Raw genomic sequence first — 70,004 nt, 5'->3', positions numbered from 1 at the left:
ACTGCTTTTCAGAAAATGCTAAAACCTTGTACAAACACCCAGCATGAACACATCAATGTGTTCTTGAACTCACTGATGAAAAAGCCAGGGGAATGGTGAAGCGCGCTCAGAGAGGACTGGAGCAATTGACATGCAAAATACAATGCTCTCCAACATAAAGAATGCTAGAATTGGACTGTTCAGGTTCACACAAAGCAACAGAATTCTTGTCCTGGACACAGAACATATCACTTACCATCTTTGGGGCTATATTCTCTGTTACTACTAGAAATCCTTCGTACTCACTGAGCAGAAAACAATTCTCCAAATTAATTCTTCCAAATTAATGCCTCCTTGACAGAGCTGGACCATTTGTAAGTTGTAAAGAGAGTAAAGCCACGGTGCTTTCATGTGTTTTTAGACATTGTCAGAGCATGCTAAGATACCACAAATACTTTTTTTTTTTTTTTTTGCATTTGTCCCATGTTCTGGATAATGGTTTTCATAATGACAATCAAGGTTGGGGTTACTAGGCAACCAGGAAACCCTTCCACAAAGCCAAGATAGGACCCAAACTCTTTCTCATCATCCAAATCCACATGGCTCCTCCTGGCTGATGGGAACCTGTGTAGGAGGTGTAACTAATTTGTCAGCTAGCCCTTGGCAACAGCAGCAGGATAGTTAGGAGCTCCAGGCAACTTCTCCCATGACCCACTCATGACACAGTTCTGGAGATTCGTTCAAGGCTCCCTCCAACTGAGCCAGGAGAAAACCCTGAAGAATCAATGAAGAAACTGAGAGGTCAAAGGAAGTGGCCACCCTTCCATCATAGATGGATGCCACTCACTCTCCCAAGTCTGTGTTTCAAAGGACAAGCTATAAGGACTCAGAGGTCCTTTCCTCATCATGATGGGTTTTAAGCAGAGCAGGTATAGACAGTTTTGTGTTCAGTGGACGAGGAGCTGGGAAAGAGATGGGGATGCCTTCTTAGCCCCGGCAGCTTTCAGCGATCTATAGAGACCGCACAGTCTGTCACACAGTCAATAGATACGCTATAAATTAGAAGCCAGGAGAAGAGACCATCTCTTCCTTCATCCTAAGCCATGTGCTGACACACAGTGTCCTGGGTTTTGTTACAGTGTGGGGGCAGCTGTCAGGAAGTCTCTTTCCCAGAATGCCCCTGGGCACTTGCCACACAACAAATTTCTCAAAGCTGCCCCTTCCCGTGTAAGCAATGCCACCTGCAGGCAAAAGGCTGTGCTGTGCCAGTGCCCTCTGTTGAAATGTTCTTTCGCAGAGTTCTGCAGTGCTCAAGTTGTCAAAATTTCTTGTTTGGAAATTACACTCGACATTTATATTTCCTTGGAAAATTGGGGGAAAGATGGCTCATTAGTGCTTCAAATAATCTAAAAGAACAGTAATTCTGTGCTATCATAGGCCTTTCATTCTTGTTCTCGATGAAATGATGAAAAGGGACATAGCATTCCCCTTTTCAGGACAAATGTGAATAGAGAGTTGAAGAAAATTGTGAGGAGACAGAGGCTGGAGGGGGGCTCTAATGCACAGCATTGTGATGTTATGTGCGGGGGCAGGAGGGAGGAGTGGGAATGTGTGAGGGGATGGGAGCAGGATCGTCTTGACCCATTTCTTCATGGCCAGTGTTTTCTTTTCATAATTGAAGATCTAATATCTGAGATCAGACAACCTCATTTAGTCAGCTCATGAAGCAACAGCACTGAGTGAGAAGCTGTGCGGGTGGGGACCAGAACAAGAGAGACAGGTTGATGCTCGCAGAAGTAAGTACACAGGGCATAAACACACTCGGCCCTCCCTATGTATGGGTTCAGTCAGCTGTGACTGTTGTGAACATGTAAGCTTTTCCTTGACACTATCGCCTGATAGCATGGCATAACTTCCGTGTTCATAGCACGCCTATTGCAGGAAGTATTCTAACTCAGCTAGATGCAATGAGAAGTGCATTGGAGAGTGTGAAAAAAAAAAGAAGAAGAATGAGGTGCTTGAGGATTGCTGCTGTCGGTGGGAGATTGGGAGCAGCATGCCACAGGTGAAGGGGAGACAACAGTAGGCTCTTAAGAATTAATAGCCATCGGACAGTGAAAACTGGAGAATATAAATACGTGAAACAGCTCCAGAATGATGGTAAAGGAATTTTAAAAAAATACACCAAAACACCAATTAAAAGGAAGCTAGTGTGTGGTTTGGGTCCTGCCATCCCCCACAAGCACATGTGTTAAAGGCTTGCTAGTGTGGTGCTGCTGGAAGGGTGGGGGAATCTCCATGAAGCGTGCTCTAACAAACAGAACACACATATCACACCGCCGAGGCTCAGGGAACATCATGGAAGAGGAGGCAGAAAGAGCGTAAGAGCCAGAGGTCGGGAAGGGTCTGAGAGAAGCAATGACTCCTGGGCATGACTGATCCGTTGTTTGTGGATTCACGGCAGCTGAGGCTGACTGCACGAGACTGAACAAGATCAAGCCAGTCAATGTTCCAGCACCGAAGGGGGAGGGGCTCATGAGCTCGAACCCCAAACCTAAGTGTTACTGACCCCTCCAGCCTGCAGAGGGAGGGGGAGCCTGTCTTCTTTAAGGATGCGGCCATGCTGCAGTGGTGGCCTCACACTCCTGCAAGTACGGGCAGCACAAATTGCCCTCAGTGGGTTAGAAAAACAAAGGGACTTAAAGTCGGGAGGGAAAGAGTTCTGGGAGGACAGGTGGGCGAATATGACCCAAATTATATTGCATGTATGTATGACCTTCCCAGAGAACAAAAGAATATTATATTTAAAAAAAATGTTTACTCTAGAGGTAGGTCTCAGGCCAATAAAAATATGCCCTAAAGGTGTGTGTGTGTAAACTGTAGAAAGCACAGCCCCAACCTCTCTCTCTTACTTCCCAGTCATGAAGCTGGTTGTTTTGTCCTGTCAGGCACCTCACCGTATATTGCTTATCACAGGTCCAAAGCAATAAAGCCAACTGGTTGTTGACCATAAGCTCCCAAACCATGAACCCGAGCAAAAACTTTTCCTTTTTGTAAGTTGATTGTCTTACGTATTTGTCACAGTTGTGGAAAGGGTGGCTAACACAGTTGGTTTGGCTGTGCTGGCACCAGGCAGACTCAGCTCTAAGGCTGGAGACAGTTCATCATTTCTCTATCCAGTTCACATATTCTGTATCCCACACAACCTGATCAGAATGTAAATGTGTTTGCTGTGCAACTCCTGGCTACTCTTCCATCTTGATCTTGGCAGTCCACACATGCCAGGACAGGACCCACTCTCTCCTTTGCCCCTTTGGCCCTGAAACAGGAAGGAACCAAGTTTTGATTCCCTGAAGCTTTTTTGTTTCTTCTTTTACCTCTCACCCAGCTCCTTCTACCATACAAGCATTTGTTTTGAGACAGAGTCTTGCTATGTAGCCTAGGCTGGCCTTGAACTTACTATCCTCAGCTTCCTGAGTGCTAGGATTTCAGCGTGAGCCATCACACTCAGGTCTACAAGTTTCTGTCTGTCTCTCCTTTGTTTTGTCCTGCCTAGGGATTGTTTTATTTTAGATTGTGTTAGGATACATAGGTATGTGAGTGCAGATACCTACAGTGCCCAGAAGAGGGCATCAGATTCCCTTGGATCTTGAGGTTCAAGCCATGCAGAGCAGCCAGGCACCAAAGGGATCTTCTGCAAGAGCAGCGCATGTTCTTAGTTGCTGAGCTACTGCTTCATTTCCCAACAAGTTTTTCTTGAACCTATACCTGTGTGAGCTGAGAATAGGAACTCTATGAGCCAGTAACCAGTGGCTCCTCATTTTAGCTGTTTCAGACCTTCAAGATGATGGGAAGAACAGCCCTCTGATAGATGTTCCACCCACCAACCCGGCCATCGCTGGTGCTTCTGAAATGCACGGGAAACCGTTTGCACTGGCCAGGATGTGTAAGAGAGCTAATAGGTCTTCCCCAAATCACTGGGACCTTTCAGGATGCCTGGGAGGCTCTGACTCAGACATCCTCTGTGCCTCGACAGATCAAAGATGACTACATCCTCCATCTGAGGAAGCAAGATTCCATTCAGCCCCTGTAAGGTCACAGCCCCCAGCTAGGATTTCAGCACCAGGTCTGCAGGCTCTGGACCACAAGGTGGAGCCAGGGTTCTTGGCTGAGGGGACAAGCAGCGGGATCAGGCCCACAAGGCAATTGGTTTTGAAGTACCAGAGCACAGACATCATGTACACACCCGTGAGAAAGCGAGGGTAGGGCGGTCCTGGATAAAGCTGAAGAATGGCTGGAACTTCCGGAATGGAGACCGTGGCTGATCCAGCAGTATTTCACCGGGCATCTCCTGGCGGGCATCCTTGAACAGCAGCTCAGTCTTTTCTTTCCTACCAAGAGACACATGTACAGTAAAGTGACTGCCCTGGCCCTCTAGGTCTCTGGGGTTGTGTTTGTCTCAGGGCTTACTAAATCCATCCAAATCCAGAGTCCCTTCCTGTCCTCCCCAGGCCAACTTCCAGTTTAGTTCCAGGCCTCTCTACTTCCTATTAGAAATTAGTAAAAGGGCACCTGTTTGAGGGGCACAGTGCCAAGAATACGTGGCTTGGTAAAGAGTTTAGACTGCATTTCAGACTCTTCTTAAAGAGAGATTGAATGTGGGGTGGGGCTGGGGTATAAAGCAAGGGAGATGAGGGGGCCTGGCAGCCTAACAGGGTATGTGTGTGTGTGACCAGAAGAGGGGGTTGGATCCCCTAGGGCTGAGTTACAGGCAGTTGTGAGTCACCAGATGAGGTGCAGGGAACTGAACTCTGGTCTTCAGCAACAGCAGTGAACACTCAACGGCTGAGCCCTCTCTCCCACTCATCCATCCACATGGTGTCCTTCAAAGGTGAAGGGCAAGCAACAGTACAGAATGCTAAAGGGCTGGAGTGAGCTGGCTGTAAAATGTTGGCCACAGGAGTAAACACATGAAGGACAGCTCTAGCCCGTTCGCCTTCAGGGCAATGAACATGTGAATACCCAGACACAATCATTTCCTGAAACCGCTTTGGCTAAAATAAATGAAGCAGATGATCCAAGTGTTGCTGAGGACACAGAGCAAACTGAATGGTCAGACCTTGGTGATGGCTTGCTAGGATGTCTGCGTGTCTACGGAGCACCACTGGCTGAGCGGATGAAAGAGCAGAAATATGTTTGCTTGGGTTTGGAGGCTGGAAGACCAAAGTGAAGGAGTCAGCGGAAATGTTTTCTTCTATGACCTTTCTTGTTCGCTTAAAAATATTATTACACATATGCATCGTGTGTGTACGAGCAGGAATGTGTGTGCCATGGAACATATAGAGAGGTCAGAGGATAGCTTTCAGCTGTCTGTTTTCTCTTTCCACCATGCAGGTCCCAGGGTTCAAACCCAGGTGGCCAGGCTTGCCAGCAAGCTCCTTTACCCACTGAACCATCCTGCTTGTTTTGTTTTTTGTTTTTGTTTCTGGTGGCTGACTCCAAGACCTCGCATGGCTAGGCAGATGCTCTATCCCTGAGCCACCTCCCCAGCTCATCTCACTGGTAGAAAGTGCTTTCACATGGCTATTTTCTACCTCTGTCCCCATGTGACCTTTTCTCTGTGTTCCAATGTCCTCTTTTAAAGTAAGGCCATTCATGTTGGATTGGTGCCCACCTTATTAACCTTAATGACCTCTTTAAAGACATTGCCATAAAAAGCAGTCACAGTCTAAGGAGCTGCTGGCTGGGCTTCCACCTATGGGGCACAATGAGCTCAGAGCCACCACCTTGAGAAACTAGCAGAAGTGTCTACTAACGCTAAAAAAAGGACCATGTTTTAAACAGTGGTTCCACTTTAAGGTGTATGCTCAAGAAAAATGCACCCCTATGGATGCCTAGGGTGGTTTTTGATGGTCACAGTGACATGGACGTAACTTTACTCTGAAAACTCAAATGCCTGACAGGAGAGTGAGCAGGGAAGTACACAAGGAGCAGAATACTCTACAATAAGGCAAAGGGACCAACAGCAACCCTGCGGTGCAGAACACGTGTGAATTTCACAAAGTCAACTTTGGATGAAAGGAGCCAGATTTCAAGAGGTGAAATGCTGTAGGGGAGGTGGGGAGCAGGCATGGGAAACAGCTATATGAAGACCAACCAAAGGAGAAAAGGGAAAGAGAGGAGAACCACATGTCAGACTACCTAGCTTGATGCATCGTGTGGCTGAAATTGCAGAGTGGAACTTGGACTATAAGGAGGCAAGGTTCATATTGCTTGAGTTGGAGTCAGGAAACCCAAGAGTGATGTTTTCCTTGAGGTTTGAATGCCAGGCCTTGCCTATAGCATGCATGTGCTCTCTACTGAGCTGTGTCCTCAGCCCAGCCAGGAGAGGACAGACTCAAGAAACCCCAAAAGGAGGAAACAGACTGTCCAGCCTCAGCTTCAGCTGTTGGTATAGAATCATCCCTCACTATCTGTGAGGGATTTGTCCCACAACCTCCACGGATAATGAACTGTTAATGCCTGCAAAATGCTGTGTAACAAACCACCTTACAGTTTAGCAGCTGCAGGCTTAAATTGTTGTGACAATTTAAGTCACCAAGCCATTTCAGATGGGGAGAGGAAAGTTTATTATATCAGCTGGATACACTTGTGGTCACTCCCTAATGCCATCAGCCTGGACCTCAGGCTCGGTGGTTGGGAGAGTGGAAGCGAGCAGGAATAACAAGTACAGAGGCCTGGATATGGCAGTAGGTGTCTGGGCAGGGTTAAAATTCAGTTACCCCATCTCCCCAGTGCCTCCAGTTTCTGGAGGATTTCCACCACATTCTCTCCTCTTTTTTTGTCATGATCCCTTATAACCCTTTTCAAGGAATCCTCAGATACTGGTTGAGGACCTGGCATCTGTTTCTGTTCTGTTTTGTGATGGCTAAAGTTAAGTTTAAATTAACGAGCTTAAGTGATCGATATAACAAAATTGCCTTCAACCTGTAAGCTATACATACCCAAGGACAGATAACTTCCTGGAATGCTGGGGGCTGTTGTTCATGCAAAATAACAAGCCGTGTGTTTTCACTTCTGTAAACAAGCTTGGTTGCCCCAACAGCACAGGTAGGCACAAGTACGTAGGGAAAAAGTATGCCAGGATGTATGCTTGCCCCTGATTGAACAAAGGCTAGAAGTATGTAGCCTTGTGGGTTTGCCTTTAACAGCCTCTGATTAATGTAATTTGTACCATACTCTGCGAATCCCAGGTATGGACCTGGCCAGTGTCCATCGTCCTGGCCAGCATTTAATAGTTTGCTTCAAATTCGGCTCATAAGTTGTGGTAGTGGTCTTCTCACCTGGTGGCATTAACAGTTTCTGATTAAGTGAATTAGGTTTATACAACAAACAGTAGAGTCAGAAGAATCATACTCAAAGGTCATGATAGGGGGCCCATCCAGGGACTCAGGAGTTCCAGGTATCACCCCAGAAAGAACCTTTGGCCTTGTCTCTGGTCTTGCTTTGTTCTAAATATTGTCTAGCGTTTTCTCTACTGCTGTTTGATTTATGTAGAAACAACATTCTTCTCCTAGGAAGACACACATGCCACCCCTTTTCAGCTGTCATTAGGTCTAGGCTTCTGTGGTTTTTGTAAGACCATGGATGCCAAGGATTCTGGTTTTGTGGGGTGAGGATAAGGTCTCCCTCATGACAGTGGGAGCCTGGTAGTTGAGGGCAGGTTCAGCTTAGCACCTTTCCTTCAAACTATAGAATGCACCAGTCCTGGCTCATTTCGGGGAGTCCAAGCTGAAGGAACAGTGGCTACATGGAGGCTACAAACCAGCATGTCGCATCACTGTAGGTCAGCGTTGCCTGCCACATGGGCCAGCCCAAATCTCAGGATGAGAGAGAATGTTCCTCTCAGGACAAGGGTATGGATACATGGAGGCTAAAGAAGAGCATGGTGAATGTCATCTACCACGAGTGGTTCCAGGGGCCTGTGAAGAAAGAACATTTGTGCTCACAGAAATGTTGAGAAGGAATCAAATGTAACTATTTTTCATAGAGACTTAAAAAATGGAATAATGTTTTTTACACATTAGATATATACATCTTAAGCCAACATCATGTTAGATGTATAGCTATTAAGCAGACCAAAGAGCTTTGTGTGTGTGTGACAGTCTCACATACCCTGGGCTAGCCTCAAACTCACTGCATAGCTGAGAATGGCTTTGAATTTATGATCTTCCCGTTTTTACCTCCCAAATACCAAATGCTGGGACTATAGGAATATATTACCACACCCAGCCAATATTTAAAAAAATAAACCTTAAGTGTTCACATTTAGTTTTTAATATGAGCACTTGGGAACTGAAGGAAGGAAGATCAGTGATTCTAGATCATTCTGAGCTACACACTGAGTTTGGAGCCAGCCTTGACTACACGAGAGCATGTCTCAAATGATAACAACAACAAATGTCCCAAGCCAGCAATATAAGAAAACTAATAATTTTGAGTTTAGATTTTTCTGTAGCCAGGAATGGTGGCACACATGTCTAATCTCTGCCTTTGAAGACAGGGGCATGAGAAATACAAGTTCAAGACCAGCCTGGGCCACACAGAGAGATCTTGTCTCAAAACGGCATTAGCTAAAATAAAAACTAGCCTCTGGAATCAGCAGAGACTTTAGAACCACTCACCTTCTCCACAATGTTCCTTCCACGTGATTTTCTTTCTCGATTCAAATTATTTTTTAAAATTACGATCACAGCAGTGTTTATAATTAATGCATATTTAGACTTTCCAGTTTCTAATCAATGTGTATTTAGCTTTTCCAGCTAATATTGGCTAGTTTCTGGGCTCACTGAGGTTTGTGTGTGCGTGACAACAGTCTGTTCTTCTGCGTCCACTTTTCAGTGTCTCTCACAGACAGGGCATGTGCAGTTAGTTCTTGGGCTCTGTTATGTGAAAAACAAATTTCACCCTAGGGTTCTACATCCAAGGGACTGTCATCACAAGTGACTCTACTTTTAAGCTGGGCATGTTGGCAAGTGTGTGTAAGCCCAGGAGGCTGAGGCAGAGGAGATCATGAGCTTGAGGCCAGCCTGATCTACATAGTGAAAATGTATCTAAACACTGTCTCTACCACCACCCAGAAAAAAAACACAACAGCAACAAACCAACCAACCAACAGAGCAATCAGCCAACAGAAACACCAATTTCATTTCTAAAATTCAACTTCAAGGTACAGTTGCTGAGGGACCCATCTCTTCTGGGCCCCATCAGAAGCACTTGATTTTTGCTTTAATTGTAGCCTAGCCCTCCAGCTGGCCAAAGGCCCATTTTGTCTGTGGCTTTCAAATTTGGCCACATGTAACTTTGGGATAACTTTGCACATGCCCAGTTCTCCACTGTGAGCAGACAAGGTCAGACTGAGGAATAGTCCCACTCAGGGAGAACACTGAGCAAGTGCCGGGCCCTGACATAGGAGAGCTTTGGAGAGAAGCAGTATGTGCAGGGAGGGAGGCTGTGGATGTGAGTACAAGGGCAGGGCAAGGCAATCGGGAGAGCATGCCAACATCCTAGAAATCCATAAAAACATCTTCAACAAAGAAGGGGCACAGCAGACCCCCAGAATCATAAAGTGACTTGGAATTTGCTGCTGGCTTCCTTATTCTCTTTGCTTCTCAGGCATTTTAGAGTTCCTTATCTTACTTTCATATACGTACACCTGTTTCTTCAGCCTCCAGGCATTTACATTTTGAAAATGCTTCCTACAAGACAAATAAGAGTTTCCATCATTAGCCTGCAGACAATAAGAAAGCACGCCAGAGCACTGGCCTTAACCCTGTGTTATAAATTACGCGGCTCACAGCAAGCAAAAACAGAACTTGCATTAGGTTTGGCCAACTTTTGTCAAATCAAAACACACCAGCTAATTATTCAAGGAACACATTTGCAAGCAAAAGAGACAAAAGTAGAGACGTAGAGTCGAGCTGAGTCTTAAGAGAAACATCAGCCAGTCACAAGGCAGAGCCCTGACCTTGATCTTGAGTGCCCTTAAGCTGTGAAATGAGGGCATTTAGGAGATAATCCTGCACTGATTGGATATTGTATGATATGAAGAAATCAGTAATTACTTTAGTTGTGATTACTGAAAATACTATTTTAAGAGCTCTCATCTTTTAGACATAGACACTAAAACACATGCATGACATATGGGGTTTGATTACAAATGATGCAAGTGGGAGAGGTGAGTAGGTAACCCAGGTAATGAAATAGCTGTGAGCGGATAATTTTTTGAATTAAAAAATGGGTATGTGAAAATATATATTAGGGTATCTGTTCTTTGTAGAGTTGAGATGAGCCGCCATAAAAATCTTTGAAAGAAATTTAAAGCACCTTTAAAGGAGATATGAATTTAATCAATACGAATGCTCAGATAAAATATAAAGGATGCTGCTTCTTTCCAATGATTCTTTATCTTGCTTTTAAAATTAATTTTTAATGTTAGCATGCAAAGTAATGAGTTTCATCTTGACATTTTCATATATGTTATTGCCAGTGACTCGTTTCTTGATTTCATGTATTCACTCTCTACTGATAAACCCTGATTTATCCAACCATTCACCCAGCTGACCACCGTCCATCTGCCATTTGTCTGTTCATCCACCATATATCCACCTACCCATTTGATCTTCATCCATCCATCCATCCATCCATCCATCCATCCATCCGTTTACCCAACATAGACTACCCATCCATTTCTACCTTCACCACCACCCAGCCATGTATGTATTCCACCATTCACCCATTATCCCTCCAATAATCCATCTCTCTGATCATCTATCCATCTATCTCTCACCCATCCAGTCACCAATCCATTTGATTACCTATCCCCTTTCCACTCAACCTACCCACCCAGGCATGCTTTTATCTAATTATTTATCTATACCACCCTGTCTCTCCATAAATTAACAATAAAAATCATTACAATAGTTGGCCCAGATTTGCTATGTCAATTCGCATTAGCACTAAAGAAGGCATGGAGATGAGGATCTGAATACTGGCAGCTTATTTGGGGGTTGATGGAAAGAGATGGAGAGGAGCAAGAAGGAAAAGTGGTCAAGAAGTTGCCTCAGTAAGCAGGACAGCATGAACTGCAGCAGCAGTCTAATGAAAGAAAGCATGCTCGGCATGTACACCTCAGAACTATCCCAACTGGTGGTCATGGCTCTTTTGGCACTAGCTTACAGTGAGTGGCTAGTTGGATGCTGTTTTGAGAGGCTGTTTCCGGTACTTCCTGGATGCTGTGTCCAGGCCAAATAGTCCTTCACCACTCCAGGAAAAGCCATTTCCTATAATCCAGTTGATCAGATATTTAAATGAGGCACAACAGTCTTTAAAAAGGTGTATCTACATTGCACGCAAATTACATCCCGCTACTGACTTAACAGAGCAATAGTTCTCGTGGTTAGTTGAAAATAATGGAGGTCCTATGTGGAGAAGATTTGGCCCTAGCATTCAAGGGTCCTTCAACTTGAAGCCAGTCTCTTCCTTTGCCTGTTTTCATGGAGTTCAGTGAAGACACACCTTTTCGTTTATCCTCCTTCCCTATCCTCTTCAACTTGAAGCCAGTCTCTTCCTTTGCCTGTTCTCATGGAGTTCAGTGAAGACACACCTTTTCATTTATCCTCCTCCCCTATCCTCTCCTCTCTTTATTGTTCTGCTGTGTCACAGTCTCTACCTATAGCCCAGGATGGCCTTGAGTTTTCTCTTCTCTTTCACAGAGTGAAAGTCTTGCCTATAATTCCAGAACTAGAAAGACAGACGGAGGAGATGAGTTCAAGGCCACGTTGGCTCTACAGTGAGTACAAGGTTAATGTAGGCTACAAAAAGTATGTCCTCTCTATCAAAGAAATGAAAAGTGAACTAGCTTATATTCAATTTTTTATTCTAAGAGTTGACTTAGTATAAATTAGAATTCTTGAAATAAGCCAGTACTAACACTTTAAGTATTAAAACCAATAATCTTCCAAGATACATAATTCATATTTAAGAGCAAGCTTTTCCTAGTTTCATAATTACTACTTCCGATCACTTGAATCTATTTAGCAGCTTTCTGAGTTTATGCACTATCTTTATTGATGAGGAAAGGTCAGCTCACAGAGACCAGGGATTTCTGTTTTCCTCTACTTCTCTTAGGAACAAACATGACAATTATCAGTTTCTGGCTTCAAAATAATCTTCAGGTGCTATGAGAGTGTTTCAAGTCCCATTCTCTCAGCCTTAACCCTCAGAATGAAACTAGAAGGGCAACCTCATTTTCTTTTCCATTGTTTATTTTTCGGGGGGGATGGCTAGGGGGTTGACGTTTGAGACAAAGTCTCTCTGTGTCTGTTTACATACAGATAGACAGACAGAAAGAAAGACACAGTTACAGGGAGTGAGAGTGAGCAAGCATGGGAGAGAGAGAGACAGAGAGACAGACAGACAGATACGGTGAGGGGGGCAGAGAATGAGGTAGGTGTCTTCCTTAATTGCTTCTCTTTATTTTTTGAGTCTCCAATTGAACCGGGAGCTCGTGATGATGTTGGCAGCCTGGCTGCCACGAAGCCCCAGGAATCCTCCTGTTTCTGCCTCCCCATTGCTAGAATTGCACCTCATTACCATTGAAGCTCTTGATCTAGTTCTTCTTTGGTTCTTCCTGAACAGCCTCAGTCACTGCTGGTGTCTTTGCTAGAGATAACAGGAGTACCCTTTGTGGTGTGCATCTGGCCATTTGGGGAAGGTAAGTTCTGAAAATCCAGTTTTCCCAGAATGCAGGAATGGAAGGCATCATTTGTTGACTGATTCTAAACTCAGCTGCTGCATCACCAACTCTCTGCATATGGATAAATTGGCCTGGGACTAACGTAGCATGATGGGATTGTCTCCCCTTGAAATTCTCACTTGCTATATCTACATAGCTCATTCCATCCTGACCTAGGAGCCTTTTCTTTCTTCCAACTCACAGGAGGTGCCACACACAGTGGCATGTAAGGAACCCAGGACCCAGAGAAATGCAAGGGAAGGCAACAAGGTGTTTGAATAAGATGGCTCTTATTCTGTAGCATGTAGCCAGGCTAGCCTTAAGCTCAGACTCCCCATGTCGCATACTCTTAAGTTCTGGGTTACAGTGTAGCATGTGTTCTTGTACCTGTTTGTAAACCTTTTAATGTTTCATCATTTCTGGCTATTCAAATTCTTCTCCAACACTCACTAACAATGACGTAAAGATGTTTGGAATCCATCTTGTGTAGTGTGGTGGGTCTTGGGACATGTGCTTCCATTTCCTGACAGCTTTAGCAGTGGTTTTCTGGCTGCATGCTGGGCCTTGAGGATGTACGTCAACATTTATCCCAAGACCTAGCATTACTGATGACGCTCCAAGTCTGCATTTTCTGGGTTTGATTTAAATTCTTCTTAAAAAAAAAGAAAAAAAGAAACCGCTACATCTGAAGCTTTAAAAATGAAACAGCTTTTTCTGAAGTTAGACACCCCACTCATAGGCAACCAGAATTGTTTATTTGTCATTTCTAACCTTTTGCCTTGAAATGCCTCTGGCCCAGCCTCGCCAGAAAGAGAGAGCCCTGGCTTCATTTTTGGGAACCAGGCTTGGACCCCTTGTGACTCTGCTTTGCCTTAGAGTTGAATCCAGAGTTGAATGGGGACTCAACCAGACAGGAATAATAAGGCTGAACAATGATAGCTCAGTCACTAAAGAGACTGACCCTGAGACTGAGACCTGTGCTTGATCCCAGACCTCACGTAAAGAGCTGAGTTTGATGGGTACACCTGTAATTACTGACATGGTGGGACAGGAGGCAGGTTCGGGGTCCCTGGAAGTTTCACGGCCAGCTGGTCTGGACTACTTGGTGACAGTCCAGGCTGATGACTGTCTCAAACAAAAGATGCGAAGTGCGCGAGAGATGAGGCCTATAACCTCCATCCCCACGCACATGAGTGGCGTCCCCCAACATAAACTTGTGTGCGCGCGCGCGCGCGTGCACACACACACACACACACACACAGAGAGAGAGAGAGAGAGAGAGAGAGCAAAAGTTAAAAAAATAAAAGAAGGAAATGGCATGTCCTAAAATAATGATGTCATGATTTCCAGGGGGCAATGCTGATAATTACCCATTATTCTTGGACCTTGAATGAGTGAAGATTTTGAGTTTGTGAATAGACACCCTCAGACACAGAGAGAATTACCATAGAAACAGTGAAGGATGCAGAAGCTTTGTGGAGCCCAGCACTTACCAAATGAGTTCATAGAAGGGAGTCAGGAAAACCACTTCTAATAGGTTGAGTAATGGAAGGCATTTCTCATTCTGTTCACTATTGTCTGCTAAATACCCACTTTTCGCAAAGGACTGCTTGAAGAACTCAGGACTGGAGCTGAATAAAGAGTGAGGCTGAACTGCTTTCAAACAAGGTCATATTTCACATAAGGTGGCCTCTGAGAACTTGTGATGACAAGTGGTTATATGCCAAGTGAGCGCTCATTAAATAGTTGCTTTCCCAATTCATTTGGTCGCCGTAGATGCACAGGGAACGTTTAATATGGGATCACTGCGAACATTATATTTGTCAGAATAGTCACTTGGGTCTAAAACTGGTTTGTTACGTGAATGGAACCCATATCATGTGTAGAAAGTCAGTTTATAAAAAGGAAATAATGGAGGATGGAGAGATGGCTCCATGGCTAAAAGCACTTGCAGAGAGAGTGCTTGTGGAGAAACCCCTTAGTGGCTCCAGTTCTAGGGGATCTGATACCCTCTTTTGGCCTTTGTGTGTGCATACATGTGGCACATAGACATACACTCAGACACACATGCATGCACATAAAATGCATCTTTAAATTACCAGCTATAGAAATACATTGTATTTATAAAAATTAGGGTCTTGTGAGACTTGGCTGTTTTAGACCCATTTCCTAAGAATATTATTTTTCTTTCTCCAAAAGTGTGGCACAAGAGGAGCATGGGCTTTCTTGTCAGCCAGTGATAACACTCTGCCTCAAAAACTTTGTGGGAGCAGCTGAGCCCAATGTCCCTGGGCCTCTGCTTCTTCCTGGGCCAGAGGGAACTAATATTTTTTCCCCTCATCTCATATTCCAGTCAGCTTCAGATCTGGGGGTTTGCTAAGCAAATGCTTAAAGCTTGAAATGTCCCCGGCACTTAATCCCACATCTCTCTTCCTTAGTTGTCACACTGGGCTGCTCTTGGTGTTGGAGAACACTCATGATAGCAAGTGTTCTCCTCCTGGTGGCACCTCAGCTGGTATCATCTGCTCCTTTGTGGTTATTCGTGAGGGCGCTTGGGTAGCCAAGCGTGGCATTGCTTACCTTCCCTTCATGTAGCATGGGGGTTCCGTTTCTATGGATTCAGAATCTGGTCCATGGTTGGAACAAGACTTCTGTGTTAGTCAGGATTTGGAGGGTCAGAACCCTCCAAAATGGATGGACAGGTTGGGTGACATGAGTTGGAGGCTGGGTAGTTCAGTGGTGGGGTCTGCACACTGGAGAGGGTGCATACCAGATAGCTGCTTCATCAATGAGGTGGAATGTGATTGAGGAAGACATTGACCTCCCCCTCCTCTCAATACTCTACTTTGAAGGAGCTCATCACCAAGTGTGAAGTCAGGGCCTAGAAGGTTGTATGAACGTCATGAGTTACCCGGCAAATTATACTTTACATCCTTTGGCCAATAGCAATCAGCATTCTTGGCATAGCCAAAGGTTTACATTATCTGGCATCTCACTGTCAAATTCGTGTGCCTGTGTCCACAGAGGCAATGACAAAACGACTGCATTTTAGTTAGAAGTAAACCTGAGCATTAGAGAGACAGAGGAATCTGAAAGCCCTCATAGTGTGATAAAGATGGGTGTGGACACACACACACACACACCACACACGCCTGAAATCTCAGCATTTAGGAAACTGACTGAGTTGCGTGAAGAATTCAAGGCCAGCATGGGCTACAATCGTGAGTTTTAACCTTGTCAACAGAACCATGAAAAGAAAACACAAGCCTTTGATCCAAGCTGCCACTTGCCCAATATACCACTTCCGATCTACAATAAGCAAGCCAGGCAGCCAATATGCTATGACGCTCATGGTTGCAGGAAGTCAGGCTGCGAGCTTTACTCACAACCTTGGAAGGTAAAAAAAAATACTAGTTTAAAAATTACCAAGTAGGTTTTATTATCACAACCGCATACATACTGTGGTTTATATGCTTTTCCCTACACTGAAGCCTTCCTATGCTCTGACCCTTGATAAGCTGACTTCTCTCATTGGTCACCCATCCCCCCCTCCTATTCTGTTATAGTGTCACATGTATTCTTGCTACTCCTCTACCCCACAGTCTTTCCCCTTCCAGTTTCATGACCCATATACACACCTAATAAAACTGTAATTTCCATGAGGAAAAAAAAAAACAACACGTGATTTATGTCTTTCTGAATCTGACTTATTTTAACATAATTATGTCCAGTTCTACTCATTTTCCTGCAAAGGCAGTGACTTCATTTCTTTAAAGCTGAGTAAAATTTTATCCTGTCTATGTACCACATTTTCTTTATCCATTTGTCTGATGAACACCTAGTTCAATTCCATTTCTTAGCCATGATGAATATGCTGCCATAAACACAAAAACAGCCGCCCCCCCAAGACTAAACCTCTGTTCCCTAAAACCCCCAAATAGCCATGTGAAAAAAATGTTCCACATCCTTAGACATCAGGAAAAATGCTAAGTAAAAACCTGAGATTCCATTTCATGGTAGCTGGAATGGCTATGTGATTCAGAAAACAAGTAACAACAAATGCTGGTGAGGACATGGGAGAAAGAGAACCCTACCAATTCATTGCTAGTAAGAGTGTAAACTCGTGTAGCTACTATAGCAATAGGCATGGGGGTTGCTCATAAACTGAGAACAAAATTTCCATGCGACCTAGCTAAGCCCTAACTTTGCAGCAGTAGGTCGTGTGGGCAAGGCGGGACTTAGCTGCCATGTTCTATATCCTTTGTCCCTGCCATCGGACAAAGTCAAACATGCCCTTTGAATCACTCACAGAGGGTGTCCCCTTGCGACTTCGGCTTCCTCATGCCAAGCAGCTCCAGACAGCGCACACCTGCACCCCGCCTTCCTTTCCATGCTAATGTATTGCCATTCCTTGCCCTGCCTTTGAGGCTCTGCCAAAAATGCTAGTGGTTTGGGGATGGTACAAGTTCGGGCTAAGTAGCTTTCGCTTCATTGCTTGGTTGGTTATTTGCACAGCACTGTGGCTTAAATGGCTTGTTAGGCTTCCAAATTTCTTCCCTTATTAAACAAGTATTTACGCCAGGTGTATCCACACCCATAATCTCAGCATTTAGGAGGCCAAGGCAGGATTGCCAGGTTACAGCAGCAAATACCGGCCTAATATATTACTGCCCATTGACTGGATGGCCAAAACATTGTGTCCATCTTCCTAGTGTTTACCACTGGCCCATGTTTAAATTCAGTCAGTGTTCCTTTCCCACTTTTAAACAAAGTCTCACTATGAAGCCCAAATTGGCCTCGTGTTCGCTTTTTGACCTAGGTTGGCAATGAACCTATGGTCTTGCTTCTGTCTCCTGAGTGCTGGCATTAACAGTCACGCACCACCCTGCTCAATAGCTTTGTTAAGTTGGCATGTCCATGAGAAGCTTCAGAGAGGAATCCACAGAAATAACCAATGCGTGGTGTCTCTACACCATTTGGACTAAGCTTGTGGGAAAGGGTGACAAAAGTGAAGATCTGGGGCTGGGCAGTATACAGGAGTGAAAGGATGGCTATGCTTTCAACCGAATTTTCTGTCTGTTCATGGGTCCATTGTATTCAGTGTCCTCAGCAACGTCCAAGATGGCAGAGGTTTATGTTGGGGACATGGTTTATGTTGCAGTCCCAATTCCCTTTCTCTGGTGATTGAGGTTGATTTCCAGCATTGGCACGTGGAGGCATTCTTGCCCATTTTTTTATGGCTTCCTGTGTAAGGAAGACAGGCCAAACAGGCCCTTCGAAAAGTTGCAGGTCTTCAAGCAATAGGTCAATTTGGCATAATTTGTGCTAGTTCCTTTACTGTCCTTACTTTAACAGGAAATTCGAAACAAAGAATTGGACACTGAAGTACTAAGGGAAAAAAAAAAAAAAGAACAAGGAGGCGTCCTGCCAGAAGCTGCCACTCCCAGGAGAGGGGTGGAAACCTGGGTGTTCAGCAGCTGAGACTCTGACATTGGATGAGATGCTGCTGCTCAGTCAAATCCAGAGCCCTGGTGTTGAATGGGAGCCATGGGCCATGGTACCCAGCAGACATCGTCAGAGTGGGAACTGGATGCCGGCCGTGCTGTAACAAGCCCTTGAAACTGCTGCCAAAAATCAATGGAGCCCACAAGAGGTCTAGAAGCAAGACAGACCATGGCATCTCTACCTTCAGTCCATCCATCTCTTTGAGGCCTAGGCTCCTGCTTGACTCTGCAGAGATGCGTGAAGCAACGCAGTGTCTGTCTACCTGACCCATCTCATTCCTGTTAAAAGCTGAAGGTAAGCCATTATCTTAAACTGGCAAGTCACTTTAGACTTCCAGAGGTACAAAAAGCAACAGTCTGGTCCCCACCCATAACGGATTCTGTTGTCCTTGATGGCAAGGCTGTGCACCCTGGAGCAGAAGTGATCTCAATGCAAACCGGTAAAAGTCTAGTGACTTCCAGAGTCTTTGAGTAGTTCAGGCTTAAAAAGCAAGAATCGGGCAGGACAAGAGGCCTGCATAGTTAGGCTGTCTGAGTCAAGGCGTGTTCTTGTGGATCACTGTCTTGAGTCTGGTTTTACAATGGTTCAAAGTCCTTGTTGTCCTTGTTTCCTTTTACCCCTTTCCTTCTCAATGTGGACACACTGAAATCAATGTCTTTTTTCTGCTTCTTCCCATTTCTTCTCTTTAGTTGGTACACTGGGATGGGTTGCCAGAGCCCTGCCCTGAAGGGATGCCATGGGCTGTTTTGGTGTGAAGGGCACACTAAACTGGTGTAAACAACCATGGGGACAAAGAACAGGAACCAGAGAAGAAGCACGTGAAAGGACTCTGTCGATTTCATCCAGCCTTCCCTTTAAACTCTACTCTTGTATCTCAGAAAGGAGCTGGTTGGCATTGGAGAAATGCTCCAATTTGCTCAGCCCCAAAGGCCAGGTATGACTGGACCCCTGTACCCACGGGATCAGTATCTGTGATCCAACCAACCAAGGTAAAAAATATTCATGATGTGGTGGTCCCTACTTTTAATTCTAGCACTGGGGAGGAAGAGGCAGGCAGATCTTTGTGAGTCTGAAGTCAGCCTAGTTTCCATAGCAAGTTCCTGGCCAGCCAGGTCTATATAGTAAGACCCTGTCTAAAACAAACAGTTCAGGGAATAATGTTGTGCTTGTGTTGAAGATGCTGCCTTTCTTTTTTTTATTTTAATTTTTATTATTAGTTACATTTTATTAACTCTGTATCCCAGCTATATCCCACTCCCTCATTCCCTCCCAATCCCATCCTCCCTCCCTCTTTCCAAGTCCACTGCTTGGGAGGACCTCCTCCCCTTTCATCTGATCTTATTTTATCAGGTATCTTCAGGACTGGCTGCAAAGTCCTCCTCTGTGGACTAGCAGGGCTGCTCCTCCCTTGGGGGGTGGGGAGGCCAAAGAGCCTGACATTGAGTTCCTGTCAGAAATAGTCACTGTTTCTCTTACTATGGAAAACCAATTGGTTACTGAGCTACAACGAGCTAAATTCGGAAGAGATTCTAGGTTATATCCATACATGGTCCTTGGTGGAGTGTCAGTCTCAGAAAAGACCCCTGTGCCCAGATATATTTGGTCCTTGTGGAGCTCCTATCCTTTCCACGTCATACTAACTCCCCCTTCTTTCATATAATTCCCTGCACTCTGCCGAAGGTTTGGTTATGAGTCTTAGTATCTGCTTTGATACACTGCTAGGTAGAGTCTTTCAGGGGCCCTCTGTGGCAGGCTCCTGTCCTGTTACTTATTTTCTCCTACATACAATGCACATCCCATTTTGTCTAAGTAAGGATTGATCATCTTACCCTGTGTCCTCTTTCTAATTTATCTTTTTTAGGTGTATAGATTTCATTATGTTTATTATATCTCATAGGTCTATATAAGTGAGTATATACCATCTGTGTCTTTCTCCTTCTGGGATACTTCACTCAGAATGATCTTTTTTTTTTTTCTTTCTTTTTTTAAAGAAGGGCAAATTTATTCATCATTTGTTTAAAGGCCAGTGAAAGAAATGAATGCAAATTCTTTTTCTTTTTTTCAGAATGATCTTTTCTAGACCCCACCATTTGCCTGCAAATTTCATGATTTCCTTGTTTATGATTGCTGAGTAGTATTCCAATGCGTAAAAATACCACTATTTCTGTATCCATTCCTCCGTTGATGGACATCTGGGTTGTTTCTAGGTTCTGGCTATTACAAATAAAGCTGATACAAACATGGTTGAGCAAATGTCCTTGTTGTGTACTTGAGCAAATTTTGGGTATATGCCTAGCAGTGGTATAGCTGGGTCTTGAGGAAGCACTATTCCTAATTGTCTGAGAAAGTGCCAGACTGACTTCCAAAGTGGTTGTACCAGTTTACATTCCCACCAGCAATGGAAGAGGGTTCCCCTTTCTCCACAACCTCTCCAGCATGTGTTGTTATTTGAGTTTTTTATTTTAGCCATTTTGATGGGTGTAAGGTGAAATCTCAGGGTTGTTTTGATTTGCATCTCCCTGATGGCTAAGGATGTTGAGCATCTCTGTTTCTCTGCCATTCTATATTCCTCTACAGAGAATTGTTAAGCTCTGTACCGAATTTTTTAATTGGATTACTTGATTTATTGCTTTTTCACTTCTTTAGTTCTTTATATATTCTGGATATTGATGCTGCCTTTCTTGTTATACCCAAACAATACAGTGTAAGGATGACTTTTGCACCCATACGGGACTCAGCCCTGTTTCTAATGCGGGGATGGTGTTCACCCTGTACTGCTCTGTTAGGTGCTTACGCATTCTCAGATGTGGTACCCTCAAGAACTCTGACACAGAGCCTCCCCCACACCTAAGGGTGACCACAGATAGAGAGCAAACTCAGACTTTAGAAGGCATAGTTTCGTGTCTGCTACAGTTCTCCCCTTGGGTCACTAGGCTGACACACACAAAATGCTTCTAAACATAACTCAACCCACTGCTATGACAGAGTCATCTTTATTTCTACTTAATAAACTGAAAGTCTCTGTTGTTCAAAAAGTACCTTCAGAGTGAGCAGAATTCCAGAGGGTATAGGAATAGAGTCTAGGGCACTCACTTTATCTCTTTGATCACAGGCCTACCTAAGTATTCCTGACGGAATAGTAAGGTTGACATATAGATCACAGAGCTGAGGTCACATAACAACTAGAGTCTACTGAGATCTAGAGAGATATGTCCTTCACTAATCACTCATAACAAAACTAAATGAAATCAAGTTGTTAGAAGCCCTCAGCACGTATCTCTGAACATAGAGAGAGAAAGACACTTAATTCCGTGTGCTGATGGACTTGGATAGGGTCTAGTCAGTGCTAAATATTTAGGGCTATATCCTAAGAAACTGGCAATTGTTCTTGACTGACAAAAGGAAACCATTTATGGTTCAATCATAAAGATTAGTATATTCTCAACCAATGGCTAGTCTTTATAAGTTATTATTTGCATAAGATTGTATTACTGAGTAAGACTAAAATTATTTCAAAGAAAACAGAAGAGTATATGAAAACAGATGTTTATTACAGAACGTTAGAAAAATGACCCGATTGATTGCCTTAAATAAAGAAAACCCACACTACTACAAGTGAGAAAGATCTGACAGCATGCAAACACTTCAGGGTAAAGGCAGGTCTGTTCCTGGAGAACATTTGATTCTGAAGTAAATGTGTGAATTGGCTTGACATGATTCAAAAAGTAAAATATAAATATAAGGACAGTTTAAACAATGGCAATAATTAGTTTATAACAGTCATCCCAGGACAATAAATGGAGAGCTATGTGTATGTGTCCTGTCTGTGTGTACACACACAAAATCAGGTCAAAACTCTAGGGAGCGGCCTGTGCCTACACATGCGAAGCCCCTGAAGAATGCTGTAAAAAGGATGTATAACATCCATTACACATCTGTCTCAAGAACAGCACATTGCAGTTATACATTTCTTTACAGGTAAACATTAGAGTATTAGCCACTACAGATGGCACAAGGACGGGCTCAAAGCAGGCTGTACCCACAGGCACCCGCTGTATCTGCATCCATTTTAATCTTGGGGCTTTAGGAACATCTTCTTCATTTTAATGGGTTTTATATTTCCGTTTTCATCTTCTTCATAATTGGCTCGGTCCCTCTTCTTGGCAAACTTTTTTCCAATTGTTCCCACCAAAGTCTCATATCTGTTAGGATGACACACAACATAAATTTCAAATAATAATAATAATAAAAAGTACGAATCAAGGCTTGCCAAAAACATCAAGCCACATGCAACAAGAAAAACAAATTTTATGATGAAAAGGGACTGCATGGTTTAAAAATCCTCGCAGTTGGCTAAGAACAATTTAATTCTCTGCTGGTTTTGTTTCTGTATCTCCCCGTTTGCAGTCACTGGGCCAACACCGGAAAGGAGCCCCCACGGCCAGCGTGCCCCAGCATGAAGCCACTGGGTCATTAGGAGCAGGCAGAGTGTGCATCGGTCCCCACTGAGCACTAGGATTACAGCTCCATGGACCGTGTAGCCGGAGCACCCGGAGGACATTACAACAGCCCCTAGCACAGTTACCTTCTTGCCATTTCTTCGTCCGACACGTCGACCTCAGCTGTCTCATCTTCTTCTTCTGCTGCTTTGTTCTTAGAATTCATCTGAAGCATTAACTTCTGAAAAACACAGCAGTGCTAGCCGTCAGGGAGGCATGGGGAAGAGCTGGTGTCAAGGCTGTCTGCTCTGCAGAGAAACCAGTCACAGAGTCCCCTGTGAGACTGGACAGACCCACAAGTGGCTCTGTGTAAAACTTTATGTCATGAGTGCCAACAGCAGCTCAGAGTCCCTAGAACAGCTGTGCTCACAGCCAGGTACGCTGCCATTTTAGAACATAAACTCTACCTGTCATTCAAAATCACAGCTGACAGTGAGAGGGTAAAGAAAAATAGCCTTCCCATTTCCTTTGGACTTACTTTGAGCCAAATGGAAAAAGTATAGCCAAAGCAGGAAGCCTGGATACATCTAAGGGGGTGGGGTGGGGGTGGGGCTAGCCACCACAGATGGAGGTGGAAGGTTCCCACACACTTCAGGATGGTGTGTCTCACATGGTGTCCCTGAGTGCTTCTCCTTCACCTCCTTCTTTCACACTATTCTCCTCAGAATTGTGATTTTCTGACAAACTTATAAACAGTAGTTTCTTCATAGCAAGGGGAAGCTGAGGAAAGTATACCTCAGCATTCGCAAACAGACAGGACTGATAAAAACCTGTGCTGAGAGAGAACATAGTCCAAGTTGGAGTCTAGTGACTCGGGCTATTTTCTGACCACTTCTCATACCAAATTCTGACTTGTCATATCTGAACTTTCCTATAGAGGAGGCACATTAGGGAACTTGTCCATCTAAACCCCAATCTTTGGACAACAGAGTCATAAGCCCCAAATGTCTGCTTTCTTTTGCTTCTCAGTCTCCTGCCCTCTTAAATCTTAAAGGAGGCTGGGGCAGAGAAAATGAACACTACACCCAAACTTGGCTAGTGGGGACTCTGTAAATTTAGCACCTTGATTATAATGCACACTCCAGGTATCCCCACAAAAATAACAACCCCCAAACCACCTTTCTACCTTTAAATAAACTTTGGTGTCGACCTAGGTGACTGCGGTTTTTCAGAGGCATCCAGAAAAGTGAGTCTCATCTGGGAATGTTTTGCCCATCAAGGGACACATAACAATGGGTAGAAACACTTTTAGTCATCAGAGCTGACTTACAGAAAGCACGCGTGCTACTGGCATTGAGTGGGTGGAGGCCAGAGGCCTGGGGGTAGTCTAGATCATCCTTTAGCGTCCAGAACAGCCACCGTATAAGCTAGCCCCAATGCACAGAACCAAGAACTGTGGCTAAAGTGGTACAAACTAAAAGTTTGCACTGCATAGCTGTGTAGACTAATCCCACAGGAGGGCTCTCAACGTAGGCACCAGAGTTCTTGTAAATATGATAATGCGCTGTTTTTCTGTGAACCTGAGGCAGGTTCAGCCAACAGCCCAGTCACAAGGTGAGCATTCATTTTTCAAATAGATGTTAAAAGAGATTCCCTTTAAAAAAGGATGTAAATATATATATTTACTAGCTTGGATTACAACCTGTCCATTACAAAGTCAAACGACAGCATTTTTAAGTAGCATTTTTTCCATTAAAAAGCAGACATTTACAGATGCTGGAAAATAACTTCTATAATAGCATCTCAGATGAACAGTCTTGACATTCCTGTGAAAGACTGAGCTGAAACTTTAACAGTGGCAGCGTCAGGGACCGCACACTGCTATATTAAATTACCCACTCAATTCTTCCATAAAACCAGACTGCCACGCTGCAATTTCTTTAAATAGCTATGGCAATATTTCAAGACTTGTTATTTTTTTTATATAATGAGGCGAAATGGTACCTGGTGGGGGAGAGACTGAAGCTCAATTATTGGCAGGAAAAAATTCAATTGGAAAAAATTTTTTAAATTTGAAGCAATTATATTTAATACCTCAACTTCGGGATTAAATCCCCTGAATGACATCCTTCCATAGAGAAGATCTTCACACAGGGAGAAGCTCTGCTCTTCTATGATGAAACTCCTGAGCAGGATAAGAAACCCGTGTTAACAGCACTTTTGCTCATAAGCAAGAGCAAAGCAGAGGTCAAGACCAGATGAAAATCCATGTTCCGGTCTCAAAAGGAGCAAGCGGGAGCACGGTGAGAGCTCTACCCAGAGTTAGAAGTCAAAGCTCATCATCTGGCTGGCAAAGGTGTTGGGAGATGAGGGCCACAGGCGTGGGCATGGCTTCCTCCCATTTCTGCAAATAAGTACACCACATGAAGACCCTAACATTCTTGATAAACCTCCATAGCTGAAGCAAAATACATGACTCCTGTATGACCCCAAGTGCTCATTAAATATTCAGGAGTAGAAGGAGGAGAGACATCAGGCCTGCACCCCTCTCACAGAAGGCCTGACTGAGAGGAGCTCTTGGCTGTAAGCACCAAGGACTGAAGACTGTCCTAAAAGGCTCATGCTTCAGCAGAGAAGGAGCTTGTGACAATTGGAAAGCTGGACCAGCAGGGCTGGAAATGATGCTTCAGAACAAAATGCAGCTGCCGAGATGACTTAGCAAGGCAAAGTATAGACATCATGGATACAAAGACCCCTGGGAACAGACCACAGTGTGTTGCTCTCTGAGAGTGATTCTTTAGTCACTGGTTCAAGACCCACATCTCAGGTGAGCACACTGTCCAGCAAGCCAGCCAGGGCCCAGCCTCAGACACTCTTTGTGGACTCCTGCTCTGCTTCTCGTCAAACTAGGCCCTCTGCCTATGCTCACAAATATGCACAGGTGTGTCCAGGGGCTGTGGAGCAGGCAGGAAGGAAAGAACCTCTGTGCTCAAGGACTCTGCTCTCGTGGACGTCCTGGTCCACACAGGGTGCCAGAAAAGCCAACATGTACATCACCACATAGGGGCAACCACACAAGTCATCCGGTTCCAGGCCACAGAGGGCAGGACTACACTCAATCAGTACATCTACTATCGCCAACAAGACAACACTGAATACAAGTATTTCCACAAAGAACCACAGAATGCATAGAGCATAGCACTGTGAAGAGATGCCAAGTGAAGGGGGCTCTCCATTGGGAGCAGGCAAACAGAGCTGGCATGCTGAACTGGAGAGGCAAACCCAGTTCAAGACCACAGAGGTAGCTGGGTTGTGTGGGTCAGGATGAGGGAAAGGGACTGGCTGTGAGATGTCTGTAAGTCTCCTGCCACACGGTGTGACCATGGCTAATGACAACATGCTTCCGGGAGGACAGCACTGTGCCACAGTGGCTTTCTGTGGCCATCATAATGGCTACTTCAATGTTGGTAGCTTAAGCCACTATAAACTTAGGCTCTCACAGCATAAATCCTGTGACCAACTCCAGCTCATTCTGGAGACAAGTCAAAATCAAGGCTGGAGCAGGACTGTGACCCCAGAGACAATGGCCTTTCCAGCTGGTGGTGTAGCCAGTACTACTTGCCAGGGGCCACACCACTCCAGGCCTTACCTCTGTGGTCAGGACCTTCTTTCTCTCTGACATGGTTGATCCTCCAAGGGCCCATGTGGGGGAGGCTTGGTCTCTAGTGAGGCTATGTGAGAGTGAGTGATAGAAATTTACGATGTGAGCCCCTAGTAGGAAGCCACCAAGGACACTGCATTTAGGGGGGAAAAAAAAAAGCAAAAAGCTGGTTTCCAGAGTTTATAAAAGCCTCAGCCTGACCTGTGTCTCTGGCTTCCTGACTTGAGAAGCTTGTCCACACCAGGCTCTCAACAGAACTGAGCTGATACCAGTTGTCACATCTGTGGTTCTCCAGAATTGTGAGCTAAATAAATCTCTCTCCTTCTTTACCCAGCTTCAGACAGACACTTCATTACAGCAACAAAAACCAGACTAGAATGCCAGAAAATGTAATGCTTACTTAGGGTGTACCCAGATAGTCCAGGATCACCTCCCACCTAAAGACCCTGGTCACAGGAGCACGTTGCTTCAGCCTCAGGGTACCCACTTGAGAGATGAAGTCCCGGGTATTTATTATCTGGGACAAGGGTGTTTTTCTAGCCGACTGCATCTGGGAAATGAAATGTATCCTGCCATGTATGCTGAACAAACACTACAACGCACAGGGGATACTTGGGTTCTGTCCAGCCAAGGAGAGGCGATCAAGCTGAATCCCTGTGAGACCTGGAGGAAAGGCACTAACTAGGAGTATGGCTAATTTAGCCAGAGCAAAAATGAGAAAAGCCACTTTAATGGAAACAGCACACTTACCAGCATTACCAGTCAACTGTCTAATGGAACAAAATCCAACACTTCATTGATGAAAACAACTGAAGTCAGAGTCAGCAATGTTCTCTCTCTCTCTCTCTCTCTCTCTCTCTCTCTCTCTCTCTCTCACACACACACTCACATACCTACCCCTAGACATGCAAGGAAGCAGGAAAGCACAGTCAGTCCTCATGGACAGAAGAACAATAACAGAAATGGCAGAATTAGTTAAAAATTAATTTAATAACTATAATTTTAGTATAAACATGCTCAAGAATTTCAATGAAAATGTGAATGCAAAAGAAACCATTAAGAAACCCAAATTTTAAGTGAAAAACTGCAAAAAAAAAAAAAGTATGAGATATGAACTCTACAACCAATTAAAAACAAAAAAACAAAAAAAACAAAAACTAGCTGAAGAAAGAAACTACTCAGAGCATGACAGGAAGCAGTACGGTGACCCCAGGACTCAGAGGCTGAAGCAGGAGACTAGTCCCAACTGTAGAATAAGATACTGCTTCAAAGACAGAGCACAGTCCATTGCAGAAAACACATCAGAATTCATTAGGAAAATCTTCTGGATGAGAATATTTTGGATCTTGGATTACTTCACTTCGGAAATCCGACCAACACTTGAGAAGAAACAATGGACTATCCTCAGTTTTATACAAACTAGGAAAAGAAAGCAGGTCCTAACATTTAGCTACTGGTCCTATGGCCCAAATCAAAGGCATTACAGATAATGTACAGGCTACACCGTTTATGAATAAGGCACAAATTATTCATAAAGACTCTGGAACAGAACTAGAAAAATGAGACTAAATAAACCAGCACTCAGCAAGCCCACACAGGAGGACCAGGAGTTGAAGGCTGACAGAGCAAGGCCTTTTCTCTCCTGACACAAAAAAATAGATGTTTTTCCTATTCAGAGGTTAATGTAATTTCTGGCATTTTAACAGAGAACAACAATCATGTGACTCTCTCTCTTTTGAATAACTTGCCGTTAAGCCAACACGGGAAAGGAGACTGACCCTGATGATGACACACGGCAGCAATACCCGAGGGGACCAGTCGCTGCTTTCCTGAGGCACCTGTTCTCAGCACAGGCGGTGCTGACCGTCAAGCGATGCACGGGAAGGAAGCAGCTCCTACACCATGCTCTCCCCTCAGCCTGTCTCCATGCGATGGCATTACAAGGTGAAAAGCTACCATGCCCCACTTTCCCAGGAAAGCAATCCTGGGAACTGAGAACTGAGGACTACATGCTATACTGGGAAAAACTAGTATCCCAAATGAGGCGGAACTGTCCCATCCTTTGGGAAATACTTGAAGGATTTTGTGCAAACTCAACAAACACACAAAACCAAACGATTGCCTCTCACCTGTACTAGTTCCACCTGCACGCTCCTGTACACACCGCCCCTGGGATGCTCATCTGTGCCGGAGCCCCTGCACACTCCTGTTCATACCACCCCTGGGATGCTCATCTGTGCTAGTCCCCTCCCCTCCGGACACTCCTACACACACAATCTCCAGGCGCCTTCGTGCTCATCTCTACCTCCTCGCCCTCTCCTATGCACACCATCTCCCTCTTGACCCACACTCTAGACCTTTAAGAAGCACACAGAGTTGAGAGTGACGTCGCATCACTCTGTGCAGTCTGCATGTTCCCTTCCCAGGAGAATACTTCATCCCAAAGGGACCACAGAAAAGTCAGAAAACAGAGAGGAGAAGAACAACACGGCCAACCAAACAGCAAATTAGCTGGGGTAAAAGGGACAGACATATACGTGCCTAAAAACGGTATGTGAAACTTTCAGCCACTTTACAAAAGTGTGAGTAAATAAAAAAGCATGCTGAGGAAAGAAATGAACAAGCAAAAAGGAGAGAAAACTTCCAGGATTTGGACAAACAGATGAGATGAATCTACCTCTCTCTGAATTGACTCTTTCACGCACTAGTCCAAGTGGAAGGAAAACCGTCTCCGGAGTTACCCAGCTTCAATCCCGCCAAGCAGGTGGCTCCGAGCGAACACTGCTCTTAAGCGCCATTTCCTCAAGAGTAAAAAGGACATGATGGTCCTGGACACTTGTGTATTTCTGCGAGTACTTATTAACTAAAGGATATGAAATGCTTAGCCCAGAGCAAACTGCCAATGCAGCAGTGTTTGTGACATGAAAGGAATTAAACGCAGTACTGATTAAGACAGACAGACAGACAACCCCTGCCTGACCTGCTGAGGACTGTTAAGAAACAAAGCTGGTTGGGCCTAAGCATATAACCACTTCAGGGGCTTCGTTTGAGTCCCCGTGGGGCACACAGGTTAACAATTTTTAGAAGAACAGAAAGCGTCACACTAGAAGGATGAGCCAGTGCCACGGGGCTCCCCAACCCACTGTTCTAAACCCCAATCAACCTACTCTTTCTCCTTGAACTCTGGCAAATCCAGGTACCAGTGCTCATCGCTGATCATCTTCTTTTCCTGCTCTTCTAGTTGCTTCTTGGTTTCCGAGTCCAGGCCTCTTTGCATGAACTGTTAAAAGAGAACAGGCCAGTGTCAGTGCCCTTGCTTGTCTTGTACCACAGGCGCAGGGGCCACCTGGCAGACGAGGAGTTCAGCAACACTCCTCTGACCATCAACGTTCCTGGACTTGTTTTAGCTTACCAGACTCCCTTCTGGTTCAAAGGACAGGTGCCTCATGTTGCCCCTTCTGTTCTTGGTGGTGAAACCCACCAAGCCTGACTAAGAGCCCCGAATCCTCCATTCACCTCAGCAGGTATGTTAAGGCACACAGACAGTCACACATATCTCCACTGAATAGAGAGGGTACAGCACACTGTGGCTGTGAATCAGGCCTGTTTAGGGTTATGAAAAAGTTCAATTTTGACTCTACAGTACTGCAGGACGCACTCTAAAACAGCAATTTCACCTTGCTTAAAACTGTGGGCCCAGAGCGGACTTTGAGAAACTATAGCCCTCAGGCAGGATCTCTGCTCTCTATAGTTTTTTTGTTTTGTTCTTTAAAGTTTTTCCAGACAAGGTTTTTCTCTTCATAGCCCTGGCTGTCCTGGAACTGTAGACCAAGCGGGCCCTGAACTCCAGAGATCTGCCCGGCTCTGTGTCCCGAGTACTGGGATTAATGGAACGTAGTCATGCTGATTCAGTTCTGGGCTGTAATGGCAGTGAGCTGAGTAGTGCAATGGGTCTTCACTGGCTACAAACCGAGGATATTTACTCTCTTGGCCTTTACAAGTAAGTGCACCAAGCCATGTTCTAAGGCCAAGAAGAGAGCCAAAACCACAAATACCATCTTTAACCAAATCACCACACTCATTTGGCAAATCTTTTATCCAAATCCTTCTCTCCCACCAGAAGAACCTCCATCCAAAATAGCTGCCCTGGCCAGAGGAATTCAAAGATACTGATGGGCCTGGTAAGATAGTTCAGTGGGTACAGGTGCTTGTTGCCAAGGCTGCCAACCCAAGTTTGATCCTCAGGACCCACATGCTAGGAGCAACAACTCTTGTAAGTTGACCTCCACGTGTGCCATGACACACACACAAAAGAAACAAAAGTAATTTTAAAAAAAGGCACTGGAGAGAGATGGTTCATTGGTTAAGGGTACTGGTTGCTCTTGAAGGGGACCCAGGTTCAACTCCTAGCACCCAAACTGGGATTCACAATCCCCCTGTAACTCCAGTTCAAAGGGACCTGACATTCCATTCTGGCCTCCCTGGGCACCAGGCACTCACATGGTACAGACATACACGTAGGGAAAACACCCATACACATAAAATAATTTTAAAAATTTTAATTAAAAAAATGCTGAACACAAAGTGAGCCAGGATTAAGTGTTCGGTACTCCTGTGCTTTCCCTATTAGCTCTAGCTGAACAACCACACTGGCTGTGCTTGCTCCATGCCTTCTCCTCACACCCTGTTCTACCTGTGCACAACATCTTCCGTTCTACCAGCAAGGTCTCTGTCAATAAAGCGGCTGAGGCTAAGAGAACGTGGGTAGTGCTCTCCCACACACCAGTCACGCTCACTTGGATCCTGTGCCTCTTGGTGAGGGGAAAGAACTGCTTTCATTATTTTCAGGTACAGAGCCAGCTCTTTGGTGGCCCACCGTGACCGCCTAGCACACGCTCATTTGACTTAACCTAAGAGCTAAGATATTCAGTGCTTCCTGGGGCCACTCCAGTTCTCGGAAATCAGTATGATTACAAACTATTAAAACTGGTAGACTCAGACTTTGCTCATACACAGATGGAAGTACTCCCCAAACTAAATTAGGGGCAACCTGCCCCACCTCCTTCCTCATCCTGCTCACTCATGGCTGCACCCCAGCTCGACTGCATCCAAAGCTTGCAGGGAACGCTTATTCCCCGATGCTCTTCACAGTACTCCTGCATACCTTACTTCCTTTTCTTGGAAACATGGCCTCCAAGTTAAGAGTTTTCATCTCACCATAAGCACTGACAACCTACAACTTAAAATGGTTAGGGTTAACAAATCACCTTTAAGATGCTGGGAATCTGATAACACCCAACAAAAGCAGAACAGAATTCTGATCTTTTCCTGGGCTAGCTATCTGTAGTAGAAGAGTCTACTGTGGTGCTGGCAAGCAGAGAGCCACATCATCTTACAGTAAACAACTGGAACTCTACAGTGTACTGTGTGGCTAAACTATACCGTAGGATAAATACATTTTTATAATACCGTTAACTGAGGTTACGTCAAATGTCATTATGTAAATTAAGTGGCTCATTATATACAATACACTAACAATGTCAGAATATAGAAAGGACTATAAATATGTTCTATTAGTATTATTTAAGTTTCAAGATTTAGCCTTTGCCTGTCTTAATTCCTGTGTTATTTCATCCGCCCTTAATCTACTCTCCTTCTGAAATGGCAGTTAGGCTGATTCAGTTTTTGTTGCTGCCTTTTTGACACTCTGAGCCAGGGCCTCATGTCTGGTCCATGCTGGCCACAAACTTGCTAAGTAGCTGACAGAGGCTCTGCTCCTCCTGCCTCTACCTTCCAAGTGCTGAGATTACAAAAGTGCACCACCAAGCTGCTACAGCTGGTTCAATTTCAAATTTAAAAATCACGGGGCTGGAAAGGTGGCTTAGTCACTAAAAGCATTCCTGGCTTTGGCAGAGGCCCCAGTACCCACACCTGATAGTTTCCAACTTCAGTTTCGGGGGCTCCAACAGCTTCTTCTGGCTTTCACAGGCAAGTGGACACCCATGCTGTATATACAGACATCAGGCACACACAGAGAAAAATCAGCACAAACCTTTTTAAAAACCGATTTTGTTTCAAAATCGGTGGACAACTCATTTCACCTCGCTGCTAAAATGTTCTCCATTCCCACCACGATGGCAACCTTCGTCCAGGACACTGAAACTCTTGGCTGGACTTTTTGACTGTAACCTTATGTGTCGTCGGGCTGGGCATTCTCTCACTATCACCCACGGTACAGTTAAAGGTTGCCTTGAAAAGTAACAATTCATGAGATTGTCCCGGGGTTCAACAGTTTCCTACTGCTCATGAGCCAATGGGAACAGAACTTCAGCCTGGCTTGCAAGTCCTTGGCTGTCGTGAGCACTAAGTTTTCCGGGCTGATTTTATGCTCCTTGTCTTTCAGACGTCCGAGCTACCTTTCGTTCTAGGAAATGTCCGTCATTTCCTCTTCTTGCTCCTGAACTCACCTTTCCTCAGTTTAGGACACTACCTGACAACCTCTCGCTTAAGCGCCACTTCTCGCGAGAAGCCTAAGTGCCCAGGCGGCCCAGATACTTCCGGCCATCACCGCACTCGACAGTGCGGGTTCTTGTTTACGTTGGTACAAGGCTCCCTCCCGACAGCGGGCTTCGGGCGAGTCTCACCCTGGTGCCCAATGTCCCTCAGGCTGAGCGAATGAATGGGTGCGAGGACGGTGGCCATCCAGGGCCAGAGTGGGGTCCAGTCTGCCCGTCGCCTCGGCCCGAGTCACTTAGGGACATCTTGGAGCTCAGCCGCCACGCCCGACTCCCAGCATCTCCCAACCCCCGCACCTTCATGCGCAGCAGGTTCTTGGATAACTTAGTCTTGCGCTCGGACGCCATGTTGGGCTCAGTTCCAGAGGCTAGCCGCGGCACCGCGCTTGCGCGCTGTCAGGCGCGGAGCGTGACGTCGCGCCACATTTGCCCCGCCCCTCGTACGTCGCCTCCAGTAGTCGCGGCTCTTTAGTCGGCCCCACCCCTTTGCCACGCCCCCGATTAGCCACACCCACCACGGTCTTGCTCCGCCCAAGTGCCCGGCTTCTCTCCCTTCCGGAGCGTGAGGGCCCGCGGCCGCCGAGGGGGCGACGGCGATTGTGGCGGGCGGAACCTCCGCAACTCTCAGCCGAGGCTACTGCCAGGGATGGAAACTTCAAAAAACACGACTGTTGAGCTCCCTCTGTAGCTCGTTTCCTAGAACTCTCGGGAGCCTTGAGCCGCCGGTGTCGCTACGCTGGCCCAGTCACAGAGTGAAGGAGGTGGCCACCCCCCCACCCCAGGCTGCGTGGCTTCAGAGTGACCCTGCACCGCCGCCCGAAAACCTGGGGTAAACACGCACGCACCGGTTCGCTGTGCGTCTTTCAGCCTGAGGGATCTCCCTCTGAAACAGGAAGAATAGCGGGAGCTAGCGAGAGGTGTACGCTGGGAACGACGACAAAGAACTTGTGAAGGGGCCAGAGATGGTTTAGGGGTGAAGACACTTGCTGCCAAGCCCGAAGTGTGTTTGATTCCTGGGACCCCGTGATGGAAGGACAGAATGGACTCATGCAACTTGTTCTCTGACTTCCACACATACCCCCACCTCACAATAAATGAATGTAAATTATTATTAATAATAATAATAATAATAAAAACCTGAGACCTTTTCTTATAGCCGAATAATTATAAACACAGTGGCCCTACTACCTCTCCGCTTAGTGCTCACCATACTTCCTGAAGACATTTCTGTCAGGCCATTCCACACTCTGGAAGACAGCTTACACGGTGCCAGCTATTTGCATGCAGTGGTTGTCATTTTCCGAGGTGGGTGCTATACCTTGTAAGAACACTGAGGGACACATCACTGTCATGCGTTACGCAACCCGCTGGAGAAGTGGTAAAGCTGAGATTCATAAAGCATTCCGGATATTAAAAGCCCTGCAGGTTTTCTCAGTGGAGTAAATAAAGACATAATGTGTTAAGTGGTTACAGAAACACGTTTCCTCATAACTGTGAGTGAGACTGTGGAGAGTACCAAGGGGCTAAAACGCATCACCACCCTTTCCAAGTACCATGGAAGAAAGAAAACTGCTGCGGTGTGTGGCTCTTAGGGTCACTTTAAATTTAGTCCAGGATGATCCTCTTCAGATGAAGGTGGGAAGGCTTGAAAGTCAAGAAAATACTGTTGTATAAAGACTTGGAGATACGGTTCACCAAGAAAGAAGCAGAGCAATAGTAAAGTTCCTCAAATGAGAACCAAGTTCTTGTTACCGCCTTTGCCACCTGATACCTAGGTACTGGCCTAACCACATGTGGGAGACCGATGCCTCCTTCCATTCAAATATTGAAGTCCTAACCCCCATTATATCAGAATGTGACTGTGTTTGGAGAGAGGGCCTTTCAAGGGACAATAAAGTTTAAACCGAGTCCTTTAGGGTGAACCCAAATTCAGTATGGCTGGTATATGTATTTTTTCTTTTCCTGGGCTGGAGATGAAACAGAGCCACACACCAGGCAAATGCCCTGCCACTTAGCTACATCCAGCCTTGTGTCATATGACAAAAACTTCTGAGCATACCAGGAGTGTGTATGCTAAAAGAAAGACCATCTATGTGACAGGGAAAGAAGCCTCAGGAGAAGCTAAAACAACTGCTACCTTGGTCATAAGTATAAGAAACAAATGTAGCCCTGTCCTCCACTGTCTGTAATATTTCATTATGGTGGCTGCAGAAAAGGGAAGCGTCGAAGATCTATAGATTACGGTTGGGACAAGAGCCCGCTGAGCAGAGATGGCATTGCAAGTGTCTCTGAGCTCCTCTTGGCTGGGAAAGGCGGCATGTCCCAAATGGTATGACATTTAAATAGGTAAGGGAAGAAAGGCGTTAGCCCAAGTTATGTCCTCCCAGCTGTTCCCAGGGCTGTGCTACTGGTCAGGTTAGGAGTGTCTGATCTGGCAAGACTCAGACTCTCTACCAAGGAAGCAATAAGTGCTTGCACCTGTGAGTCTACGTTCTCACTCTGAATTTGACGCCCGGGCAGGCTTTTGAAAGAAGTGCTGTGAGAACAGATGTGATGAAGTGACTTGGTCTCTCAGCTACCTCCAGGAAGCTAGAGGGTGTCTGAGTTCGCTCGTGAAGGATGAGGCATTTTGGGTTAAGAAGAAAACAACCACCTTGGTAGATATAATAGCATGTGTGCAACCAGCAAAGGCTGTTACAAGCTCCATAACTTTTGTTTGGAATAACTGTTATTTCTAGTCAGCTTGAGTACTGGATTTTGACTTGTTTTCTTTGAACACTGATGTTATTGTGACAATTCTTCATCAATTGTTTGAAGGATAAAGGCCAAAGTTTTCAACCAGTCAACTCAAAGTCAACTGCATTTTTATTTGACAATGCAAGTACTTAAAGTGAGTACCCAAAGGTCCTGCCTCTCAAAATGTAATATATGAGAAGCGATTTAAGACTAATAGTGTAATTATGGCTTGGAGTTACTCCCCACAGGGAAGATAACTCCTTAATCTTTTGATGGTATTAAATTATGGAACACAGGATAGATGTTGTACTCAATAACCTATTGTGATTATATACAACCAAGAAACAGTTGTTTTGTGGCCAGAAATATCTTGAGTAGGTCTTCACACAGTCTGTGTCACATCATGATGACAATTTGTTGGTTTTGTAAAAGCCAGTTTCTGGATCCATCAAGGAGAGGTCTCCTCTCCTCACACTGACTCTCCCCTTTATTCATTTCTTCGGCACTGACTTCAGAAACTGCTGCGGCAACAGACACCTTCCCAGTGCAGGAGCTGGAGTGGAAGAGTCTGGGGCCAGCAGAGGAAGCTCAAGGCAGCTGGTATATTAAACACCACTTAATATTCCTGTTCGTTTGTTTGCAAGGACCAGGCATTGGACTGACTTATACAAAACACATTTATTAGGATACTCAGTAATTCATCAAATGGATGAGAACAAAGGGAAAGGGGCAGAAGCCAGGACTGCCAATGGATCCAGGAAGCAGGAATGAAAGAATGTAAACTGCCACAGTAAGAATGGGTGAACACCAGCGGATTTCTCTGCTCTTAGGGAACTATGTTCATGCTTTCAAAGTCAAGGAGAATCTTTTTTTGTCCTGTTTTATAGTAGGATCTGATTGATAATCCCAGCGAGACTTTGTAAGTTGGGAGAGTAATGCTTCAAAGAGAAATCTTGCTGTTCCTCCAAGAAAAGACAGTCATTATGTCAGCCCAAATGGCAGTGGCAAGGACAGACACCCAAATAAGGGAGGCATGGCGAGAGTGCTCCTCAGACAGACCCAGAAGACAAGGAATTTAAGTGCTGATTGGGAAATGCATATATCCAACATCAAATCTATCTTTTTCCACAAAATGTGCTCCCCTCTTCCTGCTTCCCTGATTTGTTCATTAAGCAAGTTCTAGCTGGCTGGCTGCCAGGTACATGCAAATTGTGACTCCCAGACAGCCAGCCTCCAAGCTTAAGCAGTGTGGTGCATCCCTTCTGCCCTCATATCGGGTTACTCACGAAGTTCTGTCAGTTACTTGTGCATAGCTCTCTAGACATGGCCTTAAAGGTTATGGATAAGTAACTTCTAAATGGTCATTAAATGGTAATTTAATGACCAGAATATTCAAAGGGAAATTAAAGCGTGTTCAAAGAAAGACAAAACAAAACAATGTTTTCTTGTATGATTCTTGTGATAGCTGTTTTGGTTGACACACCTGGTCAAAGAGAAGCTCAGTTGAGGAATCACTGTCAGAGGGGCCCGTGGTGATGCCTGTGGGACATTTTCTTGATTGTTAATCGATGGTGTGGGCAGTGCCACCCCTGGGCTGGTGGTCCTGGCTTGTAGAAGGAAGCTAGCTGAGCAGAAGCAGGAAGCAAGCCAGTAAGTATTGAAGAGACCATTCTTCCATGGGCTCTGCTTTGATTCCTGCTTTGTTCTTGCCTTGGTTTCTTCCAATGATAGACTGTAAACTTGTAAGCCAAATAAACCCTTTCATCCCCAACTTTTTTTTTTGATCAGAATGTTTTCTTTCTTCTTCTTCTTTTTTAAATTACAGAACAAAAACCAAACCATGACAATTCTTTTGTGTGTGCATTTAGTGGTGTGTGAGTGTGTGAGTGTGTTCTAACATATGGGCAGTCTAGAGGTCAGTGTCAGATACCCATCACTCTTCATCTCATTTTTTTAAAATATAATTCTTTATTTATGACAGTTTATTCACTTTGTATTCCAGCTGTAGCCCCACCCTCAACCCCTTCCAATCCCACCCTCCCTCCCTGTCTCCTCTCATACCCATTCCCCAGTCCATGGATAGTGGAGGACCTCCTCCCCTACCATCTGACCCTAGCCTATCAGGTCTCATCAGGACTGTCTTTCATAGTCTTCCTCTGTGGCCTGGTCAGGCTGCTCCCCCCTCCGGGGGAAGTGATCAAAGAGCCAGCCACTGAGTTCATGTCAGAGACAGCTCCTGCTCCCCTTATTAGGGAGCCCATTTGGAGACTGAGCCGCCATGGGCTACCTCTGTATTGGGGGTTCAGATTATCTCCATGAATTGTCTTTGGTTGGAGTATCAGTCTCAGAAAAGACCCCTCGGTTCAGATATTTTGGTTCTGTTGTTCTCCTTGTGGAGCTCCAGACCCTTCCAGGTCTTTCTTATCTTCCCCTTCTTTCATAAGATTCCCTGCACTCTGCCCAACGTTTGGCTATGAGTCTCAGCATCTGCTTTAATGTCCTACTGGGTAGAGTATTTCGGAGGCTCTCTGTGGTAGGTTCCTGTCTTGTTCCTTATTTTCACTTTCTTCCAATGTCTATCCCATTTGCCTTTCTGAATGACGATTGATCATCTTACCCAGGGTCCTCCTTCTTGCTTAGCTTCCTTAGGTATACAGATTTTTGTATGATTATCCCATATTATATGTCTAATTTCCACTCATAAGTGAGTATATACCATGTGTGTCATTCTGTTTCTGGGATATTTCACTCAGGATGATTTTTTCTAGTTTCCACCATTTCATGATGTTTTTCTTTTTAATTGCTGAGTAGTATTCCATTGTGTAAATGTTTTACAATTTCTATATCCATTCCTCCGTTGAGGGACATCTGGGTTGTTTCCAGATTCTGGCTATTACGAATAAAGCTGCTAAGAACATGGTTGAGCAAATGTCCTTGTTGTAAACTTGAGCATCTTTTGGATATATGCCTAGGAGTGGTATAGATGGATCTTGACCCAGAAATAAACCCACATACATACTTATGGACACCTGATTTTTGACAAAGATGCCAACACCATACAATGGAAAAAAGATAGCATCTTCAATAAATGGTGCTGGTTGAACTGCATAGCTACATGTAGAAAAATGCAAATAGATCCATACTTATCACCCTGCACAAAACTAAAGTCCAAGTGGATTAAAGACCTCAACATAAAACCAGACACACTAAACCTGTTAGAAGAAAAAGTGGGGAAGAGCCTTGAGCTCATTGGCACAGGAGACAACTTCCTGAACAGAACAACAACAGCCCAAGCTCTAAGATCAACAATCAATAAATGGGACCTCATGGAACTGAAAAGCTTCTATAAAGCAAAGGACACTGTCGTTGTCAGAACAAAACGACAGCCTATGAATTGGGAAAGGATCCTCACCAATAGTATATCTGACAGAGGGCTAATATCCAGAATATATAAAGAACTCAAGAAATTAAACAGCCACAAATCAAGTAATCCAATTAAACAATGAGGTATAGAGCTAAGCAGAGAATTCTCAATAGAGGAATATCGGATGGCAGAGAAACACTTAAAGAAATGCTCCTTACTCATCAGGGAAATACAAATCAAAATGACCCTGAGATTTCACCTTACACCCATCAGAATGGCTAAGATAAAAAACTCAAGTGACAACACATGTGGAGAGGATGTGGAGAAAGGGGAACCCTCCTCCATTGCTGGTGGGAATGTAAACTCGGACAACCACTTTGCAAATCAATGTGGCGCTTTCTCAGACTATTAGGAATAGTGCTACCTCTTCACCTTATTTTTAAAGGCAGTTTCTCAATAAACCTGGCACTCACCATTTAAGACAGGCTAGCTACACAGCAAGCCCGTGACCCTCCTCTTTGTTCTTGGCACTAGGAATGGGCTGCTATGCATGGATAGTGTGTGTTTGTGTATGTGGTTTGTGTGTGCATTATGTATGTGTATCTATGGGCCTGTGTGTCTGTTTCCTTACTTGGAGGCTGGTGGATGACACCTGGTGTACCATCACTCTTCATCTTCCTCCTTTGAAACAGTATCTATCCAAACCTGGAGCTGAGGTAGCAACTAGAAAGCCCGGGGGATTTTCCTGCCTCCTCTGGGCACCAGTGCCATACAACACCTGCCTTTTTGTTTGGTACTGCAGATTTGAACTCTGCCTTTCATGCTTGCACAGCAAGCATTCTCTGCTGAAACATCTTCCCAGGCCTTGTGCCTGAGCTCAGGACCTTGCTGTAGAGCCGCACTTTACTGGCTGATTTTTCCAGCCCTTGCTTGGGTGAGTCTAAGGAACAATTAGCATTTGGAAACTACTAAAGGAGATGGAACTTCTAATTTTATATTTACATAAAACACGCTTGTATTTTATATTTAGTACGCATATGTAAATATTTTATTAGTTCTTCTTCTGTTGTTGTGATAAAACACCATAGCAAGACAATTTATGGAAGGGAGGGTTTATTTGGGCTTACTGTTCCAGAGGGATAAGAGTCTATTATCACCACAGTGGGGGGGCCTGGCAATCAGGACCTTAAGCTCTCAAAGCCCACCTCTTGTTGATATGCTTCCTCCAACAAGGCCACCCCTAAACCTCTTCAAATGCTGGGGACCAAGTGTTCACACACATAAACCTATGGGGGGCATTCTCATTTCAGCCATCATCCTGATTTAGCAAATTGGAGCTAGATTTGTTCTCATTTCTTTTAGCTTTCCTTTTGCTGTGTTCTCTGTCATTCTTTTACCTGTTCTTGAAGTCCTGCCTAAATTATACTATTTTATGACTGGCTGATGTATCCTCATATTTTTTTTCTGCCTTCTTTTTACTTCAATATATATAATCTAATACATTTCCAGCTCTTTGTTAGGTGCTAGGCAAATCACCCCTCCCCCAAAGAGAGCTACCAGATGAGGCCACGGGCCTTAGAATCATTAATAAAATACTGTGTTCCTAATCCTGATTTGTATTTGAGGAATTTTGAGAGACTTGTTTAGGGAACGGACATCTAAAGGAGAGCCTAAGAGGAGTTATGAGGGCAAGAAATAGGGCAGGAAGGAGTGTTTCAGTCTGACTGGAAGGGTCTGAATAATGCAAGAGAATGACTGTTTTGAAGTGACATGAAAGTGTGTCATGTTTAAGATCCTGCTGGCTGAGAGTAGAGTATGGACATGGGGAAACGGAAAGCAAGACTGCAAGCAGAGATGTGTTCAGATGCTCAAGCCATTGTCAAGATTGCTTTACATTCATTCATCTTCCTCACTGCTTTTAGACTGGTTTCCTACCTGAAGTTATTATTCCCATCACCCGTGAGATAAAATTCAAACCCAGGTCAGGATTTGGCAGTCAAGGCATTCTATACTTGGCTTCTAGCCTCATCTTCTATCTCCTGAGCCCTCTCTCTTATATGGCTCAGTTTTTTTTGTTTGTTTTGTTTTTTTTTCCTGTAGCCAATCAGTGCCAACCCTACTAGCCCCGCAGACTTTCCAGATTTACATTTCATGTAGAGGCTTACTTAGGCGCCTTCTTTTGCTGGAAGAATGCCTGGAGTTTCCCGTTCTTCACCTTGCAGACCTGACATACGTGCCAGTGTCACGTCCTGTTTCATCTTTGTCTTGCATCAAAGGAAAATGATCTGGCTGCTGTGCAGTTCCGGTGTCTAATTGCGCAATGCCTTTTACTTTTGTCTGCTCTGATAGCAAGCATGATTCCTAAGTTTTATACTCTCAGAGCTTGAAGCACCATTCTTAATCTCCTTAATAAATACTGAATGAACATGTACAAAGCTGCTCTTTGAAATGGGCGAGGCAGCATCTTTTAGAATTGTACGCATCCTCTACTAACTTACAAGCCGAAAACGCCAGCAAATTCTGTCCAGCTGCGTTTAAAGGTTTTTATTTCATTTTAAAAGAAAGAAAGAAAGAAAAAGAAAGATCAAGGGTGAAATGTAACCAGCCCCACCCCACATACTAATTCCATCAGAATGTTCTGTTCAGTTAAAATGGTGTCTCTGGAGCTGTTGAGGGAGTTTCTAAGGAAGCTTGTAGCTCTAAAAAATTACAAAGAGAAATTTTTTTTTTCTTTAAAAAAACAATCACCAGTTTATGCAAATGAAGTCAAGTCACAGGCCTAAACCTGCAAGACATTTGTGGGAGATGAAGAAGGTTGTCTCAGAAAGCAAAAGAATGTGGGCATGAACCACTGGGGGAACATGTTTTTATGTTGTATGGTTATATGTGAATGTTTGCAGGTCTATGGCCGTGTGTGTGTGTGTGTGTGTGTGTGTGTGTGTGTGTGTGTGTGTGTGTGTGCAGATATCAGACATCAGTTTTGGTTATGGCTTCTCAGCTGCTCTCCACCTTGCTTTTCTGAGATGGGTTCTCTCACTGGGACTTAGGGCTCTGGCCAGCAAACCTCAGGGGTCCTGTGTCTGCTTCCAAAACCCTGGGATCACAACTATGTGCCTTCACACTCACCCTTTTAGGTGGGTGCTGAGAAATCAAGCTCAGGTCCCCATGTTTGCACAGCAAGGGCTTGTCTGCCAGGCTCTGTCCCCAGCCCTGGGAACACATTTTGATATAGAACTCAATTCATATCTGAGATGATGTTTTCTTTTCCTCAGAGGGTAGTTTGTGTCTTTGCTAGCAAGGGACAAAAGGAAGATCTCAAATCGGAGTCCCAGAAAGACCAAACACTCTTTACCTCCAAGTCCTTCTGCGCAGAAAAGAAGACCAGATTAAAGAAGTCAAAGCCAGTGATCAACAGGGAGTCTTTTGTGATGGAACCCTGCCGAGTGCATCGACCTTGGGCCCACTGTGTCCTCTTGCCATTCAAAGCATATGAATCCTACCATTGTAAAAACACACAGTCCATATTTTTTCTTCAAGGATATTTATGTCTGTAGCAGTCTTATGATTTCAGTTATCGTATATAGTACATTTTATTTAAATACTCTTGTGCTTTATGGATTTTTTTTTCCTGTTACAACTTTAAAATAGGAAGAACCCACCACAGTTTCCTAGATTGCTACCTCTATGTTGAGAGCATTGGGCCTAAGGATTTGATTATCCTGCAGCCAGCACCTCATGTTCACCAGATGGCGGAGGTTGATGGAGAGTGAATGCTTAATTCTGATGCTCCTTCTGAATCTCCCTCCAGCTATTGTCTCTCACTGGTGTTTGTTCACTAGGTAGAAATTTCTGGCCAACATGGCATGGGCAAACTTAGATTTTCTAACAAAAGTAGGTAAAAAGAAAAAAATTCTTTCTTTGAAACCCTTTGAGACATTAAAAGGTAGTTAATAATTTTGTTAACCAGCAGGGGTGTTTGGACAAGGAGGAAAAGACTAACCTTTCTCTGATTAAGAAAGGTTATGTTTTCTAAATTATAATGTTACAAAAGTTATGCATTTCCTTGTTGAATGAAGAAAGAAATAAAAAGGAAAGGAAATGACAGGGCTGCTCTTAGGGATGGTGGAGGAGAAGGTTTATTATAGATATGTGGGAGAGCAGAGGCAGAGGCGGAGACATCTGGGGGAGTCCGGAGTGGACACGATCAGACTGAGCTGGGCCATGTGAGGAGATGGAGGGGGGAAGGGAGAAGGGAGAGGGGAGAAGCAGGTGCAGCAGCCAGGAGGCTGAAGGTACAGAGGAACAGGTAAACAAAATGTCTGGATTATATAGGGAAGAGCCTCTGGGGGGAATGGCAGCTCAGCCCCTGGAATGGAAGGTTTCAGGGTAGAGGGCAGAGTGTGACAGCAAAACTCTCCCACAGGTAGGGCCTGAGGGATGATGGGAGGCCAGGTTTACATCCATGTGTTAAATAGACACCTTGGCCATTTGTCCTGGGTTTGAAAATCTAGCACTTTTACCACTTGTACGTAAAGGAATAGAAATGTAGGACAGAGTGAATAAAGTAAAAACACGGAAGCCTTGATCCCCCCCCCCCCGCCCCTTTTTTAAGACAGGGTTTCCTTGTATACCCGTGGTTGTCCTGGAATTTGCTCTGTAGACCAGGCTGCCCTCAGACTCACAGAGATCTGCCTCCCGAGTGCTGGGATTAAAGGCATGAGTCACTACCACCTGGCTGGGACCTTGTCCCCCCCTCCCCCCATTTTTTTTTTTTTTTTTTTGCCTTAACTACTATCCCTCAGAGGCAGCTTTTATTAAACCCCTGGATTTTCCACGTTTGTATTAAAAGAATACTCTAAAAAAATGTTTGTTTTTTTACTTAAGAAAAATACCTGTGACTTGTAAGGTTTTGGAACATGTTGTGACCTTGTTTCCTAGCATGTACCTGTGTACATTGTCACTCTTGCGTGTGGCAAAGTTTGGCTATGACTTGGTGTGACCATTGGGTGGTAACCTAAGTGGAATCATTGAAGAAGTGAATTCATCTTTAATAATGGACTCTGCAAAAGTCCATCTGAAAATTACAGCTTTGTACATATGTTTTAAATTGTGTTTCTGTGTTGCATGTGTGTGTGGGGTTGCTTAGCGATGGGCTGCTTGGGAGAAATTCTCTTTTCCATTAAGCCATTTCACTCCTTGCCCATCTACTGAGCAGCTTGTGAGCCACTGACCTCTCTTCCCTCTGTGAAGATCGTGTGAAGCAGCACGGAGGAAACTGTGTCACTGAATGCACACAGCTGTGCAGATGTGGAGGACAGTTACAGCAGCACAGGAGAGGGGTACCTTTATGGCCACTTTTCTTGGCACGGTTGATTTAAAAAAAAAAAAATGGAATAGTCTGTATGACCTAACAGATACAGAGTTGTAAAACCTGGTACATATCTTCATTCTCCTCAACTCAAATCTACTCAAACTCAAATCTACAATATTACAATACTGCTGGGCAGGCAGGAAGTAACTGTAAACATCCGTTAGTACTTCCCTACTCCAGACGTGGTACGGAGGTGATCTTCAGAGGTATATGTGAATGAAGCGTGTGTAATCACTGGTCACCGGGATGCTATTGTTTCTCTATCTTGTCCAGTGCGGACTGCTTCTACTTCATGTTTGGATTCAGGAAAGCACTCGCATTCAGTATTTCCTGAGTACGGTTTTCAAAACACGCCCTTGTCTTGCCACATTGTGTGTCACTGGATCTTCTGAACATTGACCTCTCCTCAGCGTGGGAGGAGGAGGATCTTATTCCCTCTTGCTGACTATGAAATAATGGTCTCTCCTGTCTGTCTCTGGGCTACAAACACAAACCTCTTCAGTGAGTATATGCTTTAAAAAAATCAGAACAAGTAAAGTTAGGCAGTTTTCTATTTTTTGCCACATAGGGTCGGTCCTTGTTAGGGTTCTTTTGCTGTGATAAACACCGTGATCCGGGTTTTCCCCCATCCAGTATGGAGTATTCATTGGTGCATCCTTGTTCACCTTCTGTTTGGGCAGTCACATTGGTGAGACTTTAGAGCCAAAGCTTCTGATGTCATTAGGAGTCACAATCTCACACAAATTCCTTGATGTTCCGGCTCTTACAATCTTTACACCCTGTCTTTTGCAATGTTTCCCGAGTCTCAGGTGTGGGTGTGTTTTGTAGATGTGATTGGTTGTGGTTTTCTGTAATGGTCTCCACCGGTTGCAAACAGAAGTTTTCTTGATGAGGGGTGAAGACTACACTTATCTGTGGACATAAAGACAAATTTTTATAGACTGCTTTTGGGCTTATGCTGGTTTGGTAAATTAGTGGCTGTAGATTCTCTTTCAATAACCATTATTTAATTAACACAATGAACTACAGGCAACTGAGAAAAGCTGGGAGGAGGAGAGGTGCTCTTCCCCAGGGAAGAGCATGTCGTTGGTTGTCCTGTGCCAAATGGTCATCCTTGAAAACATACATACCAATAACAGTATAAGGACTTAACAGGCTATACTGAAGAACACACACACACACATATATAATATATGCAAATATATATGCATGCAATAACAATGAAGAAAGAGGTCCTGATTTGAAGGAGAGTGGGAAAGAGTATATGAGAGGGTATGAAGGGAGGAAAGGGAAGGAAGGATTGTAAATTAGTCTCAAAAATAAACAAAAAGTATAAAAAAAAAAACCCCACCAAAACCCAAAATAATAACAATAAAAAACAAACCAAAGCAAAACAACAGACTTGGGGAGAAAAGATTTTATTTCAGCTTACAATATTCAGTTCATCATCCAAGGAAGGCAAATCAGAGGCTGCAGCAGAAACCATGGAGGAAGCCTGCTTACTAGCTTGCTCCTCATGGCTTGCTCAGCTTACTCTCCTATAAAACCCAGGACCAAGTGTGGCATAGTCCTCGGATGGCTGGAACCTCCCTCGTCAATCATCAATCAAGAAAATGGCCCCCCCTCAGACGTCCAAAGGACAGAGCAGTAGAGGAAATTCCTCAACTGAGGTTCCTTCCTCTCAGGTGCCTGGTTTGTGTCAAGCTGACAAAAGCCAGCCGGCATAGCTTCCTTCCCAGCTCCAGCAGGAAGGTGTAAAAGGCTTGTCACTTCACGGGAGTGGAGCTCTGGGTAGAGCAACAGCCAGATTAAATACGGATCCCACGGCCATAACACACTTTCCACTTCAGCATGGCAGAATTTGGGTTGAGCACACACAAGACTGCATGTACTATCTGGGTGAAGAAAACACTCAGTGTCTCCTTTATGAAGTCCTGGTTGTATACAGACTAAGGAACCATTTTCTCTTTCTCATCCAATGACATCCTAATAGAAGAGAAAAAGGGAAACACTTCTTTGGTAGTCCTATGAGCAATAATTATAATAGTGTATTATTTACACATGTCAATAAATAGCTCCCATAACATTACTGAGCATTGCTTCTCAGTGCTAGTTATTGTGTTGGGATTTTTTTATAGCATCATCTAAACCAGGGAAGCTGTATTGCCTTTTGTTTGTTTGTGTTGCTTTAGGGGATGGATGTTAGGAGTGATTAGTCTTGATTAAATTATCATTGAATCAGTCAGGAATTAACGGCTGTGATTTAAAGGTATGGCGGCTTGGCATTTAGCAGATAAATTATGAGAGAAAATGTTTAAATTTTTTTTTATTATAGAAAAATCTCCCTCTCTCTTCCCCTTCCCTCTATTTTCCTCTCCCTCCGTCCATCCCTTTCTCTATCTTCTTTCTTTCTTTGTATCTTTGAGAAGAGTGTCTTGTAGGGGAAGGCCACCAGTGCTGCTCTTGTTTAAAACTCTACTTTATTTGGGGTGTTTAGGCCTCTCCCTCCCTTCCACCAATCCCCCAACCTTAAAAGGTTAGCGAGGAAGGTTTACTCCTCTCTGCTAGTTAGGGTCAAGGGGTTCTTTTAGGACTCTATACCAATTCTCAGTCAACCGAAGACACATCTAGCAAGTTCCTCCAAGCTGTGCCCCGAAGCATCTATTTGCTCCAAACACACACACCGTCTCTGGTCTCTATTCTCTCCAAATTGCTCCATGCCACATGTCAACGCCGAACACCACCGAGTCTCCTTCTCGGCTTCGTATTTGTACTCTCAGCATCCTAGATCACACCCCTCTCTGTGCAGCATGTGGAAGGCAGTTAGAAACTGGAAACGATCACGCCCCACACATGACAGTTAACGGGTGTGGACAAACTACAGTCCAACTAAAATCCCGCACTTGGGGTTAAAACAAAAACATTCCATAACATACAAAGAAACTAAAACTTCCATTACAGTGTTGTACTACCTAGCCTAAGCTGACATCAAACTCATGATCCCCTTGCTCCGGTCTCCTGGGTGCTGGGATTTTGGGTTTGTGCCATCAGACTCAGCTACTAGTTTCAACAGCAGCCAAAACTACAGAGGAGAGAATAGTCATATTAATCAATTTAGGACAATCTTACTTGTGCCCCCTTTCCTATGCTTCACCCTTCTTCAACTTAAACCTACACGTAGCTTTAAAAATATTATTGTTGGAACTTAGTTTTCAAAAGTGAATCCAGAATTTGTGTGCAAACATTTGAGAGCATGTCTTTCAAAGATTAGAACCTAAAGCAAATGACAGCGCCGTCACCGCACTTAGAAGTTGAACAGTGATGAACACCCAACAATTTCCTTACTTTTGCTCTACTTATTTAGGTGTAGTCCAACAATCCTGTCAGTAGATTTCACTTTATACACTCTGTGCTCACACACAGTACAGATATCCAGAGTGTGCTGCGAAGAGAAAGAACAAATTTCATAGGGTAATATTTAGAAAATGGTTTACTTTCTGCTTTTAAGATTACTAAAGCCAACTGTAGTGGCCCTGTTTGTAATTCAAGTGCTTGAAAGGCCAGGGTAGGAGGACTACCATGAGTTTAAGTTTTAAATTTGAGGCTAGCCTAAGCAAGATAGTGAGTTCAAGGCCAGCCTAGAATAGCCAGACCCTATCTCTCCCAACTCTGTCCCACAAACTCCCCTACCCCCACGCCCACCTCAAGAAGCTTCAACTGTATTTGAATGTGAAGAGCTTCGAGGCACCTACTTCTGGCTGAGAACAGTGGCTATTTGAAAAGAGTAAGGGCAGGAGAGGTGGCCGAGCAGGTAAAGGGGGTTGCTGTGAAAGCCATGTCACTTGAGTTCCAATCCCACAAAACCATAGAAAAGTGGAGAGAATGACTCTACAAAAATTGACCTCTGACCTTTACACACGTGCCACGGCATGGACAAACACACACACACACACACACACACACACACACACACACAAATGTTTTTCAGAAGAAGGAGCGCATTTGACATTGGAGGTGAGGATAGACCTCTCACATTTAACCTGTTAGTGCTTCTCAATCTTTAAAAACATTGTTGGTGCTAAATTTTTCAAAGAGATTCAGCAAAGGAACAACTCAAGTCAGCTCTCGGAATGTGAGCTGGGAGACTTCTCAGGTCAGAATATCATGACCAGTTGCTGTCCCTCAACTGTCAGAGCCTCCTCCTGGGGCTGTCAGGACAGCAGGTAGCATGGAGGGCTACTGGGTACCTGATGCTTTGAAAAGTGCTTTCTATCTGATGATCTACTGCTCACTGGAAGCTTTTGGGGGCGGGTATTGTTATTCATATAATTCAGATTAAGAAAATATCCAAAGAAGCTAGGGGATTGGAGAAAGCTGGGTCTGGCTTGGTTCTGAGCTGGAGGGAACCCCTCTCCATCTTCTCAGCACAATCATTCTACTTTCCCGGGTTATGAAGAGCTCGCTTGTGCAGGATTATGTTCTTAAGATCAAGGCTGTTCATCTCTTTGTTGCTGGCTTTCTGTGTTAGCCTCAGCTTTTGTATTTTATTCCTAAGCCCAGGCAACACAGTAGCAGGTCTTCCTGTTTTACCTCCGGTGTGTAGAATAGGAGCGGCCTGAAGGAATAAGCGGAAGACAAGCGGAAGAGAGAGCTCGGTGCTGTTTAGTCTTTGTCACCCTAAACGAACTAAAGTCACCTGGGAAGAGGGAACCTCAGATGAGGAATTACCTCCATCAGCTTGGCCTGTGGGGGAAATTTTCTTGATTACCATGATATGGAAGGGCCCAGTCCACTGTGGGTGGTGCAGTCCTTAGGCAGGTGAGCTGAGGCTTGTAAGAAAGCTGGTGGAGCAAACCATAACAAGGAAGCTAGTGAGGAGTGTTCCTCCATGGTCTCTGCTTCCGTTCTCATCTCTAGGTGTCTGCCTGAGCTCCTGCCCTGGCTTCCTTCATGACGGAGTGTAATATGGAAATATATACCAGCTAGCTCCTTTTCTCTCCCACCTGGCTTTGGCCAGCATGTTCTATCACAGGAGCAGAACAGCAAACTGGGGCAAACTTCACATTTTTTCTGATTTAGGAAACATTTAAGCGCAGGCAGATGGTATTTGTCATTGGTGGCTTTTTACATTGTTCTCCAGCTGCCTAACCTTTTCTTCATAGAAAATATGATAAAGCTCTTCTTAATTTATCTATCCATGAATAGAGAACAAAGAAACCGCAGGAATAGCAGACTAGAAAGACCTAGCACTTTCATTTGGCTTCCCTTCCTAATCAAACAGATGCAAAGAAGTGGCCATATCTTTAAAAAGTTGAGGATTAGCTCTTCCGAGTCATTTCCTTTTCACAGCTATACATCTATGTTGTTTTGGCCTTTTGGGGTCACATTTTTTTTTTCAGAAATAACAAATTAACCTTATCATCTAATACAAGAAGAATGAGATTAGGAAATCAAATTAATCTATAAAACAACTTACGCCCATGCACTTACTCTAACCCAGGAGCTATTTTTGCCTTTGCAACACTGACTTTCCTCATCGTGTGGAATATCACTGAGATAATGAGGTGCACCCAAAATAAACTGTCCGTCACCCAGAGAAAAATGGATTCACTACAAATATCCCAGTCGTGACTGAAGATGCTTCCGTCCTTACAAGCCACTGCCCCAGCCATTTCTTTGGTGGTCGGCAGCCGGCTGGAGAAAACACCCCTGACAGCGTGGAATTTCCAGAGCTTAGACCACTTGATGTCCCTCTTTACCCACAGTGCACAGGCATAGCAAGGAGGAACAGCCCACAGATCCCAGGAAGACGCTGTACTGCCAAGTGCCTGCTGGTAGTCTTCAAATAAGACCGGAGACTTCAGCCTTTTAGATTTGAAATTCCTCCCCTCAGCCAAGTACAGTGGTCTCTGCTAGTGGGGGGACAGTCCTCAGTGTTCAGAGAGAAGTGTTCAATATTAATTCTTCTGCAAATGTGCGTATCTGTCTGCTCAGTGTCTCTGTGTTTGGATACTTCAAGGAGGGTATTTTGGGAAATCTTGTTACCGCGCTCATTAAACTAGTTTCAAAAAAAAGCAATCTAACTCCCTTAGGAGGTCCAGTTGGAGAAGAGATTTGCTTGGGAGGGGCGTTCCCACAGCCCAATGTTGGGGAACAGTGCTGCATTCTTGGAAAGGTCTTAGGCTAGGGGCCAGATAATAGGGAACCTGGTTCTGTAGCCTGACTCCTATATAGACCACCAATGTCTGGGGCCTAGTGGATTTAGGATTTAGGTCTACTGCTGACTTTTTGTTGTTGTTGTTGTTGTTATTTTAATCTTCTGAATCACCTTGAAGATGTTTCTAGAATGTCTAGATATGGGCTTTAGCTGAGTCACACAGGCACTATAAACCATCTGTGTGAGAAGAATGCTTATGAGGGTCACAACTTTTATTACATTTTAAGGATTAGGGCTAGAAATATTCTTAAACAGCTTTTCTCCTAAGTGAACTCATTAGGAAACCGAAGAACCAACACTTTTAGGCAACCAGTGGCAGTTCCAGGGCTACATAGTTACTGTGTACAGTGACGTGGCTTGGGTCTGAACTCACCTGGTTTGAAACCTGCCCCTCTCCACCGTGTGACCTTAAGCAAGTGATAGCACCTCTCTGTACCTCTGCTTCTGTGATGGAAGAATAATCACAGCACACTGCTTAAGGCATGTCATAAGGATGAGACAAACGAAAGGGTGAAAACCAGTATCCCTGATACTCTCCACGTTACTGGACAACCCAGTCAGTGTCGCTGAGGTTCCTATCTCTTACTTGAGCATTGTATAGTTGCACCACATCTTTCTTGACATAGTAAAATATTTCACTACTTCCATTTTTCATTAGAGTTGATTAAATATTTTAGAACACGCTTTGCGATGTATTCTTTTAGCCAATTTTTAAATGAGGGAAATGTAATAAATGAGGAATTGAGAATCAAACGAAAAAAATTGAAACAATGTCTGAATAGAGTCAGGTGATGTCAGATAATATGTTCCTTTTAATACAGCCATGAATCAGTTACTAATCTGCATGAACAGTGGACCATTTTAGTAGCTCATTAGATAAATTTGGTCCAATTAACCAATATAAACTTATTAAGAATGCACATCTGGAATGTGAAACTGTTACTGGAAATTCAATGGGACTCACATTTCCAGTAAAGGAAATCCTTAATTTTTCAGTCGAATAGGAAGTGTCTATTCTGAGACCATGTAGATGATAGGATTTAACAATGATTTGTGCCTCAATTACAATCACTTAGTGCCTTTGAAAGAGAGGACCACCGTTTTCTAGGTCTCTCTGAAGACACATCATTATACCCACGATGGCTAATCCCAGGCATATGGTACAGCCCATGCTTAAGCAGTGTCAGCTCTGTAGACTGAGCTAGGGCGCAGTAAGCCAAACTTTCTCTGAGTCTTGGTTATTTGTGGGGCAGTTGTCGTAAACTGCCTACTCCATTGCCGTTCTTACCAGTCCCAGAACTCTGATTTTTTTCAGTGTGGTTATGTGCTTAGGGGGAGCTGGGGTTTACCTCAGCTTCAAGAGGTAGGGAATCTTAAATGATCAAAGCTAGATGCTCTAATTCCAATAACTACCTTTTCAGGTATAGATTAAAACAAGTGTTAGGGATATGGTTTTGGCTAAGGAGACCCGAGGGAGAGTTCTTGGTGGGGGTTGGAAGTAAAGATAATGTTTCTATGTAAAATTTGTACTTTGAAAGAGACATCTCTGGCACCTTGATCCTCTTCATGTGATGCCCAGAATTGTGTGTGTGTGTGTGGGTGTCTTACAGCCTCAGGGTGAGGCAGCCTCAGAGCGAAGCACTGTGCTTATGTTTGCAGCATGGAGAGATGGAATAGCTCCGGTACTTGATGCTGGTGAATTACCAAGTGAGGGCAGCTGGACTTGCTGCCGCTTCATGACACAGTCAGAGTCATTGTGTAAGCCAACCTTGATGGTCTCACATTGTTAACATAAAAAATGCTAACTGATATGACATGAAATAATTTCATCACAATTTCTCCTTTGAGAAATTCTCTCGTTGATTTTTGTTTCCAAATAAGCTGGAACAGTAGGACCTTTTTTCTCCTGGTTTCAGTTACCAAGGGCCACCATCTTAGTATTTGTAATTGTAATTTCTTCTTCCCCGCCCTCCCTCCCTCCCCCCTTTCTTCCCTCCCTTCCTTCCCTTTTCTCTCCCCTCCCTCCTTTTCTTCCCTTTCCTTTCCCCTCTTTCTTCCCTTCATTTCCCTCCCCTTCTTCCCTCCCTCCATCCCTTCCTTCTTTCCGTTCCCTCCCTTCCTCCCTCTCTTCCTTCTTTCTCTTCCCTTTGTTTTTTTTTTTTGCCCTCTCTTTCTATCCCTCCTTCCCTATCCATCTCCTCCCCTTTGATCCCCTCCTTTCTCCACTCTTCTTTTCTCATTTCTATTCTTTTAAGACAGGGTCCTTCCCTGGATTCCAATCCTCAAACTCATAATCCTCCTGCCTCAGGAGCTGATTACAGGTGTGTTTCACCATGCTCAACTGTAATTTTCTTACTCCTGAGTTAGTGTTTTATGTTCAAGCCTGAACATATGAACATGAAATTATAAAATGGTTATTAATCACACAGGATCTCTTTCTATCGCAGTATCTGAAGTTCCTAGGGCGTCAGTCTGAATAGAGGATTACCTCAGTCAGTGGAAGGAATGGTACTGAGCTTTTGTTATATCAGCATAGCCATCTCCTTAGAGTTGATGTCTTTCTAACAGACACACTTAATTTAAACGTCTGAAAATTAACTTTCTGCTTCTTTACAGTCGTGGGCATAGAATCATGCCATAGCAGCTGTAGATTGAGAAGGCTGAACATATGTGAATTGAGATCACTGTTGTGTTAAATGGAACCCAAATTAATTTGCCATATATTTAGCATACATTCAATTTTCTGCCAGATAATTGCTAGACATAGATGTTAACTGATTCATGTGAAACACCAGGGTTATAGTTGATAAGAACCTTTTCAAGTAAATGCAATCCATTAGTTATCAAGTCTAGAGGGAGGTTTTGGTGCCTTTAGAACATCTTTCCAGATTACTTTCTCTCTTGAGTCAGTCACTCTTCTGTGATTGCCATTGCTCTGAAGGTTCACATGGGGAAAGTTCCTGAACTGGCACAAAATGGTTGGCACCAATGTCCTGGAAACCCACAGTAAACAATGATGCAACCTTCTGTGTGTGTGTGTGTGTGTGTGTGTGTGTGTGTGTATTACTTTTCACAGAATGCAGCTTTAGTGTGAGTTTTGTATAAATATTGCCTCAAGGTTAGAGGTCTTGAGACTGCCTTTACCAGGCTGCATGTGTGTGTCTTGTCTGTATGCTTTTGTGACTATCCCTCTGGGGTGCTTGTATGTCAGCATGTGTCTGGTGCCTGCCAGTATCTATCTACCTGTCAATCTTATGTACTGGCCTTCTCCCAGAGTGAATAAAATATATGTTATGTCTCTATAACCCAACATTTCTTTAAACTCCTGGCTCTCATGACTTTCCTCTCATTTGGCATCAGAGTTTGGACCTCACAACATCATCCCCTTTTACTCTGTATCTGCTTTGAATGTTATGGTTTTATTAAGAGATTAATCAATGGACCCACTAGGGATCAAACCAGGTATGCAGGCCCCACTTAAGAGCAACAGCACACAGACTGAAGGTGAGCTGGGCAGAGTGGGCCTCTAAAGAGAGACCTTTAGGACTGTCCCCAGGAGGGACTCAGTCCTTGGCATTGGCCCCCAGTGGTTTCTTCTTCCCATGTAACAAATACACTAATTAGACTGTGATTATCGTTTTTAATCCAAGAACAAAATGCCTGGGCTCCCTTCTGGGAGACCCACTGCTATGTGCCGAAAATGACAGCATCAAATGGAGTAAACAGGGCCTTTGTAAAGCCTGCTCATCCCGAGCATTTGCTGCCTGCTGGCTCTTCTTCATGGCGTGTCTATGAGGAAGGACTGCAGAGAAGCTCATCCCTTCCCATCCCACGTAAGGCAGAACGAGGGTGACTGCACGGGCTTTGGCTCCCTGCCCACCGAAAGCCAAAACCATCCTCAGGACTTCCGCTTACTGGAGGCCTTCCTCCAGCTTAGCCCATAGGAACCCACCTGGAGGGTGACACTCCACTCCACTCTGCTTCACTCCCTCATGAGCAATACTGGCCTCAGATCATTAAAAATCCCACCCTAGGCAGGGCTCTAGAAACTGTGATGTTGAGATGTTGTTTGGCATTGCAGTTGATAAGATACACATATGAATTCTTTCATCTCTGTCTTCTGGAATTCAGGAATTTCCTCATCATGATAGAAAGGGTTAATGTTCAGTTAATGCTGGAGAAGAGAGATGTTTCTGAGACTTCTAGTACAGGCCTTAAAATTCTGTCTTTACCTACATTTATGATGCTCACAAGCCTGTCAGCCTTGAACCAGTAATGCCTTTGATGGATAAGAAAGTGAAGATTTGGAGAGGCAAGGAGTTTATATAGTGATTATTTAGGTCTCTTTCAGCTTAACTGCCTGGCAGGGGTGGCACACTCCTTTATTCCTAGCACTTAGGAGGGAGAGGCAGGGCCAGGGCAAGGGCCATGGCCAGGGCCAGGGGCAGAACCAGGGGCAGAGACAGGTAGAACTCTGAGTTTGAGGCCAGTCTGGTATACAGAGTGTGTTCTAGGACAGCCAGGGTTACACACACACACACACACACACACAAAAAAAAAATAGATCATCTGCTTTTATGAGTCCTATAGTATGCAGTAAGTCAGAGGAGTGTGTGTGTGTGTGTGTGTGTGTGTATGTGTGAGAGAGAGCCACTCGGCATTGGCTGATTTTTCCATTGTTATAACAAAATACCAGACACAGGCTAAGTGTGGAATGGGAAGAGGCTCATTCAGGTAAACAGTTTGGTTGAATAAAGGCCTAGCACCAACATCTACTCTGGTGAGGACCTTATGGTAGATGGGGGCCTAATGGTGGGAACAAGAGAAGGAACCAATCACATTGCCAACCAGGAATTCATAACTCAGGAGCAGGATCTCCTGAGAGTGACCTGACCCTGAATCCATTAGAGGACAGCTTCCCAGTAACCTAAAGGCATTCCTCTAGGTTCTACTCCATAAATGGCCAACCTTCTCTCACTCAGTCCCATTACACTGAGGACCAAATTCCCAAGGACTACATCATTAGGACACATTTGAGCCATGTTCAGGCTGTAGCATCCTTTATGCCTTCAGAGAATTCCTTCACATGTTGAAGAAATTCCAGTTTCTTTTCTGCTTTGATAAGGGAGGTGAAATTCCAATGTAGTGACGTATTACCCCATCTAATATATAAGAGATGGCATTAGAGTATATTTTACATGTGCTGCTACTGTTATGTGAATGTAACCTCTGTTCAGCAAACACATCTATATTCTAATCCCCTTTTGTTCTTTGAGAAGTTCATACATGTATACAATGAAATACGATTAAAACCAATGTCCATTCTCTCTGCCAGCTTCCCCCAAACCCCTTCTAATATTCCCTCTCCTACCTTCATATATCTTTTATTTTTGACACAGGGTCTCACTCTGTAACTTGGGATGGCCTGTAATTCACTACGTAGACTAGGCTGCGCCTGAACTCAGAGACTCCCCCTCCCCTTCCTGAGTGCTGAGATTAAAGGCACATGCCGCCATGCCAGTAACCCACTAGGTTCAGTTAGTGCCGCCTGTGGTTGCGTGGGTCTGGGGGCCATCCACTGTAACACGGAAGACCTACCAGTCTCTACAGTCACCTGCGTCAGCTGCCCATAGCTTCGAAGAAAGATGTGGTGTCTATATTCTATTCCTTTAATGTCCTTGTAGCTGACACTCACTGAAAATTGAAGAGTTCTGGAAACCCTCATAGCTACCCAGCTCTAACTTGTCTATAAGACAGTTCTTGAAAAGGAGCAGTTACCTGCAGGGGTAGTTTTAAGCTCTTCAGGAGCACGGTTGGGGAGGACGTTGGCTTAGCCCAATTCCATCCATGATTTTCTCCTGATAAAAGCCAACCACAGATAGAAACTAAGCACCACACTCCAGTCATCCCGTAGGCAGCCAACCTGTCCACACACAGCATCACTCAATCTGTGAAACTGTTACACACATCACTTAATCTGTGAAATCATCCGTGTACACCCTCTCTTCTACACATTTTTGGATCATATACTACCTTCTGCTTTGTTTTCAACCCTAATTCTTTTTATCAATTTAAATGTTCAGATTTTCAGCTCATTCAAGTAAAACATGAAACAGAGGGGTAGGACTGGGTCTTTGGGATATCAAGATGTCTCTCTCTCTCACTCTCTTTCTCTCCTTGGCTTGATTCTTTGGCATCTGTCTCCAGAGCCGATACCTGTTCTTGGAGAGCACTGACTGACAGCCGTGAGGCCTTTACTCTGGGGGATATCCACAGACCCAAGGCTGCAGCCAAAGAGAGAATCAGACACAGAGATAAATAGTTCTGCCTTGGCTAATGAATATCCCAGATGGAAATACTCTTTCCAGCCCCCGTGGACATGCTGAGATTTTAGAACTGATACCATCAATCAATCTGTCCTCAAAGAGAAACAGTCACAAATATGTAATGGTGAATATCTGTGGAATAGCAAACAAACCTTTAACTAAGCCTGATTTTTTTTTTTGAAGTTGGAAAATGTTGCCAGCCTGTTTTTGATGTAATTGAAAATGTTTAGAAGCACTCCCAAAGAGTTGATTAATATATCAAAATCAAAGAAGGCAATTTTGAGTCTAATTTTGTTTGTTTACTGTGTATTACATGATTCTTGGCTTTGAAATTCTGCCATGCAGGGTGAAAAATGACTGTCAGTGTGAAACAAAGTACTCTATTGAACAGAACATTGTGTCTAATAGGGAACAGCTGATACCAGCCAATGCAAGGTATCTGGAATTACAGCATCTTAATCAGTACGATTGCTTCCTGTGGAAACAGAGCAGAGACAAGACTTAGTCATGAGGCAGTCTTTGCCCCACCTACCTCTGCTTGGAAACCCCAGGGTGAGGAGGTGGTAGGGAGCCACTCCTGCCCAGGTGGGAGGAGCAGGCTACTTTTGAGATCTATGTAAGAATTCTCCAATATGCCTAGAGGTGAAAGCGATGCCAGAAGTGTTTGGCACAGCTCCTGAGAGAGGGTCTGGTCTCTTCATTATGCCCCAGGAAGTTTTTGTTCCGCCCCGCTCCAGGGACTTCTTGATTTTCTAAATCCAAATAAATTGAAATTAGTAATTATATATTGAAGAAAAAATTCAAAGAAACTTACTATGTAAGAAAAGTGGATGAGACCTTACACAACTTCTTTGGTTGAAATGTGAGTGCTCAGAGACGGAGGGGGAAAGGAGAGGGACCCCAAATGATTTAACATCTCGATTTCATGTACTTCCCCCAACATCTCAATGATTACCATCTCCCAGAAACCGAAGTTTTGATGGCTTTATCCACTAGACTCTCTTTTAAACCCAGAAACCATACAAAAATCTTTTGTAGATTCATAGATGTTGGCTTGCAATTCAGAAAATAAGGTCTCCATATATAGGAGGAGGTTGGAATGACACATTGCTCAGTCAACCTAATTGCCTAGGGCTCAGGACGGACACTTAAGCATCAGGGCCAGATTGTCATGTAGCCTCTGAATGGTTGACTCCTATAGGAATCTATGGCTTATGCCTTAGAAGGCACTAGTTATTCAGTGGGGTTTGTGTCCTCATCTGTTTCCTATAGCCTTTGGTCCTCTTGTTTTGTCTTAACAGCACTTCCTAGTGAAGGTGGATCCTGTACCCCTTAGTCTTTTTGCTTAGGCCAAAGTTCAACAAACTCTTCAGCCATATATCTGTATGTACACACACACACTGAATTACTGTTCAATAGCCCAATGCTATACTTTGCCTTTGGCTTTCCTGGTCTAGCTACTATAGTGACAATACAGTTAAAATTGTTTTAATTCATTTGATAGGTACTTTTCATTATTAGTTTATTATGAGCTTATGGTCAGTTGAGACCTCTTAGTCTATTTAAAAGAAATGACTTATTTCCCATCCACTGTGTACCCATGTATTTGATTTTTTAAATTGCTGTGTTGAATTTTACCTTTATACCTAGTATACATATTAAAAAAATTCTGGCCTGCCACTCAAAGCTGTCAGACTCTTACAGAATCTCGACTTGTCATCTATGTTCCAGTTTTCTTGTCAGCTGCAAATTAAATAAGACTCCCATGTTTTGGTGCTACCAAAGTATCGTAAAGAAAAGAATGTACTTTGCAGTGAGACATATCTTGGATTTTAATCCCAGATTCATTTTGTGCCTGCTGTCTGACACTGGACAGGCTATTTAAATTCCCCGAGCCCAGTTTGCTCACCTGAAAATGGAAAGGATGATAATGTCTACCTCTTCAGGTTGTTGTGAGCATTTGCAGTAATATGAGTCTACCTCAGTGCTCCTTGCCTGATGGGATGGTACAAATGCCAGTGATGATACTTTGCTTGAGGCAGGACTCAGTTTTCGTTTAGCCGCTGTTAGCTATTTTGTTCTTCCACCCTTCTCCATCCCTTCAATCTCCTAACACTAGACAAGAGAGAAAGAAGGACAGAGAGGAAAGGAAAGAAATCCTTGAATAAAGTCAGGAAAGGGGCCATACTGTCGTTAGACTAATGCTACGTTAGGCTACTGCTGATTAGGTGTATAGCGTTCCTTGGGGCAAGTTTGATCCTTGCTGTCGGATACCTAAATTTTTCTTGCTGTTGTTTCTTCTTTGTGCATGACTACTAACAAACCGTGACCAACTACAACCAACAACAACAACCAGTAACAACTAGCAATCAACCAACAACCCACCCCGCCTCTGGGACCCTAACATTTATATACCCTCTGAAAAGCCCCAGCATTCCAAATTTCACACAATCAGAGAAACTCTCTGCAGCTGGCAAAACCTCGTTTCTGCTAGAGCACGAGGTAAATCATAGTCAGCTGCTTCAAAGCAGCCCCATATCCCCACACCTGGGATTAAAACAAAAACATATTCTTAAAACATTTCTGTGTTTTAAAAAGAAACCAAACCCCCATATTCTTACTACATTTTCTTTTTACCCAGATCTGAGTAAATACTTTATATAAAGTGAATGACAGACCATGTAGCCATTCTGTTCGAGAACATCCTTCATTAAATTAGACACATATTATGGACTAACAAATATGTGGCAAGCATGTGTTCCATGCTGTTCTATTAACCAAGAAGATAGTGGTAAGAAAGTCCTTTATTCCTATGGCACTAAGATTCTAAAACGCAAAGATACCACAAAACATCAGTCACATTTGTAAGAAGATGACAGCATTGTGTGCATGTGTGTGTGCATGTACATGCATGTGCTTGAGTGGCTGTGCGTGTGCATTTGTGTGCTTGCGTATAATAGCTATGTAGACACATAATAATACATATATATTATGAATTATTATATATATTATACATATATATGTATGTAATTATATATGTAAATGTAAGTGCAATTATATATGTATAAATAGATATGTAATTATATATGTAATATATAAGTGATTATATATAGAATATAGGTAAGAACTATGTAGGAAAATATCAGAATCAAGAGTGTGATGGAGCAAATATTATATTTTCCTTGATATCGTATTTGTGCTGGCTAGTTTTGTGTCAGCTTGACACAGTCTGGAATTATCTGAAAAGAGAGGACCTCAATTGAGAGAATGTTTCAATAAGATCCAGCTGTGGGGCATTTCTTAATTAGTGACTGATGAGGGAGGGCCCAGCACATTGTGGGTGGTGCCATTCCTGGACTGGTGGTCCTGGGTTCTAAAAGAAAGCAGACTGAGTAAGCCATGAGGAGCAAGTCAGTAAGCAGCACCGTCCCCGGCCTCAGCATCAGCTCCTGCCTCCAGATTTCCGTCCTGGCTTGCTTCGGTGGGGGACTATGGCATGTATGTATACGCCACTGAACCCTTTCCTCCCCAACTTGCTTTGTGCTATGTCATAGCAACATAAACCTAACTAGGACAATATTTTTATTCTTTGAGAATTTTATACATTGCATTTTGAGCATCTTCACCCTTACTTCTTCTAATTCCCCTCAGATCCACTCATGCTTCCTTTCAACTTTTGTTGTCTTCTTTTTTTTTTTTTTTAACTGAGCCACTGAGTCCGATAGGTGCTGTGCATAAACTCATGGGTATGGGTTCATTCAATGGAGTGTGCCTGACCTCCCTGGGGCCATACCTTTACATAAAAAGGCTGTCTTATGTTAAAGACTTAGGTTATGTAAAGCCTTAGGTTAAACCTCTGCAGGGAGATGATACTGGACAGAGTTCTGACGGATGGTGTGGACAGCTGATCCAACTCCCTGAAGGAGAGGGTTCTAGTCAGAAGGACATCCATAGCTAATGCAAAGGGATGTTTGTGTAAATCGTCGACCAGACGCTTGTCTCTTCCTACCACAGTCTTACCCATATGACACCTAAGGATATTTAGAGACTTGGTAAATCTCTTTATTGTATTAGTTACTTTTCTTGTTGAGAAAAACACCTGGCAGAAGAAATTTAAGGGAAGAAGGGTATATTTCGGTTCATTAATTTGAGTTAATGTAGCCCCTCAGAGCAGGCAGGCATGGTAATGGGAATTTGAGGCAGCTGGTCATGTTGTCTGCAGTCAGTAAGCAGGGAGGAAGGGAGGGAGGGTAGGAAAGGAAAGGGAAAGATTAAAGGGGAGGAGAGGAAAGGAAAGGGAAGGGGAGAAAAAGAGAGGCCCATATGGCATTCTCCATTTCATCACTTAGGGACCTTAGCCACAGGATAGTATCATTTGCCTTTAGCTGTGCCTCTCTGGGGATGTCCTCACAGATACATCCAAGACTATTTTAAAACAGGCCAAGCTGATAATGAAGATTAGCCAGCAGAAGTCCACCCTTGTTAACTTGACCCCAAACACATTATTCAGTCTAAACCACAGCAATTCTACCCTGTCCCCAAAGTCTCATGACGATCTCATAACACAAAGTACATTCAGTTTATCTCCAAGAGTCTCCCCAAATGTCATGTTTTTAAAGACTCGGTGTAATCTCTTCATTCTGAGCCTCTGAAAAAGTAAAGAAGTCACATACTTCTAATATATCGTAGTATAGAGTGAGCATTCCTAGCCCAAAGGGAGGGATAGAAGGAAGAAACTGGACTAGACTCAAACCCAGCAGCATAAACTCCTGTCTCTCTACATGCGCCATCTAGTGTTTGTGATGACAGCATTGGGGTTTCAGAGTCCTCTCCAGCTCTTTGGCCAGCAGCACACACGGGCTCTCTTTGAGGCCACCTCTCTTCATTGCCTACAGCTTTCCGTGGACATCTTACACTTCTGGTGTTTTAGTATCTCAAGTTCTTTGCCGAAACTTAGCCCCCCCCCCCCCAGTTTCATGTATCGTCCACTCACACGCTCCATGCAGAGACTATAGACCTGCTGGGTTTCCTGGCTTCAATGGCTTTCTAAAACATTGCCACAACCTCCGAGACCCCTCCAATCTTGCAGTTTTCATGTTTACGGAACAAAGACCATGTGGACAACAGCAAGTTCTGCTGCCCACTCAAGATATAACCTGGCTCCCTTGAACCACAGCTATGGTAAGCCTCACTCCTGGAAGTCTCTGGGTGGCTGGTTTCTAGCCAGGTACCCCAAAGGCTCTATTTTCAGACACTCTTAAATGAATTTGCATTATTATACTCTGTAGGTCTCCTGGTAGGGTCTTGCCCTCTTCCAGGCCCCAGTACAAGGTCCAGTCACAGCCACTTTTTCTGAACCTGCCCTGTCCTCAGCTTTAACAAGGCTTAAGTCACCTCCCTAGCTAAACTGTTTATTTCTATTTGCACCTTAGACTGGGCTCATGTTCCTTTCCTTGTCAAGCTGCACAATTTCCACATCTTTCTGCCCACTCTCTCCTTTCTTTCCATATGAATCTGAGTAAACCTAGTACCATGTTTAGTGACCATGCTGCAGCCTGGATGTTATTGAAATCTCTTTCACCAGACAACTTAGTTCATTACTCTGAATTCACTCTCACTCACCCATAGAATCCTGTTACCCTCTGAACCCCCATGAGCCCAGAGTTTACTGTCTTCACTTCCATCAGCATGCTGGTTTTCAAACTCCTGGCAGAAGAGTCTGTTAAGCTCTCCTGATGGTGTTCTAGGGCACCTGTGGTCCACAGTGCCAACTTCCATATTTCTCCCACAGTCTATGAGCCCACAGCCAGGCCTTTCATGGCAGCAAGTCCTCCTTGATACCAGCCCTCTGTATCACTTACTCTTCTTTCTGTAACGAAACACCTGGCCGATGGAACTCGGAAGAGAAGGATTTCTTTTGGTTTGTGGTTTAAGAGGGGACACAGTACATCATGGTGGAAAGGCGTGGTAGCGCGAGACCACTGGCCACTTCCCGTCCATAGACTGGAAGCAGATGGCAGGAGATGAGTGCTGGCGCTCATTAGGCCTCCCCCGCTTCATTCAGGTAGGGAGCCCAGCCTAGGTCATGTTGCCGCCTATATTTAGGGCAGGTCTTCCTCGCTCCAGTTAAACCTCTCCAGGGAAGCCCTCCTTCACACACCCAGAGGTGTGTCTTCTCTGTGATTCCAAACCCAGTTAAGCTGACACTTAAGATGAATGTCACACATGGTTCTGAGCTTGTCTCTGGGATGGGCAAGACGTAGGAGTTGCTTGTCGTCGTCCCTAAAATGCCCTTTCTCTGAAGTGCTTAGCTCCTTGGAGTATAAAGCAGAAAGGGTCCCCATTACCCAGCACTGTCACTGGGCAAAACCACCCCCAGGTTTCTCTCGAATCCCTCATTGTATGCATGACATCTTCACTCTCACCAGCCCTGGTAACCCACACAAAGAGTCACGCAGGATCTTTGTTATTTTCCCGTGCTGGGACCTAAGGGTTGTGACCTCCTTTTCTAAACACTTACATACATGGAATATTCACTTTAGAGTGTTATCAGGCTTCAAAATCAATCTTGCAGGTAGCAGATCATGGATACACTTATTTTCCTCAAGCATAAAAATCAGAATGCTGTTTTTCTAGATCTGTTTCCCCAGCACTTTTTTCTGTTCCCCATGATTCCTTGAAGATAATGACAGTGACTCCTAGATTACATCTGTGAAGTCTCTGGTACTCTGGGATATAATTTGTTTAGGCCTGGAGACTTGAGCTCATTTAAAACAGCAAGATGGCCTCGCACTATCACCTTACCTATCTTAGACTTCAATTTCTTCTAAACCACATTTATTCAACCCTCCCGAGTTTGAAGATTTCTCTCCTTGATAAAGAAGATGGAAATACAACAGGACTTCAGATACATGACTTTCTCTTTGTTGTTTGTTAATGTCTTAGCGTCTGCCCCAAGCAGTGAGCCTGCGCACTTTTTACTTTGATTGTAGCTGATAATGGGTGTTCTGTATTTCTGAGCCTTTCAATGAACATTTAAACTCATTTTTATATCAGTTTATTGGGGGAAGCAACTCTCCGATCACGTGTGTTTAATTCAGCCCAGTGTGCGTCTTAGGACTCAGAAACCATTCCAGATCAACGTTGGCTGTCCCACTTCCTGCGTTGACAAGAGCATAGGTGAACTAGTTAGCATCTCTGAGCATGAATCCCTTAGTTGTCAAGTAGGGAAGTTAAATGATGCAGATTAAGTGATGCAGTATACACAGAGGGCTTAGTATATGGTACATTTATGTAGCTCACCATCACCACCACTGCTCACCATCACTGCTACCACCATCGCTTTTCATGTGGTCCAGCTATCTTTCACAAATATATTTTTTTTTTTTAACTGTCTGAGCTCATCAGAGAGCTTCCTGGCTAGCCACAGTGTGTCTCATAGTTAGGACACATTCAGTCCACTTCTTTGTGTCTTCTGTTTTCACATAGTAACAAGTGATGAAATGAGTCTACCAAAGATGGAATAACTTAGGACGTGCTATGGCAGTGCTGAATGGGTGTGTCGCAATGAGACGCAGCTCAGTGTGTTGGGAATGTAGGAAAGGACTGGGAATCTGCGCCATCAGGGCACCCATTTTACATTCAAACCCTTCTCTGGCTTAGGTTGAATGGTCAGCGAGAAACGTCTGGTCCCTAGATGAGGCCAAACAAATCTGTCACACGTCATGCAGATATGTCACATGTTAGGTAGACATGTCACACATCATGCAGGCATTAATACATTGTTCTGTTACAGCAAGGAAAGGTGGATGTGGAACCACAGAGTGAGCGTGGGCCTGTTAGACGCGTTAGGGCAGTTGGTATAATTTGGCTTAGCTGCTCCGTGGAGAGTCCTGTGACGGATTTCCATTGGTGTGACATTCATCACAATGCTGGTCTTCTCTGATTGGAGGAAAAAACCTAAACACACACACACTGTCTGTCTTTCTTTCTTTCTCTCTCTCTCTCCTTATCAGGATACTGACCTGCTGGAGACTTAGAAAAGCCCCATTGCCTGGGGAGGAGGGTCTCGAATTAGCCTAATGATGCCAGAGGCTGGCAGGTCAATACCCCTAATGGGGAAAGAATGTTGGAAAGTGGGTTTGTGCCTGACTCCACAGCCAAATTCTCTAATTGGTCCTTTCTGGTTATAATCGCAAAGCTGATGTTTTAAATCTTTGATTGTCACCTGAGCCTTCTTCCTCAGTCATGCTTAAGCAGGCAAGGGGGTTGTTTTCTATTAATGCTCTAATGCCTCAGATAACGCAGTCAGTGTGAGCCGAGGTCAGAAAGAGTGATTAGGTCTTTTCTTCACCTGTAAGTAGGACCCTTTTCAGGAAGACTGAGAAATGAGCTCGTTGACTTCCTCCCAGGCAAAACCTGCTCTTATTTCTACCCTTCACCAGGGTTAAACAAACAAAGAGACAAATAACTAGGTAAGACATAAATCTAGAGGCCTGTGATGAGAAAGGAGCTATTGGCAGCACCAGGCAGAAAGGAAAGATGCATTGAGCTGACTGGAAAGTGACTCTTCCTGACTAGGGTGGGAGGCTCTTAAAACTTTGTTTTTTTCTTTAGTATTGTTTTTTTTTTTTATTTGTGTTTGTGTGAATTAATGCAGAGGAGCCCACAGAGGTCATTTGTCCCCCCTAGAGCTGGAGTTACAAGTGGTTGTGGATGACGTAACGACGTGGGTGCTGGGAATCAACCTCTGGCCCTCTGTAGGCCACTGTGTGCTCCTAATTGCCGAGCCAACCCACCAGTCCCGGTGTGAAGTGTGCAAAACAGAGGCATGTCACTGCTCTGGGGAGAAGGAACAGTGAGCTACATCGAAAGCACAGAAGCTAAGGCTGCAGATGCCCTCATCTCTGTGTTGTACAACCGCCTATCCTGTGCTGGAGACATTTTCTTCCCTCTGTTAACAAGTGCACACCTCACCAACACTTGCTGAGAGACAGGGAGCTGGAGGGTGTTCTGGAGAGTTGAACGTGAGGGACAGCTGCCCAGAAGGTGGGCTTTGGATGCGAAGACCCTCCCAAATATGACAAGATTTAAACAGTAGAATAAAGGGGCCCGAAAGTGGGATGGCAGAGAGTTCTGGTGAGCCACAAAGATAATGCCAAGGAGCCTGGGGAGTGAGTATTCTGTGGGATTCTGGTGGGAGACTGGTATTTCCTGAGGCCAGACACCATAATGAAATCTCAGTCCCAGAATAATGAGACGTTTTTTGGTCAGTTGCTCTGTGCTGTCATTGTATTTGCTACTGGAGATGCCCCGGGCCCCCCCAGGAGATGGAGGAGATGAGAAAGAAAGGCACAGTGCTAAACAACTGGGGATGCTGTGGTGCCAGCTGCACCTGACCCAGTCGCCGAGGCAAAGGTTGGAGAATCTTGTAGAGGAAGTCATGTCTCAGCCGGAACTGGAAGGTAAGTCGGAGGAGCAAGGAAGAGGAGTCCAGACATGGAGAGCAGAGCGTGGGGAAAAAGCTTAGTCTGGGAATCAGAAACCTGAAGGCGGGGCAACACCTCATTCAGAGTCGTGGCTCTGAGGTTTTTAAATCTGTAGAAAATGTGAAAATACAAGTGAGTGGTTAACAGCCTATAATTCCAGCAGCTGGAAGGGAGAGGCAGAAGGATCGTGAGTTTGAGGGTTGCCTGGGCTACATAGCGAGACCCTGTTTCAGGAATAAAAATAAAATTGAAAAGAAAAAGGGAAAAAGGTAAGAACAAGTCTTGGTAATGTCCCTAGGCTGGAGGACTTTCCTGGGTGTTTGTTTTTAAGAATGTGAAGATTGAGGCAATGAAAGGATGTCATTAAAGGTCCAGTGAGACTCATGGGGAGGGCCCATGAGCATGCTGATCAGTCGGTGGGAGGGGAGGAGTGCCGAAGACCCTTGTAGGTGTTTGGGGACTAGGCTGGGGGCAATGTGGAGCTCTTAGTCCTAGACAAAGAACAAGGGAAAGTGAACCTTGTGCAGTAGCCAGAGCAGGGGAAAGACAGTTTAGTTTTATATGTTACATTTTAATAATAGTCATTTGTAACTGCATAATGAAATTTGTGAACAAAAGTTCATTTCCAGAAGAATAATCTCTAACTGATAGGCAGCGCCCGGTAGGATTTGGCCAGGTTTTAATTTCAGTTTAAATAAATAATGTAAGATACTAGGCTGGGTGAGATAAAAGAAAATCTCAGCGCTTTCATCTTTCCATGATGGAAATAATAACTACTTTATTTCAAAACAAGTTTCCAATTAGTTTCTGTGAAATATTATTATCCTCCCTTCCCAGATATTGTAGCTCATTTTGAAACTTAATTTTGATAATATATAAACATTTCTGAAACTTCCTCTACAGGAATGACAGTTATATTTGGAAGGAGGAATGTGCTGCCTGGCTATAACTGTATTATTTGGAGCCGTTTTAAATAATAGTAAAAATAATGAAAGAGAATCAATCAAACTATCACCGCATTCGGTAGCTCCTCCTGACCTTGCCCGGACTCTTCACCAGAAAGCATGAATCTGTGCCACTTTTCCCAAAGCTGCATGGATTTTTTTGTTTGTTTGTTTGTTCTTTGTTTTTAAGCACAGTTATACTTCACATATCAACTTTATCTTATTTAGGAAGGTGTTATTATGACAATCATTAGTACATTAACAGGGTAACATGACTGATTATCAACGGTGTGCCGGTCTCTGGGATTTGCATGGTGAGTTAAGGCGTGTGACCTCTGCTGTCCAGAGGATTCCTGAAGAGGATGAAACATTAAAAATGGTCTCCCCTCTCACATGTATGATTCCGTAAATACACAAGGTCGTGGTGATGGGAGGCTACATCAAATAGGAATGTTTGGAGTGGTCATATTAGATAGGGAAAGACTATGCCGCTGTCTTTCAAGAGGTGGATTGCAAGCTCAGCACATCCTTGTTACTCAGCTGGGCCTGAGCTACATGGCCACACCGAGCCCAGGCAAGCCTGGAGATGTCGGAGCTGGGCAGGTGCGTAAGAAAGAAGTGAAAAGAAAGGCAAGAGTGGGAGTGGATGGGGAGAGTCTGTCACAGAGTTGAAGGTGGGAAATCACATGTGCTAAGGCAGTGTGACCGAAGAGTGTGGTAGCTTTGACAAAAAGTAGGCCAGAGGCCTGAATCTGAGGGGGAAGTTGTGGGCAAATGTGAGGAGACTGTGTGAAGCCTGGGTTTCAGGGTAGGAGAGGGACGGGATGCTACTGAGGAGGGGATGAGTCTCTGTCTTTAAAGAGATTTGAAGAGACCATGAGCCACAGCTTGGGGAATGGGCTGAGGGTGCTTAGCAGTTGCTTGGGACACTGTGCTGGGTGCAGGACACAGGCCTGTCCATCTCTGCCCTCCTGGAGTCTACATTTATAAAGGGAATGGAGAGATCTCAGGGATGGAGGATCCCAGAAGGAGGTGTTCATGGAACCCTGCCTCTAGCTGGAGAGACCCCTGCTTTGCCTAAACTGTACTTCCTATCTTCCGGAGATGCAGTAAGCCCCCAACAGTGGGTTTCACCAAGATGGTGCCTACCACTGGGGCATTTTCTTACAAGTTTACATGAAATAACATTTTGTAGTGTATAGCTCACTGGCATTCACCATGCGGGCGGCCTTGTCTCTAGTTCCAAGACATTTCCACTCATAAGGAATCTCTATACCCACCAAGTGGTTCTTCCTTGCCCACCCTGGCCCTTGTCAGCCACTTGTGTGATTTCTTTGTACAGATTTATAAGTTCTGGATGTTTCAGATGAGTGGACTCTTATGTCCTGGGACCTTTAGTGACAGAATTCTTTCACTTAGCATGATGTCTTTGAGCTTCCTGTGTGTTAGTAGGTGTCTTACCTATTCTAGCAAAATAGTCCATGACGTAAATAGACTACATTTTATTTGTTTACTCACCAATGGATGAGTAGATACATAGACCTTCTCCTTTTCTGGTATTGTGAACTGTGGTTTAGTGACCATTCATCTCCACTAACTTAGTTTGACCCAAAGAAAGTTTCTCAGCCTATGTGGGAGAAACAGAGTGGAGACGAGGCAGCTAACTGGGTTCTGTGCTCACTCAGCTACACCCCAGTACCTGCTTCTGTCCTGTCACAGGACACATACAAGCCCCAGATTACTGTCCCCTGCCCAGGGTATCATACATTCTCCTTCTTTCAGCATTTCTTCTCTCTGTTTCAGCTCTTGGGATTTCTATGGTCTCTAAGCTTCCGGGCTTCTCGGTCACTTGCTCTGAGTGGCTTCCTACCTTGTGTGTGCCACCAGTTTCATTCAGCAGAGTGCCATTGTGTGAGGGAGGCGGGGTCAGAGGAGGGAATGGGCAAGAGTCTGCAATGTGCGGCAGGGTCAGTTGGCTTGTTCTTTCCTGGGCATCCCTTCACTCATTTTTTCCCTCATTCATTACTACTTCCCAACAAGGGCATATTAAAAACTGTATAGAAAACTGTCTAGGAGTAAGACACAGACATGAAGGAGCTCTGGAATTTTGGAAACTCATTAAAAAAATCATCATAAACAAAGAAACCTCAAGACAATCTGGAAATTCGGCAGAGATAGGGTGGAAGTGGGTTTGGAGGGTGTTGGGGAAATCCAGGTTACTCAGGGAAGATGCCGCTTAGCTTGGAGTTTCCCATAGCCTCCACAGAATTAAAAAACAACAGTTTTAAACTTGCATCTGAAGGCCTATCTATCACCACAGTCCTCTGCCCCAAACCATTAATAAACAGTGCTGTGATTGGAAGGCCGGCCCCCTGTGAGCCTCTCACTCCCCAGATGTCGTAAGCTTGCATTTCTACAATTGCAGTGTACAGTTCTCTCGGCCTTTCCTCCCTCGATGCAGACTGGTGACTCTCCTTTCCCGATGAAGAAAACAAGGCAGGGGAGTTCACCCAGGGCCACTTGTCACTTTTATGGAGAAGCAAGAATCACAACTCCTACCCCTTGAGTTTCCAGTCGGTTGCCTAGCTACCAAACCTCCCCTCTTCTTCCACTACACCACAGCTGAGCTGGCACTTAATAATCATAATTGATGGTTCTGGCTA

General features: G+C 44.3%; 1 protein-coding gene and 1 long non-coding RNA gene across 3 annotated transcripts; one reads left to right on the top strand and one right to left on the bottom strand.

Annotated features, from left to right (window-relative positions):
• The first annotated feature begins 11,754 nt into the window (after positions 1-11,754).
• On the top strand, positions 11,755-20,488 carry LOC132657012 (uncharacterized). Its single transcript, XR_009594856.1, has 4 exons — positions 11,755-11,830; positions 12,679-12,754; positions 18,131-18,574; positions 18,970-20,488. It is a non-coding gene; the product is annotated as an uncharacterized LOC132657012 (long non-coding RNA).
• Positions 20,489-21,810: 1,322 nt separating this feature from the next.
• Mphosph6 (M-phase phosphoprotein 6) lies at positions 21,811-33,343 on the bottom strand. 2 transcript variants are annotated; one of them, XM_021640036.2, is made up of 5 exons: positions 33,193-33,343; positions 29,548-29,660; positions 24,814-24,904; positions 22,866-22,960; positions 21,811-22,482 (listed from the first exon to the last, which is right to left on the bottom strand). In XM_021640036.2, the coding sequence occupies exons 1-5, from the start codon at positions 33,241-33,243 to the stop codon at positions 22,350-22,352; spliced, it is 483 nt and encodes a 160-aa protein (XP_021495711.1). In that variant the 5' UTR covers positions 33,244-33,343; the 3' UTR covers positions 21,811-22,349. The 2 variants fall into 2 exon arrangements, with proteins under 2 accessions (XP_021495711.1, XP_060247884.1); XM_060391901.1 differs by lacking the exon at positions 33,193-33,343 and adding an exon at positions 32,433-33,153.
• Positions 33,344-70,004: the final 36,661 nt, after the last annotated feature.

The sequence above is a fragment of the Meriones unguiculatus genome, chromosome 10 (genome assembly GCF_030254825.1).
Source record: "Meriones unguiculatus strain TT.TT164.6M chromosome 10, Bangor_MerUng_6.1, whole genome shotgun sequence".
NCBI lineage: Eukaryota > Metazoa > Chordata > Mammalia > Rodentia > Muridae > Meriones > Meriones unguiculatus.
Note: the sequence above shows the minus strand (reverse complement) of the source record. Positions and strands in the feature narration are given on the sequence as shown.

Bases quoted from the DNA above. Each gene is read 5' to 3' on its own strand.
- Mphosph6 (XM_021640036.2), bottom strand. From the start codon at position 33,243: ATGGCGTCCGAGCGCAAGACTAAGTTATCCAAGAACCTGCTGCGCATG. The intron at 29,661-33,192 runs GTGCGGGGGTTG...CTCTTTTAACAG, and splicing joins AGAACCTGCTGCGCATGAAG to TTCATGCAAAGAGGCCTGGA. The intron at 24,905-29,547 runs GTAGGTTGATTG...TATCCTGCTCAG, and splicing joins CCAGAGTTCAAGGAGAAAGA to GAGTTTCATCATAGAAGAGC.